General features: G+C 41.0%; 1 protein-coding gene across 3 annotated transcripts; it reads right to left on the bottom strand.

Moving 5' to 3' along the window:
• Nucleotides 1-9,163: 9,163 nt before the first annotated feature.
• On the bottom strand, nucleotides 9,164-60,331 carry PPP1CB (protein phosphatase 1 catalytic subunit beta). 3 transcript variants are annotated; one of them, XM_067564801.1, is made up of 8 exons: nucleotides 59,938-60,331; nucleotides 37,345-37,476; nucleotides 32,564-32,794; nucleotides 32,118-32,222; nucleotides 17,832-17,903; nucleotides 13,501-13,652; nucleotides 11,602-11,736; nucleotides 9,164-10,935 (listed from the first exon to the last, which is right to left on the bottom strand). In XM_067564801.1, the coding sequence occupies exons 1-8, from the start codon at nucleotides 59,987-59,989 to the stop codon at nucleotides 10,831-10,833; spliced, it is 984 nt and encodes a 327-aa protein (XP_067420902.1). In that variant the 5' UTR covers nucleotides 59,990-60,331; the 3' UTR covers nucleotides 9,164-10,830. The 3 variants fall into 3 exon arrangements, with proteins under 3 accessions (XP_067420902.1, XP_067420903.1, XP_067420904.1); XM_067564802.1 differs by lacking the exon at nucleotides 59,938-60,331 and adding an exon at nucleotides 46,058-46,079; XM_067564803.1 differs by lacking the exon at nucleotides 59,938-60,331 and adding an exon at nucleotides 45,693-45,744.
• Between the last annotated feature and the right edge of the window lie 255 nt (nucleotides 60,332-60,586).

Here is a 60,586-nt window from a genome sequence, read left to right as displayed (position 1 = left end):
ATTTGCTAACTATAAGCCTGCATAGAACAGGTTGAAATTGGGAAAACTGGGAGCATAGTATGATACCTGCATAATGTCAAGTCAGCCAGGCAGAAACCTGCTCTTTTGTACCTCTTTCCTGGCTCATGCCTGTATTTGAGTTGAATCAATCTGCATCAGTTCTTGCCTGCAGTTTTTATGGCCAAGAAAAAGGTGTTTGGACCTCAAAGCACTTTACAAAACAATTAATCAATCATCACACACACACTGGCAGCTAAAAGTTACCCCTAAAACTACCGTTGGAAACTCAGGCACAGAGAGGCTAAGTGATTTACCTAATCTAATACAGTAATCCATGCAGTCATACCAGTAGATATAATCAGGGCCGTTTTAAGACCTTCATAGGCCCTAGGCACACTTGCCTTCGTAGGCCCCCGACCGAAATAACATTTGATTTTAAGCTATTAATAAATAGTTTTTTAAATAAAAATAAAAAGTTGTATATAAAAATTGTTTTCGTAGGCCCTAGGCACTGTGCCTATTGTGCCTAATGGATAAAACGGCCCTGGGCATAATTCCTCTCTAGTATTTAGTGCTGCTTTAACATTTAAATAAATGTATATTGTTATTCCTGTGTTAATTAAAGGCAGTAGTTTTTCCATTTTCAAATTTGTAGCTCTAACCTTTAAAAATCAAAGTAAGGGGGCTGGAATACAGAACAAGTAGCAGTTGTCTGTTCCCACATTTCTCCCAAAATGGACAGCTCGTTTTTGTGTCATTTATCCACGGTAGGGGCTAGAGGTTCTGCAATAAGATGTTAAAAGATTTTTTTCTTCCAATTCCTCAGCTACAAGGTCAAAAGTCTGTTACGCTCAAATTTCTCCATAGTAGCAAAAGCACCATCAAGTTACATGCCCTGCACACAATACAATGCAACTGGTCTTTTAAACATATTATAAAATACAATTTTAAAAACCAATCCAAATAATTGCAGGAATGCAGTTTTCTTGCTTTGTTCACCAAGTATTTGACTGAGTCACCAGGGGGCACTGTTACACCACTTTCAATTTAAACCAAGCACCAGCAGGAAACAGAGGTTTCTGCTAAGTGTCAAATATTGGATTTAGCATCGCATTTAATCCCTATTCAGCTTCTACAAAAGCAAGTTAAATCAATATGGTTATTTTGTTTACATTCCAAAAAGGAGAGGCAAATTATGCAGAAATCACTAGGAACTATTTCTGTACTGTCTAAGATTTTTCCCTAATAAATGAGTCCCAGATGATTTTAAACCAAGCAACTGTATCCAAATACGTGGCTAGGGAGCAGCTTGCTACTTCTAAGAAATGAAAAATGAGCTTAGAATTTTTTAATTAGTGATTTCTTTACAACTGGATACTTCAGTGATACTTCTGGTCTAAGGGAAATTAGGATTGATTGGTTTTTAAATATTAAATCCAAGATACACATCCAAACTGTGGGCACTTTCAAACATTTCCACCAGTTGTGGAAGGAAATCTCTCTCTCTCTCTCTCCTCCACTCTGTATATTTGCCTTTCTTGAATCAAAAATAACCAAAAATGTAAAGTGGCATTGAAACAATACCTTATAACGATTCTCTAATGGAAAGACGTATTAAGGGCGCATGAGAAGGGTCTGGTCAGAAAGATGCAGTAGATAAGCACATAGATGGAAAAGCACAAGAAAAGTAGATAGGCCTAAAAAATATTTAATACAGCCAGGCCTAAGTATGTAACACTGATTATACAAAGTGATGGATTTTCAGAAACCCTTGCAATCCAAATCTAGATAACTTAAGAACACTGACAAAATGAGCAATTAAAAGGTGAATACTCTTCATAAAAAGCCCTATATTTTAGGGTATGTACTTTAAGAATATGATTTCCTTCTTAAAAGCATGATTTTTCATTCACTACTGCACCAGAGCAAGCATAAGAATGCTATCTGTTTTTTCAAAAAGGCTGTATCTACAGTAAACAACTGAATCATTGATAATTGAACTGATTGGTTTGCACAGCATGAGCATCAACAATCCAGCATGTCCAAGATTAAGTTTTGTCCCCCATCTGCATGTGCATTGAACTACACTGTTGCAGTTGCATTGCCCTGTGGGTACCTATCCCACAGTTCCAGAGGCAGAGAATTCTGGAAGCTTTTGAGGCCAACAGAATGAGGGAAGGAGAGAAATTCCTATTAATCCTTGAGTACCAGCACCATTTCCTAGGGCTTTTCTCAAAATGAAGGTCCAGGTAAATGCTCAGGAAGAAAGGCTTCTGCCAGAGCTTGAGAAAAGCAGTTGCATAGTGTCTGCAGCAATGCAGTGGAAGTGGTTCCTGAATCTGCAGGCAGGCAGAGTGATAGTTGGAGGTGTTGCTGCAATGATTGTATACCCCAGTGGGTGGGAAGGGGGCCATGCCCCCAGGTGCAAACCTGGAGATGGGCGCCAGCCAGGCCCTCCACAGAGGAGCCACCCTCTATCACAGACAGCCAGGTGAAGAGCAGAGATTTGGGGGAGATTGAAAGCAAAAGCGTTTAAAGTCTATGATGCAAGCAAATATTTTAAGGCACCCAGTTTGAACCTTAAATTGCTGCTAAATAGAACTGGTCAGAAGCCATATGACCTTATTGAATCCATCTACCAATCAAACATTGGATAAAAATTTTGGTAATTATAGACCTGTCAGCATGACATCAATCCTGGGCAAGTTAATGGAGCAGCTGATACAGGACTCAATTAAAGGAGGGTAATATAATTAATGCAAATCAGCATGTGTTTATGGAAAATAGTGCCAAACTAACTTCTTTTTTCCCCCCACAAGATTACAAGTTTGGCTGATAAAAGTAATAGTGTTGATGTAATGTACTTTGACTTCTGTAAGGTATTTGACTTGGTACCACACAACATTTTGATTAAAAACAAGAATGATAATAAAATAATGTTGTATTCAGTGTTGGTGTTGCCATGTTGGTCCCAGAATATTAGAAAGACAAGGTGAGTGAGGTAATATCTTTTAGTGGACCAACTTCTGTTAGTGACAGACACACACTTTCAAGCTTCAGGTCCTGAAGAAGAACTCTGTGTAAGCTCCAATGCTTGTCTCTGTCACCAACAGAAGCTGGTCCACTAAAAGATATTACCTTCCCCACCTTGTCCCTGTAAAATTAACACGGCACATATGAAATGGATTAAAAACTGGCTGATAGGTCTCCAAATGTAATTGTAAACTGGGAAATGTCATTGAGTGGGTATGTTTCCAGGAGGGTCCCACAGAGATCTGTTCTTGACCCTCTGCTATTTAACATTTTATCCATGACCTGCATGAAAACAAAATCATTACTGATAAAGTTTGCAGATGACAAACTTTAGTGGAGTGATCAACAAAGGACAGGTCACTTATTTGGAGCAATCTGGAGTACTTGGTAAACGGGGTACAAGCAAATGTTTTAATATGGCTAAATGTAAACATACCTAGGAACAAAGAATGTAGGCTATACTTACTGGATGGGTGACTACCTTGGGAAGCAGTGACTCTGAGAAAGATCTGGGGGTTGTGGTGGATAATCTTAGCATGTATAAAATCCTGGCATGTATAAAATCCTGGCATGTATAAAAAGCAGACTCTTGAGTAGGAGTAGAAAGCTTAGTTTACACCTGTATTTGACATTGGTGAGGCTGCTGATAGAAAACTGTGTCCAGTTCTGGCGTCCACCATTCAAGAAGTATATTAAAAATTGGAGAGGGTTCAGAGAAGAGCCAAGAGAATGATTAAAGGACTGGAAAACATGCCTTATAGTGACTGAGCTTTTTGAGTATTTATCTTAAAGAGATGATTAAGGGGTCACTTGATTACAGTCTATAGGTGTCTACATGGGAAAAATATTTAATACTGGGCTCTTCAATCTAGCAGAGAGATATAACAATGCAATGGCTGGATATTGAAGTGAGGCAAAATTCAGACTGGTAATAAGGTATACTTTTTTTTTTTAATATAACAGTGAAAGTAATTAACCACTGGACCAATTTACCAAGTGTCATGGTGGATTCTCCATCACTGACTTTTTTTTTTTTTTTTTTTTTTTTTTTTTTAAAGTTTTGATGTTTTTCTAAAAGCTATGCTCTGGGAACTATTTTGGGGGAGTTCTATGGTCTGTGTTATACAAGGAGTCAGAACAAGATGATCACAATGATCCCCCCTGCTCTTGGAATCTATTAATCTAAAAAAAATGAATATCATATGCAAAGAAAGGATAGAAAGAATATTCAAGAAAGAAAAAATAAAACAGGGATGTAATTTCAACCTGATCTTGGTCAACCTACATGTCAGTAAACTACCATCACACTGCAACAGTCCTCAAGGCCAGGACTCCCATTAAATGACTCAAAATACCTGCTGTACATTGATGACAACATACAATCACCCATGCAAGTTGGTCTCCATATAAACATGCATCTTCCCAAAACCTACTGCAATACACAGACTCTAAAGGTCAACTGGTGGGTTATGGGGAAAGGAATCAGAAAGCCTCAAAATCACACAAACCAAAATGTTATTACAGGAGCCTAAACACATCCTAAATTATGTACGCCTAGTCCTCAAAAACCATGTAGAGAGTTTCACATCAGTTATTAAACCATTATGAAACAAAAGCCTTCACACCATAAAAAAGCCACTAGAAAGATACAACCTGGTAGGTAAGCTACTGCTAGAACCATTCAACAGCATAGTCCAACCCATTCTACTACTATATGAGTGTGAAGTCTGCAGTCAAAGTTTAACAAATCAACTTTATAGTGGATTGGGATAAAACCATAACAGGATTCCCTGCATCTGCAATACTGCAAACAAATGATCCACATACACTAGTAGCAACAGCTGCAAAATAGAACCAGGCAGATTCCTTTGACTAATCAACAGAAAATATTCAACTTCTGAGGGCATCTCAACCCAAGTCACTAACACTCCCAACACTGTAAGTCTTTGGAACAGAGATCATCATTTATACTTTTGTACAATGCCTAGCCCAATAGGGTCCACCCTGGTTGAAGCATTTAGGTGTTATTTACTATGACATAAATGTCAAGTACTAGAAAATCAAAAACTAAATCCAAACAAACATGATCAACATATCACTACTCCACAGGCTCAACAACCCTAACTTCCTGATCAGTGGTGAAACCAATCCCACCCAAACTGAAAAATTTCAAGATGCTAGACTGGTACTGAAAAACACTACATTATTCATTGGGAAGAGAAAAATAAAAACATCAACAAGACCACTATAGATCTCTACACAGAACTATCACATTAACTCACTATAGTGAAAATGTGCAAAACTAAGATTCACCAAAGAGAATCAGTGACAAAAAAAGTGGAAACCAGGAAGAAAAAAGCAGTCTAAGGACATGTCTAGATTAAAAAAATATGCAACTGGCCTACGTTGCTCACAGGTGTGGATTTTTCACACCTCAGAGCAACATAGCTGGGTCAATCTAATTTTCTAGATTAGATCAGCCTTCAGTCTTATCCCTCCCTAATGAAGTTACCAGCAAGGAAGCTAAAGTTGATGTAAACACCTGTCCACTGAAAAGTGGGTTGACCAATAGTCAGTCCATACACTCAGGCAGCCATCAGATAATAAGAACATTCACTCACTACTGACTTGGGGCTGGACTTGAACTGGTGTCCTAGAGCTCAAAAGCTTGTCTCTCTCATCAGCAGAAGTTGGTCCAATAAAAGATATTACCTTAGCCACCTTGTCTCATTAGGAGAGAAATGGTAGAGAAGGCATGTGCTATATGGCAATTACCAATAAATCAGAAATAGACAATCAAATCCTAAATCAATGTGCAGCCTTTACTGTGGAGGGAACTCAACTACCTCTGGCAGACACTGGGAGGTCTGTCTCCTGCTCACATTTGTATCCTCCTTGTCCCTCACCAATATAATCCATAATGCCTCCATGCTATCCAAAAGCACTTTGGGCTGGATAGAAATGCAACTCCTGAGAACTTGGTCCAAATCTTTGCAAAGGGGGTGAATTTTCCACTATAAATCAGACTAGTTTATTGACCCAGTGCTTACTACAAAAGAAAGACCCAACCCTTTACCTTCTTGCTTTACTGCTTGACACTCCAAATGCTGCCATGAAAAGAGCATCTAAAAACTTTGAAAGTAGACAGTTTTAAGATTAACTTCTGAACCACCTTGCCCCATTAGTAATTGCTAATATTACTACGAAAGTTTATACAGAAAAATATTTCCAGCTGTTTTACTGCAATTTAGCACCTAGGAACAAGGAAAGCTAGCACTGTATGATAGGCCAGCTCTGTACAAACCACTAGCACATTCTCTTTGGACCAGTTTGAGAGCCAAAGCATTAAAGCAGCAATTTCCAAACTTGTGGTCCTTGAGGGTGACTTAAGAAAATTTGTATTGACTATGAATTGAAAAAATGTGCTTCTGGAATTGCACCAGTAATTTTTAAATTGAAGTGTCAATAAGCCTTGTGACCGCAGGTAGACAGAGGAGGCATTGCCTCTTACTGCTTCCTCTGCAATACCAGGTGCAAGCTAGGTGGACTGAACAGCTGCTGTCTCTTGCTTACTGCAGTTGATCAGCAGCAGCTCCCTTGCTGATTTGCCAGAGAGGAGGAAGATGGTCCTGGCTGTTCTATCACCTGAAAAGCTGTAAGAACCCCATGAGGACAGATGCTTAATTGGCACTGCCTGAGTTCATGGGAGTCCCTAGCAATGGGCAGCTTCCTCATCTCCCTGCACTCAGAAGGATAAGAAACTGTAGGCCAAAAAACACTTATGACAGGCTGATTCTCTGCCCAGCTAGAAAATGGTCACCAAAGAACCATACACCAGCTGTAGATAGCTGGAATGTAGCATACATTAGTTACTTACCTTTCCTGCCCTTAATATGCTCCCCATACCAGGGACTGTGGGGAGGAAGATGAAAGTGCTGAATATGGTGCCAACCCTCATTCACACGGACAGAATTCCCAGAGGGGGATTTGGGGATGGTTTCTGCTTCTTCTGTATTACCTGAATGGGACAAATGGAGCAGAGCAGGCCGGAGAATCTCCTCTAATGTAAATCGGCCCTTTAGCCGAACACCACTGCACTAATATTGCACAGTGCAGAATTCAGTTGAACCTAAATCACCTCTCTTCAGATACCAGTGTCCACATGTCTGCCTTAGGCCAACTGGAAGAATGCTTGAATGCACCTCCTTGGAGACATGCAGGTGATCTGAATCAAATTAATCACTCCAGTTTCCCCAGCTCGAGCTTCATCTAACTTTGCTCCACAATGAACAGTTTTTTGTATAGTTAGTGGTTGCTGCCAGCTTGATGCCTAGAAAGTGAAATGCAGCAAGTAGACCAGACTGGCTATCTAGGTAGTGCGTGGCAATCTACAGGCCAACACTGGAGCAGTTACACCAGATATCTGTCCATACCAAAACTGGACCAGTGGAGACTGGCAATGGTGGACTACATTGTGGTCCTAAAGATTTATTATAGAATTATGAGCATTTGTCTGGACATAATTTACATTATAAGTGTGCTATGATAAATATGTTGGCATGCCCAATTTCTGTAGTGTAGACATGGCTTTAGTGACTTACTTTTCAATGACATTTAAAAACAAAGGTCTCTCCACTTCTCAAATTAAAAAAAAAAGGGGGTGATTTGAGAAGTCAATGCATGACAGACCACTTCTGTGCCTCCATTTGTCCATCTGTAAAATGAAATTATATTTCCTTTCTTTTGTAAAGTGTTTTGAGACCTAAAGATGAAAATTGATATATAAAAAGTGGGCTCAATCATAATAAACTCCCCAGAGTTAAGCTTTACTAGATTAACTCAAATGTCACATTATGGCAATGTTTAGAAGCCTCCTAAATCTAAGACCCAAAAACCTCAATTCCCTCAAACCTCACTACAAGTCAGAACAGTACCAAATACTTTTATGGTATCAAATACCTTCATATCTTCAAAGAAAATTAGGATTCTCCTCATTCCCAATTCTTGGCGCTCTACACCTATAAACCACCTGATGCATTTCTAAAGCAAAATTATGAAATTACTGATTTTTGGACTAAATCTGAAAGCTATTTTGCTTCAGTTATTTTTGTCCTTCAGTGCAGTTTAAGGTTAGGTGTTCTATTTTCACTATTATTTCTTGCAGAAGAGGGGGAGATATCCAAACTTCCCCTTAAACTTGGCATCTCAGCTTCGTTGTGATAAATTTAATTTGTTACATTTCACATCTCATTCAGTTCAAGACTGAAAAGACTGACAAGTAGTATTCAACATTGTTAAGTATATGATTGCATCATTTTAGAATGCACTGAAATATTAATTGCTTGCCCTCTAAGTATCAGTATTGACATTCTTGATCTTTCCTTGTTTTAACTGAATGTTTTAGATATGGAACATGAGCTGTCAGCCCTTGACAGGGCAGGGATAGTCAATTTAACAGTAACAATAACTCTTGTATTTTTGTTACAAGCATTAAATCCATCTCCCTACCCAGTCTAAATATCACTTCCTCTCAGTCAGATTTCACTTGTATGGTATCAGTGTATAATGATAGTTCTTCAGGAGTAACATTAGACAATAACTCAATTTCTATTATAAAAGGACATAGGAATTTTAAAAAACCTAAGCAACTCTATGCAGACACTTGATTTCTCTTCTGAAGATCACCTTGCGGGAAGATCTGCAATAAAAGTGAGCACTTTATCCACTATATTATGCAATTCTAGACATTGATATTTTAGGATGTAAAAAGCCTTTCCAAATTTTGTTCAGATTCTGAAAGTGTTAATTTCACTACTTGATGATGTGATTTTTTTTTTCTTTTTTTGGTATATTGGAGACCAGTGCTTGGGCAGAAATCCAGCCTTTCAAAACCTGAACACTGATATAGTCATCACTGATCAACTCAGAAAAGTGTCATACAGCTGTTCTGATGTTACAATATTGCAAAATTTTGAACCAAGTAATGAACATCTGTGCTCCCCTCAGAACAGGCTATAAAAAGTTGTTGTCGAAACAGTAGCTGATCCAGTGTGCATCAAGGACAAAGATAAGCATCAACATAATCAATTGCTAAGTAGCAATTAAAAAGTTTTAAAATAACTAGTCAGACTTCAAATCAATTAGACAACTTTTACTAAATGAAAAAACTACATTTAAAATATGCATTTAAAACAAAATGGAATTAGAAAAAAAGACAAATCCATTTTAAAGAACTTTTTCCATTGTGTCAGAAATCAATCTCTTGCATCATATACCGTGCCAGTTCATAAAATGTAAGTTGCCAGGATCCTCAATTTAACGTTTTCAAAGACAATATTAAAGTCAAGAGTTTTACATCTATTGTTGCACATTTAGAATGGTATAAATCTGAAGCCGTCCCCCCCCCAAAATCTTACAAATTTGACATATTCAATAAAAACTTTTATAATCAATCCAATAGTATTACATCCTATCACCACAAATCTGTCTTACAATTTTTACCCTACTACTAACTTTAACTTCCCTACATCTTGCCATTTGTCCATATGAACCCTTTTAAGAAAGGAGAGAACAGGAAAAGAAATACTGCATAACTCTTGATCATGTACAGAAATTATTGCTACTATAGTACACTACAAAGCAAAAGTCTATACAATAGTATATGAACTTTGATCATGAAAACCCAGGATATAATCTTTAGTGACATAAGCCTTACAATCATGTAGAACATTCACATGGCAATATTAGCCAGTTCAACCACCAGTCAGTTAACATACTGTTCACTGATCAACACCCATTTAAATACACCCTCTTATGAAAAAGTTTCAGCTTTCCAAGGCTTATCAAAGATGGATCTTCATGTTCTGTGGAGCTACGCAAGATGCATTTTGATGCAGATAGGATCTTACTTGGAAGCTAAGCATGCCAAAGGTGTTTTGTGCTAATAAAACCTAAAGCCAAGGTACCACATAATCACGTTACCAACTAATAGGCAATACCATTTTTGTCCTAAGTGAAGTGCCATTGCACAGTGTAATGTCAATAATTTAAAACTGTGTAGTGCGCAAATTCATTTTGTGACAGTTTAAGTTAAAAAGCAAGATAGACTTTTCTGTCCCTCAAACAATGTTGACTGTCAGGTTGTACAGTCCGGGCGCTTTATTGGGTCACTAGTTTAGAAGTAGTTTGCCTTTTTTATTCACTACCATCCTATCACCTTTTTATTACAATGGGGCACACATTTTAAGTAGCAAGATTACAAAGAATGGGGAAAGAAAAATCAGTGGCTGTCCTAAAAAGCTCCTTCCATATTTAATTTAAAAAAAAAAAAAAAAACCCCACACAGCCAGGGAACATGACTAGATACCATATTTGCATCATTCTAGCTACAAAATAACCAAAGTAAAAGCAATCAAGCAACAATAAGACCACATTACACAAATGGAACATCATGCTCTCATCTGGTTTAACTATTACATCAAGTTTTTAACTGGGATGTTGGTCAACTTTAAAAACAGTGATAAGTGAATATGCAATTCAATAGATATTTTTTAAATCTGGATTTTACTCTACGTTGGATATTAGAACTTGGAGCTATACTTGTTACAATACAGTGTTGCACATCTTTCTACTAGAAAAAATTAGTAAAGATCCTTTACCCGTCTCTTTAAGTTAAACGTGTGACATCATAAAGGGTGTCAAATGGCTGGATGGTTTTACAGTGCACACTTATTATATACTGTAATATGGAGTTTTGTCCTTGACAGATCTGATGGGGTTTTGACAGCATTCCTTTCTTCACCTCTTCTTCGGTGGATTAGCTGTACGAGGTGGAGTAACTGGACGTCCAGAATTCAATCCACCATACTGGTACTTGGCTTTCTTTTCAGATGGTTTCAATATCTTTGAATAAAAACAAAGAAACATCTTAATAAGTCAATGACAATTGAGATATGTTCCATATATTATGAGTCAATGCAACAATAAAATTTTTGACTGCATTTCGATTAGTTTTGAGGAACAAAAACAAAGAATATAAACCTCACCACCCAGTTTATTTCCTTATCCCACTTAAGGCAGTTTATAGAGCATAGAGTATGTCGAGCATAATTTCCAATTATTTTGGATTCAGTCCATTCTACTTGGGTAAAAACAGGAGCTGCTAGTATGTGACTTGTCTGAAGCAGAGACACATTAGTTGAGGAGAGGAGTCACAGTACAGGATGCCATCAACTCTGAATAAGATTTGTTCTGTAGCCCGAAATTTGACTGAAGAGGAAGATTAACTCAAGTTTTAAATGTGCACCTGAGAACAGACAAGAATCTAGCATATGGGAGCTATGGAACATGGCAAGTTTATTTACAGGAACTCCAAGCCTCTTAAAATAGCTCCCTGTGGCAAAGCTGGCTTGATGCCAGCCTGCTGTGTAGTACTGTTTTCTGTAGCTCAAGTATTTTCTTAAGATTAGTCCATTTGTGGTGCATGTTTAGTGCCAATGTATAGTTTCCACAAACTTATCCACTAAAAAAAGAACACTGACTAAATTTTAATCTAGAAGCATACTATACCTGAAAGGAACACATCAAAGTTTCATCCACACTCATCATGCCACCAGCATTATCAAATTCTCCACAGTAATTTGGAGCTGAAAATAGGGTGACCAACTGTCTTTTAGCAAAGAATTCATAACCATCTTCAACCACCTGTCAACAGGGAGGAAAAACAGTTGAAGTCAATACAGCTCATCTATTGAGAAGATAAAACCTGCAAGAATTAGATTAATTCTACCACTTAAACTCTTGAGTTCCCAGGCAAGCACTAACTGCTTATGTTATGGAGGCAACAAGTAGGCTGTAGAAGAAACATTTAATGATTGAGAGGTGCACACAGAGATCACTGGACTGTTGTGGCAAATCAGACAAAAATTATAAGTATCTGAAATTAAATAGCTTAAAAACAATTATGCTGATGAAGATAAATTTGAGGAAGACTTGCGAACTTGAAGTTTGGTGAACATGCTCTCAATTGATAAATATTTGGAAACCTTAAATTGAGTACAAAAGTGAAATTTTGTAATTCAAACCATTGTTTTAGATAATATTTAAAAAGGTACCAAATTACTACAGCATCCCATATTGTTCTCTTATTATACTCTGATCCCATTCACACAAACCCCTGTAACGTGTTATATAATCCGTGTTCTAAAGAGAGCTTTCATGAAAATGATACTGTTTTTAGAAGAATTAGCTTCTGCCAGAGATATTGATGATTCTCTCTTTACTAAAGAGAAAGCAGTAATTCAACTCAAACTACAGTGCAAGAAGTTCCTAGTTAAGGCAGATCCCCCACCACCAGCACATACACAGCAGGGGGCTTTTAATGTATTTAAGGCAATGCAAGACAAAGTAGTGTATGCCTAAAATAAAATAGCTTCCATGGGCAGCTAATCTTCATTGTCCAGGTTACGTTAACACTACTGTTTGCCTAAACAACAGCCCTGAATAAAAGATCTGTAGCTGAGTCCATGGAAAGAGATGCATGAGTGTTCAACCAAAGTGCAAGTTCAAATATTTTGTTATTGCAAGACATGCAGTAAAAGCTTGCATCCTTTTATTTTCCAGCAGCAGAAAAAGTTAGTTAAAAACAGTACAAGTAATGAAACTTAACTCCTAGATGGGAGCCACTCAAGAGAAGTCAATTCTTGGTCTATGAAGCTTAATGATACTCCTTTTGAATGGAAACATTTAACATTAAAGTCATCTGTGCACTTAAAGATTCTGACATTGCCTAACATAATGCTTAACAAATGAAACAGACTCTTCCATGGGAAAATTTGTATATGTGCTTGAACCAGAATAAAGATAGCATCTCTGGAAAGCAGATTTCAATACATATCCACAATTTAGAGAGGCTCATTAATTCAAAAAAAGTATGTGTTAAGTTGGAGACCCAAAAATGTAGACAGCCAAAAATCAGAGGTCACTTAAATTTTGGCTTAAGTTGTATTGCTCAGTGCCCCAGAGGGAGTCAACATTAGAACTCAAGCCTCTGATTCCAAGTCCAAGCCACTAGTCTACACCATTCCTGAAGCCTAGGAACCTGAACCGCACCTATACAATATTCACATGCTCCCACTGAACAAGAGAAAGTCACAGCTATTAAATAATGTGGAGGGCAGAGCATGCATGAGATCATGGTTGTTGAAACTGAAATGTAAGTATCCACAAATACTGATGACCGGAATCAGATATTATTTTCTGAGGAAAACCCCTACATTTGGCACTTCTAGAAGTACCAAGACGACTACATCTGGTCAAACTGTAAATGCTAGATTGGAAAATGAATAGTGCAGGTTAAGATACATGTAGGTGATATCCTAAATACAAATGAAGATGATACTTCGAGGTATTAGGGATTGAAAGACTAGAAATGGAGATTTAAAGTAGCAAAGGTAGTAGAATTTGTACCTGATGAGCTCGACAGATCAAATCCAGATCATGACGGTTCAGAAATTTACTGACCACATCAGCACCAAAAGTGAATGAGACCCCACGGTCATTTTCACCCCATCCTTGCACATCTTTGTCCGGATCAGACCACAGCAAGTCACACAGCAACCCTTTGAAAGACAGTAATCTTAGAAAGCGTCCTAATATTTCAGGTTTTTTTAAAAAACTAACTGTAGAGATTACCAATAGCGATTACTTATACAAGTATGATGGTTAGAAAAGCCTTCCTCAAGAGGGTGGATATAAAGAAATGTTTCTTTGAAAAAAATTAATGGATTATAGCAAGTCTCATTTTTATAAATAAACCTGTTTAAAGTCAAATCTGAATTTAAACACACAATACATTAATGCCTAAACTTATACTGATTTCATACAACATTTACATAAAAACACCAAATATATGGAATCCATGAGCCCTCATCGAAAACTTTGACTTAAAGGTTGCTTTCATGTATAAAGAAAGTTTTGTTTTTTTACCCTGATTCTAAACTTTCGAGGTCAAGCTTTATAAACATGGTACAACAGGAAAGCCTAAGTAATTTAGGAGACGGTCTCATTTTCAAGAGACAAAAGTGGGAACTTAAGTTCCAGTCACTTTCACATAGACATATTTGAAAACTATCTCAGGCTGAGCTGAAATAATTAGCTTGATTCACTGACTACAGTTAATCCCTCTGTTTAATAAATCATTTAGTTCTAGATGTGAAACGTTCGGATAAGAGAAGGTAACATATCTGAAACACAAGGTTTTTTAATAAAAAAAGTATGCTGGTTTGTGTGTTTAACTAAATTGCAGTTGCCATTCCAATACAGCAGCTTGACAAATCATGAGCAAATAACTTATGTAGTAAATAAGCAATACATCATTCACTATTTTCTAACATACTAAAAATGTACAATTAAGAATCTGAAAATATTAAGCTATACAATTGCTTAAATATATGTATATAGTCAGTGTACTCTCCTGTGTACCAAAAAGATGTAACCAAATCTAAAATAAAGGCTCTATTTAGTTGCAAATCAACATGTTTTTATGGTTATATCAATGAGAATGCACCTTTCTTCAGAAAACAAATACAAATAAGATATTTCATTAAAATTGATTATTTAAACCAAGGCTTTCTACTTGGTGATTTTTATTGGCTGCGACCTTTTACAGCTTAAGGCCTGTGGGATTGGGTGAATTGTAGTAAGAAGCTACTGGTGGTTTCTGGGTGGAACATAGTTGAAAAACATTGCTTTAGATAAGCTACATAATAAGGTATAGCACATTTACTGTGATTACTTGAGCAGTTTTTGAGTACAGCTGTATAATGCATATTGCAGAGCAGCAACCAACTTTTATCAGCCCATAGATCAATTTCTGAATTAGAGTTTCACATGACTCCACAATACTCCTCATCTGGAATACGAAGGTGCAGTTCTTGTCTCTCATATTTAAGAAAGATGAATTCAAACTGGAACAGGTGCAGAGAAGGGCTACTTGGATGATCCAAGGAATGGAAAACCTACCTTATGAGAGGAGAATCATAGAGTTTAGCTTGTTTAGCCTTACCAAAAGAAGGCTGAGGGGAGATATGATTGCTTTCTGTAAATACATCAGAGAGATAAATACCAGGGAGGGAGAGAAATTATTTAAGTTCGGTGCCAATGTGGACACAAGAACAAATGGATATAAACTGGCTATCAGGACGTTTAGGCTTGAAATTAGACAAAGGTTTCTATCTATCAGAGGAGTGAGGTTCTGCAAGTGGGGACAAAAAAAAAACCAAGCTGGCTTCAAGACTGAGCTTGGGAAGTTTATGTAGTGGATGGTATGATGGGACAGCCCAATTTGGCAATAAACTGATCTTTGACTACTAGCAGTAAACATGTCCAATGGCTTGTGACGGGATGTTAGATGGAGAGAGTTCTGATTACCACAGAGAATTCTTTTATGGGGCGTTGGAGAAGTGTGTGTTTACATATTATTTTAAATAAAAAGTTGTAAAGTAGTGAACTTGGGGCTCACTTTGTTGGTCGCGAGGCAAAGGAAACAAGTGGACTAGAAGCTGTAACCGAATAAACGTTCCTGATCACTCCACCCGGCTCAATCTCTCTCTTCAACTGACCCTGCAACACTACACAGCAATTAAATACTCGTGACTGACCCAGGTCAGCTGGCTTGGGCTCACAGGGCTGTAAAATTGCTGTGTCAATGTTCAGACTTGGGCTGGAGCCCAAACTCTGGGATTATACAAGGGGGGGGGGGAGGGGGAAAAAGAGTCCCAGAGCCCAAATTCCAGACCAAGCCCGAACGTCTACACAGCAATTTTTAGCCCCACAACTCAAGTCAGCTGCAGCCATGCCATGGGTCTTTTATTCCAGCACAGATGTACCCTTGGATAACATCTCTCTGAGGAAAATGCACCAGAACAGTTTTACAGGATAAACTAACCAGAAAAAACACTCTGAAGATGTTTCTGGTAAAGTGTTTCATAATCTTGCGGGTGTCTTGAATGTCTTTTCACAAACCACCCTGCCCTGCCCTAACTTGCCCTATATTCCCCACCAAATAAAGTACAGACATGGTCATCAAAAACTAAAAACCTCTAGTACCCGAGTCCATCAGAAATGCTAAAATGTACTGCCTGTATTTGTTCCAGAGGGGTAGCCGTGTTAGTCTGTACACAGCAAAAACAACGAGAGTTCTGTGGCACTTTAAAGACTAACACATTTAATTTTTGTAGGCATAAGCTTTCGTGAGACTCAGCTCACTTCGTCATACTTCATTCTACCTCTGCATCTGATGAAGTGAGCTGAGTCTCACAAAAGCTTATGCCTACGAAAATTAAATTTGTTAGTCTTTGAAGTGCCACAGAACTCTCGTTGTTTTTGCCTGTATTTGGCAATTTGTATCTACCAGGAAAATCAAATGATTCTGCAGGCATCCTTAAGATGGAATGGCTCTAGCAACAAAGACACTTGGGTTAAAAAGCCCTCCTTTCTTAAACCACTTTCCAATGGAAAGTAAGTATTGAAGTTCCATTTCTTTGTTTTTCATGTTTTTAAAATCCAATTAAAGAATATAATGTAAGGAAACATTTTAGGTACGAATTAGTGTTGCAGTTTACAGTTGTGTTGTGAAAGTTCTCCACTACTTGCCTCATACTGCATCTGGATGTAAATTATACAGGTGTTAACTTGCACCCTGATGTATTATTGCTTATGATGATGGACAGGATATTACTCATTCATAAATTGATACAATAAAATCAATAAGACTGGCACTGTGGAAGTCCTCTGTGAAAAAGGATCTTTACAATCAAATCTTGGATTTAAGGATAGAAAAAATAACCCTATTGGGATACCTCCTTTATGCAAATTGATTTCAAACCAACAAGTACTCAAAAGCAAGATCATGCATTACTAAACACCACCCTAAGCAGGGCTAAGGATCTTCTGAAATATTATGGAACAAAATAGGCAGCAGGGAATAACTACAGTTCAGGGAAAGGGGGTTGTTTTCAATAAATATGATATTAAAGTGGCTATTGTACTAGGAAAAGGGACCGATCAATTTGTTTCCCCCATAAAATGTATTTATGCAAGCATTAATGACAGTGGAAAAGAGAACTTTATGGCTAGAACATTAATAAAAGGAAGTTCAACATCTGCCAGAGAAAAGTAGTCATAGAGAAGTTCTAAAAAACTAACAAGCCTGCACAGCAAGGAGATTATTACCCCTAGATTAAGTTAAACTTTGATGTTATGATGAGGAGCAAAGGCTTGAGAAACCAAGAGAACTTTAGAAATGAGGGTTTTCTTTGATAGATTTTGACTAACTGTAAATGTTTGGGCCTATTTAACCAAGGCTAGGGAGATTAAACTGAAAATCCTAGTTCTGTTTCTCTAATTTCACTTTGATATTCTATTGATTTTCTAGTAAACATTGTTTTATGTATTTGGGATAAATCACTGCAGTCCATCCTGTGAGACAAGAAATAGAAACGTAGTAATTCTACGAAGAGGCAAACAAAGGGTACAAAAAGTATCTGGCCTCAGGCACTCGGTCAAAACAAAATAGTCTATTAGTTACCAAGAAGGATAATGAAATGCATAGTGTGTACAAGGAAAACATCAGGATCTCAAAGAGGCACAGGAATAGAGTACTGAAAGTTACAATTAGACTATTTCAAGGCACTGAGCTACATACATAGAAATTGGTTCTATAATTCTAATGTCAATGGTAAATTTGCTTTGGTATCACTGTTTCCAGATACCTGTACAATAAGTTATGTATGACTCACCTGTGTCAGGAACATCTGTGGGTCTCATAATTCTCCGAATTTGCTCCATTGACTGGAGATCTGGTGACAGTCCTGTAAACAAACAAACAAAAAAATAAACTAAGCTGCCTGTATTCTTACTTTTAAAAGGGTACCAGGAAATACACAATTGGAGGCTTAAGGTGAAACAGCATCCATCCACCATTTTCACTGTGATATAAGATGAAAACACAAGCAGTTTTCTAGACGCCATTTAATACACATTCCTAATGTACAGACAAGTTGTAAAAGCACTGAATGGGCTTACTAGTACTTTTATTTATTAATTTGTATAACCACCTTCTCATTCAAGGATCTTAGAACTGCAACTGCAGCGTGTCTCAGCCCCATTACACAAATGGGTAAACTGAGGCAGGTGAACTTGACTTCACCAGCATAAAGCACAAGTAATTGGGTTTTATACATGTGAAGCATAAATTCATTGGTAAAAGTAGCTTAAATACCATACTCCACACCACAGTCAGTATGCAACGCTACATCACAGCCCTCCCCACCCTGTGTTGGAATGGAAGGTCACAGCTCCTTTACACCACTTGTACAGAGTATGAGGGCTAGCCTACACTAGGAGTACTACAGTGGCATAGCTGCACCGATGCAGCTGAACCACTGTAGCGTGTCTGGTGAAGACCCTCTATGCCAACGGGAGAGAGCTCTCCTGCCAACATAGCACTGTCCACACTGGCACTTAGGTTGGTGTAACTTATGTCACTCGGGGGCAGGGTTATTCACATCCCTGAATGACAAGTTACACAGACATAAGTGGTAGCATGTACAAGCACTTAGTGTCACTAGAGACACAGTTTGTGATTCTCACTGTCACTCTCCACACTAGCCAGTGCAGACATGAAAGCATTCTCCTTGGCATGCAGGGATTTAAAAGAGTATCTACAAGGCTGTTCCACCCTTTAACACAGTCTCACAGTGAGGCTTAAGATGGATGAAAGGGACTTGAAAAGCCATCCATAAAGGACTGTTTCACCCAGAAAAGTTATGTGATTTGTCCCAAGACCACATAACTCAGTCACCAAACTGAGAACAGAACACAGGAGCTATAACTTGTGATAAAACTCCTCTCTCTAATCTAGGCTTAACATTAAAGTCTATTTTGTTCAGTCCAACGTTCTAAAGAGTTCACATGGCAGGAAGACTTTCACTATAAGAATCACTTCAATTTTGACTTCACTTGACATTACAGAGTTGGTAGATGGTGGCAGCTGTATTATTCAAGACCACCACATTAGTTCAGTAAGAAAGCCTATTATTATAATGAATAATAATTTTCAATTTATTTTAAGACTGATTATTTTTGCTCAATATTCCAAGCATCTAATAAAACAAATTGCTCTTAAGCCATTATTTAAGAAAGACTGAGTCTCTGGCTTAATATAAAGGAAAAGCTACACCTTAGAAATTTGGTCCAACTGAGTTTAAATTTCTGTAACCTACACATCAAGAAGGAAGTATGCATGTAGAAGTAGGCACTAGCCAGCTTTAACTGACACCCTCCTATCAGTTACTTTTCCTTCCCCAACCCTCTTCTGACCAATGGCATGCTGGTTACATCAATTTAAAATCTCTTCTGGATTTGGCCCCTAGATTTTATCCAGCAACATTATTGCGCAATACGGGACAAGGCAGGGTCAACGTGCAAAGGTTAGTCAATTTGTGGACTCCTAGGAAAAAGGTACTGGCATCCAAAGCTACTCAAAACACCATCAACAAATACAACACTGCTTTAAAAAAAAAAAAAAAAAAAAAAAAGGTTGCTACCTGGATCAGCAGAGTGTTTTAAGTACAGTAGAGGCATGGCTGAAAAAACTGTGCAAGATAACGGCATAAGGATCGTTTTAAATGCTGAAATATAGTCTGAACATCTGCAAATATAAAGATCACTTTCGCAAGGAGCTGAGATTGCCTCTTATCTCACCCTCCTCTTATTGTGGAGAATAAAATTGACAGTAGTCAAGGATTAAGATCCATAGACTACCTAGATTTAATACAAACTAGAAAAACTACTGTCAAACTGACCCCCACTACAATGATGACCTGTGCACCTCAATACCTTGTTCATTAGGAGCTTACCATCTTTATTCAATCATGTAGTTTTCAAACTACAACTTGTGACATGGCAACAGTTACAAGCATGGGGAATGGTCCTTTGATGCAGCCATCTGCTCTTAACAGGATACAGACAAGTGTTTTTAGAAAGTTAAATGCACCAAAAGGATTACACAGGGGCATGTTTAGTCTAAGCCAAAGCAAAATCAAAACATGGACGTTAATGGGCCTTATTGTCCTCATCAAATGCAGGCATTGGTGAACCAAAAAGGGAAGAACATTATAAACAGGAAGAGAAGAGCACAGAGAAAACCCTGCTGGATGTCTCAGATTTTTACTCTAGGAAAAAGTGCATCCCATACAGAATCATATGATAAAGAGGGCAAAAGGGATACTCCGTAAATTAGGAATTTAACCCCTGGCTCTCTGCGAGGCTCCTGAAGTCAACTTTTTCCATTTACATACTGACACTTCCCCTCACAGGAAGCCCCAACATACCCTAGCTAGCAGTGTCACACCAACCACAGAATCCCCAGCATTTAAACACCATGTCTATGCTTGGTATCGCACACAAAGATCATGCCCCCTCCCACAAGAGATTAAAATCGAATTCAAGCAGACAAAAATAAATCAGACAATAGATAAGGTGATAGTATGAGATTAGCAGTACAAAAGGTTAACTAACAATAGTTATCATTGAAAGGCCTCTTGAAAAAGAGTGGCTTTAAGGAAGGATTTGATGCAGCAAAGCCTTTTCACTCACAGGAAGAAGAGGAAAGCAAGGAGCAGCATGGAAGAGGACCCAAAGAAAAGAGTGAAAGGAGGAAACTGGGGATGATTAAAGTTAAACAAAAAGGATAAAACGAAGAAGTGAGCACAGAGCTGTGGAAGGCCCTGAAGGCAAGGATGAGACACTTGAACATGTGCAGTCAAAAAGGGATTCCGGGGGAGGGACACGGACATCAGAGTCAGTGAAAGAAGTTAACTTCAGCTACAACATATTGGAGAGACTGCAGCAGAGGGGAGATTTGCTTTATATAATCAGTTGGGGAAGCCCAAAGAGTAGAGAACTGCAGAAGTCTAAACAGGAAAGAAATGAGGTGTGAAATTAGGATTTTAGCATGCTGCCTAATCATATAAGTGAGGTGCCTTTTGTTTACTATGTTATGTGGTTTTGCAAAGTTTTTATTGTATATCCCAGAGGGCAATATTTTAAAAATAAACTATGCAAAAATACACAATATAGTAGTTAAAAAAAAAAAAAGGCACCTGCCTTACTCCTATAAGCTGGCTTTGAGCTCCAGCAGGTTTGTTTTATTACCAGCATAGTATAAACTGAGATATTATGAGTAGGTGCTGAGTGACAATCCATAACTTCGGGTACCTGAAAAGCAGTTTGGAGGGGATGGGGAGGAGAAGAGAGGGCAATGTTCACCATTAAAATGTGCTGAATGCCACTCCGGGTTGCTTGTTACTTTGGAACACTCAGGACATTCTGCTAAGCTTTTCATATCTGCAAATCAGCTTTAACAGTGCTGGTACTTCTGCTTCTATCTGGAAACATTACAAAGTCTTAAAGGGGGATTTATTTTAAATTACTGGATTTAGTCAAGTCTCTTGGCGTACCTTTAAAACAGTACACCCAGAATCAGAGGTCTTCCTATTTTTTCAAAAAGGGGGTTTTAAATCTCCAATTTTGTTCATAAGGGAAGCTTGCTTACACCTGGTATTCGTTTCCCGGATATATTACCTTCCACGATTCTCTCATGAACTCTAAGATCTTAAGTTTTTTGTTTTTTTGGCTAAGGGCAGCAATAACAGGGCAGAGCACAAGTCACATCCACCACCACACTAGTAACTGTCCATCACCTGACCTTAACCACTATCTTTGTCATGATTTGGGAAATATTTCTGCACAACTTATGAATTCTAGTTGACACTGAAGTAGACATTTCTATATCATGGCAATTTATAAAGTATTTCTATGGAGAAGTAAATCTTGTCATCTGGAGTAGCTGTCTCCACTAAAGGGATTAGCAAAAAAACAAGGTTATTTACCAGTAACTGTTGTTCTTCGAGATGTGTTGCTCATATTCATTCCAATATAGGTGAGTGCGCGCCCCGTGCACTGGTCCCCAGAACATTTTTGCCCCTAGCAAGCCCCGTAGGGTCAGCTCAAGCGCTCCCTGGAGTACCGCACTCATGCCATGGTACATAGAGCGCTGCCGACCCCGCGGGCCCCCAGTTCCGTCTTTCTGCTGACTCCGACAGTGGGGACGGAGGGCGGGTGTGGAATGGATATGAGCAACACATCTCGAAGAACAGTTACTGTTCTGTAAGTAACCTTGTTTTCTCTCTTCGAGTGATTGCTCATATCCATTCCTATATAGGTGATTAAATAGCCATACCTTGGAGGTGGGTAGGAGTCAGCGTTGAGCTACTCTTACCAGTACTGCTCTGCCAAATCCTGCGTCCTCTCTCGCCTGCTGCACGATGGCGTACTGGGACGTGAAGGTGTGGACCGACAACCAGGTCACTGCTCTGCAGATGTCCTGCAGAGGCACTCCTCCCAGGAAAGCCGCAGATGAGGCCTGGGCTCTAGTTGAGCGCGCCGTCATAGCGCCCAGAAGTGGCACCTTCACCTGCTTGTAGTAGGTCCTAATGCAGGCGGTGATCCAGGTGGAGATGCACTGGGTGGAGACAGGTGAGCCTTTCATCTGGTCCGCCACTGCCATGAACAGTTGCGTTGACTTCTGGAATGGCCTGGTCCGCTCTATGTAGAAGGCCAGGGCTCGTCTGACGTCCAGCGAGTGCCATCTCCGCTCCTCCTCCGAACCGTGCGGTTTAGGAAAGAACATGGGGAGGAAGATATCCTGGTTATAATGAAACTGGGACACCACCTTAGGCAGGAAGGCCAGGTGGGGTCTCAGTCGCACCTTGTCTTTGTAGAAGACGGTATGGGGGGCTGCGAGGTCAAAGCTCGTATCTCAGAGACCCTCCTAGCCGATGTAATGGCCACCAGGAAGGCTATCTTCCATGAGAGGATGAGCAGCGGGCATGTAGACATGGGCTCAAAGGGGGGTCCTGTCAACGTGGTGAGGACCAGGTTCAAATCCCAGGGAGGCACCGGGTCATGGACCTGGGGATACAACCTCTCCACCCCTTTGAGGAACCTGAGAAACATTGGGTGCAAGAACAGCAACCTCCCCTCCAATGGCTGGTGGAAGGCCGAGATAGCCGCCAGGTGCACCCTCAGGGAGGCCAGGGCCAAGCCCTGCAGCTTCAGGTGAAGCAGATACTCCAATATCGCCTGTATGGGTGAATGGCTCAGTGGGATCCCCTGGGACTCCACCCAACAGGTAAAACGCTTCCACTTTGCTCAGTACACCACCTGAGTGGAAGGTTTTCTGCTACCAGCAGAACCTGTAGGACCTGTACCGAGCAGGCTCTCTCTCCCTCCATCAGCCACAGAGTCTCCATGCTGTCAGGTGGAGGGAGTCCAGGTCCGGGTGCAGCATGCGTCCCTGGCCCTGAGAAAGCAGGTCGAAGCGCCTCGGGAGCGGAATCGGCGTGGCAATAGACAGGTCCAGCATGATGCTGAAACAGTGCTGTCTCGGCCATGCTGGGGCGACCAGAATGATGTCCGCTTTGTCCCTCTTGATCTTCAAGAGGGCTTTGGGCAGTAGCGGAATGGGGGGAAAACGCATACATGAGGGTCCCCGTCCAGTCTATAAGGAACGCGTCGGAAATGGAGCCCGGCTCACGACCCCGGAGCAAGCAGAACCTCGGGCACTTCCTGTTCCAGGACGACGCAAACAGGTCCAGTTGGGAAACACCCCACTTGCGGAAAATGGAAGTCACCACCTCTGGGTGTAGAGACCAGTCGTGGCGGGGTAGAAACGACCTGCTGAGGCGGTCCGCCTCACTGTTCCTGACCCCCGGGAGGTGAGAGGCAGATAAGTGAAAGTCGTACCTCACCGCAAGGTCCCAAAGTTGAATAGCCTCCTGGCAAAGAGCCGAGGAGCGCGCCCCCCTCCCCCCCTTGCCTGTTGATATAAAACATGGCCACCGTGTTGTCCATCAGGACTTGTACCATCCTGCCCCTCAGGAATCTGAGGAAGACCTTGCAGGCCAGGCGGACTGCCCTGAGCTCCCGAACATTGATGTGGACAGCCTGCTCCTGCACCGACCAAAGCCCCTGGGTGCGGAGGTCTCTGCTGATGTGGGCCCCCCAATCCCCATTTGAGGCGTCCGTGATCAGAGTTATTGAGGGAATGAGCTCTCTGAAGGGGACACCCCTCAATACCTCCCCTGGGTCTGTCCACTAATCCAGGGAGGACAGGACTTGAGTGGGGACAGTGACCACTCTGCTTAGTGAGTGCCTGGCTGGAGCGTATACCGAGGCCAGTCAGTCCTGGAGGGGCCTGAGCTTGAGTCGGGCCAGCCTTACAACATATGTGCATGCCGCCATATGTCCCAACAGCTGAAAGCAGTGCTTGGCTGTCATCGTGGGGGACCTGTGGAGATCTGTGATTATGGCAGTCATTGCCTCGATGCGAGGCTGTGGAAGGAAGGCTCTTGCCTGGATGGTGTCTAGGGTGGCCCCGATTAATTCTATGCGCTGCACTGGGGTGAGTGTGGACTTCTGCTCGTTGATGAGCAGCCCCAGTCGGGTGCATGTCACACAGGTGAGTGCCAGGCGGTTCCTCACGTGGGTCCTGGACTTGCCCCGGATCAGCCAGTCGTCCAGGTAGGGGAAAATCTGGACCCCTCTGCGGCAGAGGTGGGCCGCCACCACTGCCATACATTTTGTAAAAACCCTTGGAGCGGACGAAAGGCCAAACAATAGGGTCGAAAACTGGTAGTGGCAGCCAGCTACCACAAACCGGAGGAACCTTCTGTGACCGGGGAGGATAGTAATGTGGAAGCAAGCGTCCTTTAGGTCGAGGGCAGCATACCAGTCCCCTGGATCGAGAGCAGGAATCATAGAGACTAGAGAGACCATATGGAATTTTAGACGCCTGATGAACCTGTTTAGACATCAGAGGTCCAGAATGGGCCTCAGGCCTCCCTTTGCCTTGGGGATTAGGAAATAATGGGAGTAGAACCCCTTTCCTCTTTCCTGAAGAGGAACCTCTTCCACCGCTCCGAGTAGGAGAAGAGAATTCACCTCCTGCATGAGGAGATGCTTGTGAGAGGGGTCCCTGAAGAGGGACAGGGAAGGGGGGAGTCTGGGGGGAAGGCCGAGAGTTTCAGGGCATAACCTCTGCGCACTACGCTCAGGACCCACCGGTCTGAGGAAATGCTCTGCCACTCGGCGAGAAATGGTCTCTGTCTGTCCTGAAAGGGAGGGTTGTGATCCAGGGGAGGGGGGGGGGGGAGGGCACGCGCGATCATATGGCCGTCGAGGAAGGGACAGACCCTGTACCGTGGGCCATCTGAGAACCACAGGGTCCCCAGTCGGGCTATTGCCAGAGACCTTGGGGCCAAGCAGAGATAGGCCCTGGTGCTGTATAGGGAGGGACTCCATGTGCCCTGCGCCCCGGACTACGGGACCGGTGCCGACGAGACTTGCGGTCTCTGTTGTCTCTCCTCAATGAGCCACTCCGGGACGATGAGTGGTCTCGGCGGTGCCTGTGGGGTGAGTGGCTGGAGGAGCTGGACTTGTGCCGTGTCGAGATCTTCTATCGGCACTTCCTCGGGGACCGAGAGCGGTGCCGACCCTCCGTAGTGCGCCCCCTCCTGGACTCCTGGGAGCGGGAGCGCTCTCTCGGTGCCGAGCCTGGCACCGGACTCAAGGTCGAGGATCCGGAGCAATGCAATGTTCTCTGGCGCTGAGGGAAGTGCGGCGGCGGCGGGGGCGAATGTCCCCGGAGCTGCGAGACCGGGAACGTGACTGATGCCTGGCATGCTGGGTACTGGGCTCTGGTAGTCTGTGGTCCGGGGATCTGGACCGGCACCAAGAGGACTGGATTCCATGCCGGACTGCGCGCCAGGAGGTGTATATCGTCCGCGGGCGCCGGGATCCACATCGGGCTCCGTGTTGTGGATCTGGAGCAGTATCGAGAGCGGTGACTAGTGCTCCTGGGGTCTTGGGGCACCGGGATCCGCACCGGACTGCGTGCTGGGGATTGAGACCAGTGCTGTGCTCCTCTGTCAGTTTCTGAGGAGCAGGAATGGTGCCAGACGGGACGAGTAGTCGATCCCGGGCTATGCCCTGGGGATCGGGACCGGCGCCGGATGTCCCCTTTCTCGGTCGCCGGGATCCTCGCCGGAGTGCTCTCACAGGAGAGAGAACGGCTCGGTGAGGCGGGACTTGGGTGACAATGTCCCGCTGTGGAACCTTAAGAGCAGCCTTGGTGCCATGGTGTCGAGGGGCTGAACGATGCAATGTCAGAGCTAGGAGGGGAGCCCGCACTTTCAACCTTCCTCAACCATCTGGGGGGAGACCTCGACTCCAGTCTCTGCCACCCACCGGGGCGACCCAGCGCGGGTTTGCCCCAAGACACTGGTCCCTGCACCCTCGGCTGAAGGGGGGACGGAGGCGTGGGCATGTCCATGAGGGCACGTGCCGCGGCGAACGCCTCCGGCATCAACGGTCCCTGTGCGGAGATGCCAGTGCCAGAGCACTCTCGACGGCACATGGCTGGGGCATCTCCTTTGCTGCCCCCAGCGTTACCGGTGATGCGGGGGAGTCCATGTGAGCGGCACCTTGCCGCCTCTTGTTCTTCGGCACCGCCGGCTGCTGAGTTGACTGTCCCAGTGCCGGTGGTGCGCTGTGCACCGACGATACGCTCTGTGCCGCAGGGGAGCTAGACGGTTCCGAGGCCGGCTGGAGCATGGACTCCATGAGGATTGCTTTGAGGCGTGCATCTCACTCCTTCTGGGTGCGAGGCTTAAAAGCCTTGCAGATTCTACACTTGTCCCTCCGCTGCTGCTTCCTGAGGCAACGAAGGCAGCGGTCGTGAGGGTCGCTGGAAGGAAAAGCCTTGCCACAGGCACTGCAGGCTTTAAAACCCGTCGAGCCCGGCATGGCTCAACGTAAAGCCCCAAAGGGCAAACTCATCTCTAACTCTAACTATCTACTAATTACTACTTAAACAACAAACTAACAACTAACAGTGGACTACAGGGATTGCTACTTGCTTCGAAAGCAAGGGGCAGACATTCCAGCTACCGTCAACGCGTGGGAAGAAGGAACTGGGGGCCCGCGGGGTCGGCGGCGCCCTATGTACCACGGCATGAGCGCGATACTCCAGGGAGCTCCTGAGCCGACCCTAGAGGGCTTGCTAGGGGCAAAAATGTTCCGGGGACCAGTGCATGGGGCGTGCACTCACCTATATTGGAATGGATATGAGCAATCACTCGAAGAGAGAACCTCCAATTATATGTTTTAGGAAACTTTCAAGTATTATACCTTTAACTGCTTGAGAGAGACTCCTTACCTGTAAATCAAGGTTCTGTGACAATGCATTCAACAATCTGCACCAATGGTTTTTTTCTGCTATTCAAACTTGCTAGGCAGAGTGACAAGTGGCTAGCTTCCAAATTTATCACTATCCCTAGAGGTACTCCCTCTACTGGCTCGCTTCTACTCTTTTAATTGGATTCACTCTTGGCATACAAATTTGCAACAAGTTAGATAATCCAACAGGGAGTGGACTACTTTTTAAAGTTAGGTAATTCTCAGCATCAAAATAAAATTCTGGGAGAACTTGAATATGTCAGTGAAAAAACCTGTATTACAGGTAGTGAAATCTGCTTCTATTCATTTAACAACCTGTACCACTGCTACGTATTTCAGCATATAATGTTGGGTTGCTGTACCCTAGCAAGACTCAGCCACTCTACTAAAGTGATGGACTCATCATGAGCTAAAAAGTAAAAGGGCTTAAGCTGAAACTTATGCAAGGCATTAGATTGCACTTTGGGCAGGCAGATGCTGAACACCTGTGGCTGATAAAGCAACACATACTCACATTCTACCTTTGCAGATAGTTCTCCTCACACATGGAACAGGCACATGACAACTGTAGGACAGAGTAACACCCTCTTTGCTCAGGTAAAACTTATTTTTAGGTGAGCTGTACAGAACAGAAGCTACCTTTTCCTGTTCTACACCCAAACACTAAGCTCATTCCCCAGAAGCCACTTGTTACATTTTACAAATCCTTCACCATTACACATGCAGACTGCTCTCATATCCCACCTCATTGCTAACAATTGCATCACAAGGCCCTTTGCACTGCTACTGATAACCTACACAATTTAGCACTAAATTACACATACTGGATCCCTCAAGGTACACATGCACCTCCTTCCTTTGATTTCTCTCTCTCACACATACATACACACACGTGTGTGTGTGGGAGGGGAGGGGAAAAACAGTGGAGACCCAGATCTCATATCATAATCATCTCTACCACACTGTTCCAACTAATACCTCCTCCATTCATAGCTAACAGTGAATGCAGCTGGAAGGCATGCAGATAATTCCCAGTGGCTACTGCAAGGTTGAGAGGGCCTTTAACCACCTAGCTATGATGATCTGGAAATAAACCTGTGAGATCCTCTTAGGCCATAAGTACAGAATTCTCTGTTTTTTTCTTGAAAAGCTAGACACGTGGCCTTAATGCCCATCAGATAAAGTACGGATCTGGTGACTTTTTATTGGGAGATTGACAGAAGAATGTGAGAAGATAAGAAGGGACTGAGCCAGACGAAGTGGAGAAAATTAATATATATCTATTACTGACAGGACCCACTGCAGACTGAAGCAATTTCCTCTCACTTCCTCTAACAAAAGGAACCTCTGGAACAAGATAGGTACTGGCTCAGCAGTCCATTGAGATCTGTGGATCCTATTAGCTTAGAAGTTAACATGGGGCATCTGGAATATTGAAACCTGAATTAAATCCTTCTAGGGACCTTCAAGAGAACAGTCCATTCCTAACAGACTTAGCTAAGATGTTGTCAGGCTTTATGGGCTTGTCTCGAGAAACCAACGTCCTGAAATTGGCCAAGACTTTCAAGGTCTGGTCCATACTTTTTCTGAAGAGGTGATTTCTCAGGACAGGGTCATAAATCATCTACCCATGGCCTTAGCCAGAGGAAACAAAGTCAGTGTTGCCTTCTCATTACCTGACCAGTAACCCAATGAGTCTCCAAGCAGCATTATACACAAGGTGGTTAGTAGGGAGAAAGCCGTCTAGTTGAACTTTGTAGGCAGGCAAAATGAGCTTCCAAGAGTCTTTTAAGAAGACAGATAAACAGCAGTGAGGAACACATTGAGACAGTAAGTTTTATTAGAGCCAACTACAAGACGCATCTAGAAATAAGGAATTCAGGTCATACCTACAGAATGAGGGACTGTGTCCAGGAAGGCAGTGAATCTGAAGGAGATTATGGGGACACAGAAGACAAGCAACTCCACATGACCTCCCAGGGTGATGCTGTGGCAAGGGCTAATGTTATCCTTGGATGAATTACCAGTAGTGAGCAGACACAGTGAGGTGATTTCACCTCTACATGGCACTGAGGAGATATCCTGGAATACTGTGTGCAATTCTGGTATCCACATTTTTAAAAAAGGATGCTGAAAAAAATTGGAGGGGTATAGAGAAGCACCACAAAAGTGATTAGAGGCCTGGAAAAAGTGCCTTACAGTGAGTGTTCAGGAGCTCAAGTCTATTCAGTTTACCAAAAAGATCAAGAGGTGATTTGTTTATGGTATTAAGTACCTTTATGGGGAGAAAACACAGGCTACTAAAGGGCTCTTTGAGCTAACAGAGAAAGGTATAAGAGGAACCAATAGCTGGAAGCTGAAGCCAGACAAAGTCAAGTTAGAAACTAGACCCAAAATTTAACAGTGAGGGTGATTAGCCATTGGAACAAACTCCCAAGAGGTGTAATCTCCATTTTTGAGTCTTCCAATGTCTTTCAGAAAGGAATGCCTTAGTCCAACAAGTTATCAGGCTCAATACTGGGTGAAGTTCTGTAGCCTGTGTTATAAAGAAAGTCAGACTAGATGATCTAATGGTCCCTTCTGGACTTTACATTTATGGAAGTCCCAATTAATTATATTTCCTTACAACTGAGACCAGATTCTGCCCTCCACATCCAAGACAGGGGTCAATTAAAAGGCTAATGGGATAGAAGACTCTCCACAGACTTCATGGCCAATCTTTGTGAGGACCATTTTTCTGAAGTACCAGTGGGAGGTTGTGGAAACCTGTAGCCTGGAGATGCAGAGAACATAATTCTGGATTCCTGCAAGTAACTACTGGCCAAGTTCTTGGAGAAGGGAAATGTTTGTAGGCCTTTTCTATATTGGGGATTTGCCCCATAGTAGCGTAAAACCCTAGTATATAGCACTACATACCCCAGTTTCAAGCAGGAGTAAACAGCACTCAAATTGCAGTTTCGCCTGTCTACACCAGATTTGTGCTCCAGTGCAGCCACCCTCCTGGCTGAAATCCCCAAATGGAGACAAAACATTATCCTTTTAAGTCCACTAGGAATTTTTGTTCTGACAATCCCCTTCAAGGACAGATCTTACTAAGGCATTAGACTCTACTAATTTGCTTGTTAGTTAATCTGGGCATCAGAATTAAAATCACATTCTTTTCCTTATCAAAAGGATTCCACTTTCAGAGGCAGACCCTGGATCTTTCAGAGCTTTTGCTTTTTTTACCCTGATTTACATTTATTCTTTCCCCAACAAGATAGTAATCACAGGACAAAGGAGAGGAGCAGCAGGGAAAAGGTAACCTCACAAGCATTTGGAGACATGCTAAGGATAGTAGCTCAAATGAAACATCACAGAAAGCATTCCTTACTACCCTGTTACTCTTTTGGCAATCGAAGGCCCATATTTTAGAGTTATGGTCTATACGTAATATCCCCCTACTGCTCTTGTGAGGGAAAACAGAAGTAATGGAAGTTGTCAGTCTTCAGCTTCTGCAAAAAAAGATGTCAAGCCTTATTAGAAAGGGGCTGTAGTATCAACAACAAACAACATTTTATTATTCTATACCTTCAGGGAGAGGAAGTAGGCTAGAGCCCTGAAGTCAGTAGAGGCATTAGGCTAGGTGGGGTTACAGGGATGGCTCTTTTGTTGTGCTATTCACCGAAGGAGGAGAGTGGAAAATGCTTAAGAAACTGGATTGGATTACAGCTCAGGAGACCTTGCGAAAGCATTCTTCCTGCCCCAAGTTGGATTGGGGAAGTGGAAGTCTGAGCTCCCATTTAGGCACCCTCAGGTTGTTGGGCAAAATGGGTAAGTGGGTTGCACTCACTGCCTGAATTTTGAGGCAAAACTGAGTCAAAAAGCCTCCAACTTTGTTACCATTGCCTTGCTGTAAGAAGCCCTTCTGTTCACCAAGAAAGCAGAAGGAAATTTAGAGCCTGGGACTGCTTTGGTAGTCTTGAGGTAGAAGGGGCATCACAACTGTAGCACCATGAAGCTCATAGCTGGAAGAGTTTGGGTACAGAACACAATAGGCATGGCTGTACCCACTTGGCTAGCTGATCTCTCTAAAAGGAGGCAAACGTGTTACATTCTGCCTAGGTTCCACGGAGAAAAATGAAGAAAGCAAAGAAGATAGCTGTACAGGGAATGGATATAGGCAGAGAGAAATATCCTCGTAAGCCACTGAATGTTCACACGGGTAAGGAAAATACATTGTTCCAGATTATTGGACAAAGGAGCAGAAAAACTGAGCTTGTCTAGTACAGTGGCAAACAAGTTGTTTATCCCACTATTAGACAAATTTATTATGCAATTCTTGAGGAAAAAAAATCAGTGAACACATTTAAGTCAATTCTTTAAAGCTGACCTCACATTAAATTTCAGTCTGATTCTGAAGGAGAAAGAGGAAGTGCAATTTTTTATTTTGTATTTTGTTATGTGCCACAACCACCTAGGAATATTGGAGGATAAATCCAACGATCCTGTGCCTAAAGAGCTTGATAATAATGGAGAACAAAGGGAGGATGACAAGATGAACAGGAATAAGCCACAGTTACCTTAATGGTTCTACTAAAGTTACTTTCAACGGTAATTTAACTGCTATTGTATGCAACATGGAATAGGGATTTTATTCTGATCCTGGGGCAGAGATTGACACTAATTATGCAATAATGGTAAAAATATAATTACATTCTGTCAGACTGAAGTCATTATCTTACCTCCATGACAGCAGAAGATCTTCTCATCCACAATGGCTGCAATTGGCAGACAGTTAAAGCAGTCTGTGAATGTCTTCCAAAGTTTAATATTAAATCGCCGTTTGCCTGCAGGAACAGAGAGTAGTATATTAGGAAAGTAATTATGTAGCCAACCTACAATGTGCAATGTAGCCTGCCAAAGATATTGTAAAGTCTGAAAGTTGAATTATTCAAGTTTCATAAAACCTGGGAAAATAATCACCAGTTTACTTCAAGTAAAAAACACATGTAAAATCAAGTATTAAGTCACATAAGATGTGTTTCAAAATAATTTATGGTAAACTTTTCCTACAGATTGCTTTGAGAAAGCAGAAGAGTCATTATGTGGTTAAAATAATCTACCTTCTACTCCTACAACGTATTTTTAAATAGTAGCAACTTTTCAGAACTAAAAGTTTTTTGCTTACATTCATCATAGAATCCATAGATACGATTAATGCTAGCACACTCATGGTTTCCTCTTAGGAGAAAGAAGTTTTCTGGATACTTGATTTTGTATGCCAGTAATAAGCAGATGGTTTCCAGAGACTGCTTGCCTCTGTCTACGTAATCTCCCAGGAAAAGATAGTTGGCTTCTGGTGGGAATCCTCCATATTCAAACAATCGAAGTAAATCTGTATATTGCCCATGAATGTCACCTGAATAAAGTAAGTTTAAAGAAAAAAGATTAGTACAATATTGTAAATACCTGATAGAAACCAAGACATTGAACTAGTACTTGTTTTAGAGGGTCAGTTAAGAATTGAGAGGCAGTTGACACTGATATTCTAGCAAGGTCTTTCAGATAGCCTAAACTGAAGCATTCAATCCATGGAAATTGCCCACAAGATTTGCAGAGAATTGCAGTGTCAATTCCTAAAATAGTCTAAAGAGTACATAATCTTCCCTGGAAAGATGAGAAATTCCACTGTATTTGTACAAATTTAAACTTAAGTTCAGAAGAAAACTGGCTTTATGCAACTATTACATAGTACAAAGTGGCAAGCCTAATTATTTTTAAAAAGCAAAGCAATTTGTAGGTTTGTATGCTAACTACCACACAATGCATTCTCCTCCCAAGAGCAAACAGTAAAGAAACTAGACAGATAAGATTAATGCAGCACCTGCCTACACCATTCTAAGTTTGTTTTATATCCCACAAAGTCTTAACAGTTAACCTGCTGGTCACCCCAGCAATATTACAACTACTATACGACATCACTGGACAAGGTAGCCTGGCTAAGTGCCTTCTTTCATGTGGGTTTATTTATTTATTTGCAATTTGATTTACCATGCAGTACAGGCCCCTGAAAAAACATATCTATACAAAAGATATCCAGCAAGCTTGCAAATAGTTAATTAAAAACTTAAAATAAGCATTATTCTAACTAATTATTCAGTCTGATCCATCTACCACTTACCACATACTCCGCAATGTACCACTTCCAAAAAAAATAGGCAGGCTACATGTTGAAACAGCGTTCTGTGGTAACTATCTGGCACAGGATACCAAGGGTATCCAAAGTCGCCGCCGTCAGATCGACCTATCTAGATCAATTGAGCAGTGAAGACCCGCTCAGTCGATCCAGCAGTTGATGATGGTAATCCACCCCCTCAAGCGGTGTAGCACTGTGTCAACGGGAAAGTGGTTCTCGTTGGCGCAGTGCAGTGAAGACAGTGCGCAGAAGGGAAGCACCGCAGTTGACAGAAGTTACACAAGTTACTTTGCGTAGCTTGCGTAACTCCTGTCCATTGCCACCGAATCACCAGGTAAGTGTAGACTAGGGCCAAATCACACAGGGGCTGGTTAACTATAACTATGTGCAGTGGGAGGGGAGAAGAATAGAAATCTAATACTAAAGAATTCTTTAAAACTACTTTTGTACAGGAAGGTAGTGTGGCTTGCAGGATAGATCACCGACCAGGGTTATACTCCTGGCTCTGCCACTGGCCTACTGGGTGACCTTCGGCAAATCACTTCACCTAGCTGTGCCTCAGTTTCCTCATACGTAAAATGTAAACGCATTGTAAAGCACTTTGAGATCTACTGATAAAAAGAGCTATATATCCTTGCTATTTGCAGCATTCATCACATAACCATACTTCTGACTCATTTAAAGTTTATATAACTTGATCCATTTATGTTGATTGATTTGTGGAGCACTTCCATGTGATCAACAGTTCAGCTGCTAGCAAAATGGTGAAGTATCTATAGTAGTCAAGCAAAGATGCTTCTTGCTAACTGTAATCCCAAGGCATTTTGAACAAATAAGCACAAGCTCCTCTCCATATTCTTCACTTAGATCCATGTTTTTTTGGCTTCTCTGTTTCAAGTTCAAATGTGCAGAAGCTAACAAGACCTAAGAACCACACCCATCTCTTTAGAATCTTCCTTTTTCATGCAACAAAAACACTAATTACCACAGAGAAAGTGGATAACATAAGAGATGGATAATCTTGGACAGTTTGTGGCCCCCCAACGGTCTGTGGACCACAGGTTGAAACCACTGGTGTATGGAGTTTAAAAAAAAAAAAAAAGCTATTGCTGTACACAATTCACTAGGTTAAACAATTATGCTTTTTATTCCAGAGAAAGATATCCAACTTCTACAAAAGGGGCACAGAAGCCAATCTGGTGTTTGGGGACACTTACTATCTTGGACCTATCATAATACAAGACAAACTGCATTACTTGACTTTGTATCTAGGGAGGTTACTGATTCCTTTAAAGAGAAAGATAGCTAAGCCCGTGTAAGCTAATTCCTGTGGTGAAGTATACATAGTGACGCAGTTAGTCTTTCACCTTGGACATACAAGACAATGGTCTCACAAGAAAAAAAATTCCCTCTATCAAATTTTCCTTTACAACCAGGTACCTTGTAGATGAATACTTGGATGCATACTGAACTAGGACTAGCACCAGACAAAGATGATAACTGTAAACGGACAACATTTTACTAAACGTTTGTAGGCCGCTAATCCATAAGGAGAGCTCTCCGCTCAGTTTAAGAGAATTTAGCATAGTTAGGGCAGAGTACTGTTAGTCTAATGGCTATGCTTATTCTAACTCTACTTCCAATAAACCTAATTTAACAATGTAACTAAGTACATGGAACATCGTTGTCAGCCACCAAATAAGCATATTACCTGGATAATCAAGAATCAATCTATTATAAAATATTTGGGTAAAATTTCACTACATGTTGTCTGGAATTACAGATCCACAGTCAAGTGTTGAAAGAGGATAACTGGACAATATTTTGCAGAAAGCATTTTGTAAGTAGGCCATGACTCCACATTTAGCGCAGCATTTAGTAATCTGTTCAAGATGCCTCATAGGTCAAATCTGCTTCCTCACATAGATACAAGTTTTGAGCTAAACTGCAAGTCATATCTGATGCCTGCCAGAACAGGAAATACATGTTTTTTAAACAAAAAATTGGCCTAAAATGAAAGTTTGTTATATGAAAGATATTGGTTTATGCAGCCCACATAAATCCCAAATGTATGAGTTAATTAGGATCTATATTTTAATCTGATGAGATAGTACAAAATCTCATCCCATAGTAGCTCTTTAGATTTGGTTTGAGATAAAATTATTAAATCAGTAGGTCAGATCACTAGTATATCGGCACATGGTTTTATTTTAAGAGTAGTTTAAAATTATTTCTTCTTGTATAAGAGCTTCTTTTAGTCACCATGCCTACACGAGATTCAAATTCCCTAAATATTAGAAATATCCTAATGCCCATATCATGTTCTCTGGCAAGTTATCACTACTTAAGTTTAGCTTCAGATTTGTTGCCCCATCATTTTCCATTTAGAATACCCTCAGATAGCTCAGGTCCAAAATTAAGTTTAAAAAGGGCAAGGGGCTGGAGGTTTGCCTCATACAATTACAATCTTCTGTTTCAATTAAAATCAGTTTGGATTTAAAATATCCCCTTACATCATTTCATTAGTTTCACTCTAACTAAAACATTAGTGGTTTTTTTTAAACTCAGTTTATTGTTCATACTAAGTGAAGTCTAAAGAGGTTAACAGCAAACAAGTATCAAAACAAGATTAAGCTTCAGTTTTAAGATAAAAAAGCCTTACCTATTATACATTAAAACTAGCTATTTAAGATGAGTTTGCCATTAATATTAGGATATTGGTAATTAGAAAAATCCCTGTGATGACACAGCACAAATTAGGAATGTTGACAGATTAGACCTCTCATGCAGAAACCAAGGGATGGACCATGAAAAGTCTTTGGGCACACACACCTGAGCAAGTTGAACCATGAAGAAACGCAGGATTTTAAAAGGCAGTATCACAGTATTGTTCATTACATTCAATGCTTCCTCCCTATGCAACAGCCTGACAAACAAATTGGGGAGTGTTTACTAACCTGCATTGGGAAACTACATTGTGCTTGTACACCAATTACTGCAAGACTCCCATTTAAAAAAAATGATTATCAAAGTTTTCTTTTTGAAAATATTCAGCGTTAACTTTATAAAGAGGTAAATAAGGAATTAGGTGGATTTTAGGTTTGCCAATATTTATCTGAAAGGACTTGCCAAAGTCTTCTGGAAAGTTTGATTTTGTTCTACATATTGAACTCTTCAAACTGGTTTAAAAATACACATCCAATGTAATTACCTAAGAGTGAATTTTGAAATTTCTTTAGAACTGCTTTAAGTGAATAGGAATCCATTCTGAGAAAATAACTGCATTAATTAAATGCAGCAATTTACATTAAAGGATTTTGTATTTTGCATACATTTTGAAACAAAAAAGTTCTATTATGATAGAAGTGTTCATGCTTTGTTTTAATGTGAATTGCCATTTACAAAAATAGTACACTTGAAATCAGAACACCCCCAGTCTAGTGGCTCTCTCTCCTCCTGTAGGGTAGAGAGCCACGCAATTTGCACTACAGAAGGCTAAATTTAACCACACTCCACCCTAAATGCTGACAGTCTTTCAGAGTAAGTGCTCTACCAACTATCAATCAACTTTCAGTATTTAAAAAAAAAAAATCAATGTAATTTCATACATAGCTAGTGAAGATGGCCATTTTTGCAATCCATATTACTCAAGGCCATTTGACATGTCACTCAGACAAATATGCAAAACTACCACAAAACCATCTTCAATTAATTTTTTCCTCCCACCCCCAAAAAAGGCAATTTTAACGTATACAACAGACTAATTTACATACCACAAATTTTCAGGGGTGCCTCTAGTTCCAGGAGAATAGGCTGGCTAAGAAAGATTTCTCGTGATTTTATGCACAAGCCCCGAACTTCTGCTTCTGTCATCTGCACGATCTTGCCAGGACGACATCCTCGCACTGAAATAAAACAATTTTTGCATGTAAATATCACCAAGGCACACTTTTGTTTAGGAGGATTGCACAGTGGACATCTAGCTGCCATATAACTGGCCTTTTATCTACACATTTATACTTCTTTCATCACTCTGGTGTATTACAGGAATGAAATCTATTATACGCTTAGACTATTGGGGGGAGGGAACATGAGTATCTAGAGTTCACAGACATCCTTACTGTACCAAGAACTCAAACAATTATGTTTTCATTTTAACCTTAATCTAAAACAAATTATATTCTAGCATGGTTTGTTTTAAAGCACCATTAGAACACTTAATTGGAGAAGCTCCTATAAAGGTGCCAAAACTGGTCTTCTAAAAAAAAAATTAAGTGCACCTCACAAACATGTCTGACAAGTCTCCACTTCCTATTGAAAAGGAGTCTTATTTCCTGCTTTTATGAAATATCTATTGGTGGGGAGTCAAACATTTAACTTCTTTATTGTACACACCAGGGCTCCTTGCATCGTTCCATCCTCCCTGGAATTCCAGCCTCCCATTCTCCTCCGTTGCAGGGAGTCTCTGCAACTCCGGCATTCTCTCCCTCATGCTTGGGAGCTCTGCGTGTCCCTCATTCTGCCCTCCACAACATGCTAGGATCCCCCATCCTCCTCTGACCATGACTGTGTACCACCCAAGCTCCCCATACCAACGTGCCCCATTCTCCCTCCCCATGCCAGCAGTTGAGTACAGCTCCATGTCCCTAACTCTTCCCCATACCAAAGTCCCCCAATCTCCTGCCCCACTGAGGTTCTGTGTGCCATTCCTCTTCCCCCATATACCAAGATATCTCTCTCTCTCTCACACACACACACACACACACACACACACACACACACACACACACTCCTGTCTGGGAAATGAGTCATTCAGGATAACAGTATGTTAAACTCTTGGGAGATGAGATAGGTGTATTTTGCTGCAAGGCATTAATGAGTTCCATCCACCAGTTCTTTGATCCACAGAATTGCAGAGGAGCTTGAAGTTTTGGCTTTACGAAACAGAGGAAAGCAGCTCATGTCCTCTTTCCCCCTTTTGGTGTTTTGATTTCCCCTGAAATCAATAGGGTTCTATACACTGATGCTAGAACATTTCCTGAAATTTTGGGATTTATCAGAAGCAGAATTAAAAGAGTTATCTCATTAATCAGACAAATATCAAGACATTATGGCCTCGTTATGACAGGTTACAGTGTTCCGTATGTAGGCTAGAACAAGGGATATTTCACCCTATCTTCAAGAGCAGGATCCAGGAACCAGAGGACACTGACAGCTGTTCTGATAAGGTAAGGTGAGAGTCGATCAAAGGGGGATGCAAGCAAGGCTAAAGGGTACTCAGAGTTGATCAAGAAGAATAAGGTATATTAAAGGGCTTTCAGCCCTTATCTTTGTATCATAGTGGTCAATACTGATAGGCTTATTTTTAAGTGGAATCAAAGGGGCAGAAAAAGACAGAGCTGAAGGCCTCTTTCTCTAACAGTTTAAGGGAAGAAGGTGACAAAAGACTATCACTTCCTGAGAAGGACGATGGAAGAGCAACACCAGCTTTGGAAAAATCAGGGAGCAGGTCCTCAAGGAATCCATTCTGAGGCACTTGGAAGAGAGGAAGGTGATCAGGAAGAGTCAGCATGAATTCACCAAGGGCAAGTCACGTCTGACCAACCTGACTGCCTTCTATGAGGAGATGACTGGTCTGTGGATGTGGGGAAGGCGGTGGACGCGATATACCTTGACTTTAGCAAAGCTTTTGATACAATCTCCCACAGTATTCTTATCAGCAAGTTAAAGAAGCATGGGTTGGATGAATGAACTACAAGATGGAAAGAAAGCTGGCAAGATCATCAGGCTCAACGGGTACTGATCAATGGCTCCATGTCTAGTTGGCAGCCGGTAACAAGCGGAGTGCCCCAGGGGTCAATGCTGGGGCTGGTTTTGTTCAACAACTTCATTAACGATCTGGAGGATGGGGTGGATTTCACCCTCAGTGAGTTTGCAGAGGACACTAAGCTGGCGGGAGTGACAGATAAGCTGAAGGGTAGGGATAGGATACAGAGTGACCTAGAGAAATTGGAGGATTGGACCAAAAGAAATCTGAGGTTCAACAAGTTCAGAATCCTGCATTTAGGACAGAAGAATCCTGTGCACTGCTACAGACTGGGGACTGACAAGCTAGGCAGCAGTTTGGCAGAAAAGGACCTGGGGGTTACAGTGGATAAGAAGCTGGATATGAGTCAACAGTGTGCCCTTATTGCCAAGAAGGCTAACAGCATACTGGACTGCATTAGTAAGAGCATTGCCAGCAGACTGAGGGAAGTGATTATTCCCCTCTATTCGGCACTGGTGAGGCCACATTTGGAGTATTGTGTCCCCAGTTTTGGGCCCCCCACTACAAAAAGGATGTGGACAAAGTGGAAAGAGTCAAACAGAGGGCAACAAAAGTGATTAGGGGGCTGAAGCACATGACTTATGAGGAGAGATTGAGGGAACTGGGCTTGTTCAGTCTGCAGAAGAGAGGAATGAGGGGGGATTTGATAGCAGCCTTTAACTACCTGAAAGGGGGTTCCAGGGAAAATGGAACTAGGCTGTTCTCAGTGGTGACAGTGACAGAACAAGGAGCCAAGGTCTTGCAGTGGGGGAGGTCTAGGATGGATATTAGGACAAACTTTTTCACTAGTAGGGTGGTGAAGCACTAGAATGGGTTACCTAGGAAAGTGGCAGAATTTCCATTCTTAGAGGTTTTTTAAGGCCTGGCTTGACAAAGTCCTGGTTGGGATGATTTAGTTGGGGTTGGTCCTGCTTTGAGCAGGAGGTTGGATTAAATGACTTCATGAGGTCCATTCCAACCTTAAATCTTCTATGATTCTATAGAGACATTTGTAGCATGTATTATAGATGGTTCTGATTCTATGATTCTTCATCGCAGTTTGCCCGGGCTTTGGGTTAACCTTCGCCCCAGGTCTGGAGGTGCTTTAAGCCCGGGCTAACTTACACAGCTAAGGATATCAGTTAGAACCCAGCTCCAGTTTAATTATGGCTGGAATCCACTCATTTTGCAGTGAAGCCACAGATTAAAAAAAAAACAAAACAAAACAAAAACAAAAAAAAACCTTGAGTGACAATGGTCCTTCAAAGCCCTTTGCAGAAGTTGTCCTAAAAAACAGACAAGTTCTCCCACAACTGACTAGGAAAGAATTCTAAAGCATCTCAACACTTACGATTAAACACATTACATTAATGCTAAAGTGTTCTTCAGTACAGTCAAAATAATCTGACCTCATGACTTAAGTATGCAATTCCTACTTCCTTAAGTAGGAAATTCCTGGGCTAGCAAGCCAAAATGGTCAATGAATGATCCTGAATTTTGCAATCAAGCACTTTACACTAAAAGCACTGCAACTCCAAAATGCAGTCATAAAAGATTTAAACATCACTAATATTGTTAATTATTTATATCTGGTTGAGGCGTTACAAAAAAGTTTCACCTGTGCTACTGCAATTTTAGATAAAAGAGTCAGACTTTTTAATAAGGGTAGCGTAACAGGCAAAAAAAACCCAAATTATTGAAAATTAAGACCTGAGCCTACCAACACTTAAGATGATATGTAACTAGGGCTATGTCTTCACTGATGGTGGTAAATTCGTTGCTATCAGGTCAACTTATCTGGATTGACTGAGCAGTCAGTGAAGACCTGCTCAGTCGATCCAGAAATCGACATATTAAGACCACCTTCTCAAGTGGCATAGTGCTGCGTTGCCAGGAATATGGTTCCCATCGGCGCAGTGCAGTGAAGACGGCGCGCAGAATAGAAGCACAGAAGTCAACGGGAGTTATGCAAGTTTTTTTGCGTGGCTTGAGTAACTTTGGTCCACTGCCACCAAATCTCCAAGGTAAGTGTAGACAGCCCCTAAGCACACAAGTAGTCTCATTGAAATCAATAACTTTGTTCACATGAATAGTTCTAAGTACGTGCATCAGTGTTTGCATCACTGGAAACTAAATTTATATGTATTAAAGATTTTATGCTGAAGTTTTTAGCATTTAAATTGTTTCAGTCTTACCAATACAGAGCGTAGCTTTTCAGTCCATGAACAAAGTCAGTGAATTTTTTATTCACAGGCTAAGAAGTTTTCAAAAATGGAAGTCTAAAATTAGGCTTAAATCACATGGCACTTAGTGATATTTTCAAAAGCACCTTAATGACTTTAAAGCACAAGATCCATTGATGGAGACTGAAAATCCTGATAAAATACAGCCTGGTCAAAACGTTTTAGCTTTAGAAGGTAGCATTGGCTGGAAAAACACAAATTGCTTAGTAACTGTGTTTAAGTCTGTTCTGTTCCCATACTACGGATGAGAATAGGGTTCTGGAGTCTCCCCACCGCCCAACAGATGAGCATTTTAAGCGTGAATCTCAGTATAAAAATACCACATAAAAATCTGAAATTCTAACAATTAAGAAGCTAAAGAAGCTTGTACAAAATATCCACTTTATCAATTTAAGACTGTAAAATGAGAAATAGCAACTTGTAAACAAAAACTAAATTTTAGAAGTCAGACAAATCAAACTAATTTTTTTTAAAATAATTTTATCCACCTTGCGTAACTCAAGGCATACTTCAGATTTACCTCTGAAAATGATAGCACGAACATTCCTGATAGAGAATAGAAGCAAGCCTAAGTGCTTGGCTACTCGTGGAATTTACCTTCGATAATTTCACATGTGGATATTCTTATTCTGGATAAAACTCCTTGTTCCCAAGTGCATTTAACTAGAGAGGAATAAAGCATACTTATTCCAGAATAAGAGTATCCACACAGAGTTAATCAGGGAAAACTGTGCAGACAAGCACTGAGTCACTCCTGTTTTATTCTATTTTAAAAACCAACAATTTTTTTAAAACCACCACAGAGCTGGGCTCCCCCAACCCTTTACTTTCAATTCTAAGTCAAGAATTCAGTATAGTGACTCCAAAAATTGCCATTCAAATCCCAAAATTATGTCGAAAGCTCCCTTTACATTTTATAAGAAAGTACATAAAGAGGAAGTAATTCTTTTAAGTAATGCAATTGATTCCAAATTGATCATCAGTTTGAATCAGATGTGCTAACTAGTAGTATAGGGTCACATGGACAGTTACACCTACAGTTCTCTTTCTTGTTCTGTATCAAGCACTGAAGACATTCTTAGGAGAAAGACAACTTTACCTAATATTTATATTACCCCCACACCACTGTGGACTATGAAGGCCTGAACTATTTATTTCAGAAATCTTTCTTCCTACCCAGCCTCTAGAAAGAGTGGATCAATTAGTTCATAGAGGCAGTGTGTGTTCAAATATATGAGATACTTATGGGGTAAATTACATTGACTAAATTAATTCTCCATCTACTTCTGGAAATAGTGACACCAGTGATCATTAATTCTTTTGGGAGCAAGTTCTCTAATCCAACTCCTGTGAAAAACTGTGCGGGATCTCACACTTAAATTTTGTTGTTCCAATAAAGCTGTGATCCTGGCTGTGGAGGGGAAAATAAGTCTGAGACAACTGGGGCCAACACCATACAGGACTTTGAATATCTGGACAAAGACATTGAACTAGATTTTATTGAATAGCTAATGTAGAGAGCAGGCTGATAAGAACATGACAGCCTGTGCTGCTAAGCATGCAGGCATTTTGTATCAGCTGGAGCTTTTATGAAGGCATGTAGCCTTATCAGCACCCAAAGCGCAAAATAATCCACAACCAGAGTGAACAAACTAGGATATCATACATATGCTAGCTGTAGCGCCATGACGACAAATTCTAACAGCCGCTTTGAAAAATACACAGTAGTTTCCTAACGTATGTTTATGTTCATTTTACCTCTAGTTTAGGACTGCCCAATCTACAGCCCCACCAGAGCATTTCATAAGGCCCATGGGCCTGCTTCAACACAATATATTAATGACTGATTTATTAGCGTTTTACCATCATGTTTACATCATTTTAGTTTACACAAGTGTGTAAATACACAATACTGTACATAGAAACAACCTATATAAATACATACGAAACAAGCCAAACTTAAAATATTAATCAATACAGGTGACTTTAAATCTTATTAAAATACATAGAATCTGTTTGGCCTACACAAGGTTGTTCTGAGGTTTGTCTCCCCCTCCTGTGTAACAAGGTCGGGCACCACTGCCTAGTTAATGGATTCTCAAGTTAAAGTAGCCAAAAATAAGTTTTGTGGGGGCAGTCTACATTAGCCTTCAGAAATGTTCCCCTCCTCAGGGCTTGGTCTACAATAGGAAATAAGGCATGTTTTTAGAAATACTAGTGGAGACAAGATACAGGGTAGTTTTACTTGTATTTAGCTAGATGAGATGAACCCTAGACACACCTTGCCCCCAACACACACTCCAACCATCAGTTTTCACCTCTACTAGCTACATCAAGGTAAAACTACCCTGTACTTTGTCTCCACTAGCATTTTACAACAATTTAACTAACTTATTGTAAAAACCATAACTTTGCCCCCAGTGAAGATACAGCTTTGGTGTTCCTTAATATAGACAAATTTTCTGATGTGCTGAAAGCCCTTAACTCCCATTAATTTACAGGATCACGCCTAAAGATTCCAGGCCATGAGTGACTCACTATCCCTTAAGATTACACAAAGCTATATGTATATAAACTTACACATAAGCATACACAGATACAGAAGGAAGCTATTAAAGAATATCAATTCACCAAGTCTTCTAAGGTTAGTTATGACAGTGTTATTTTTCAAGTAAGTACCAAAAGGAATTCATTCTTTCCAAAACAGATTTGCTGGAAATTTTTGAAGTCAGGGTAAAGTATAGTTAGGATAACAGTATTCCTATGTTGTACTAATTTTCACTGCACTTGTCTTCTATTATGTTTGTATAATAGAATGATGCATATTTTTAATTTGCAGTATGGAAGTATATAATACTTGGTTATAAAGAGCAGATTTCTCCTATTTGGCTACTGTTTAGGAAATCATCAAAAGGTACATCTACACAGCAAAAAGAAACCCACAGCAGCAAGTTTCAGAGCCCTGATCAACTGACTTGGGCTCACGCTACAAGGCTAAAAATAGCAGTGTAGACATTCACGCTTGGGCTGGAACCCAGGGTCTAAGACCCTCACCCCCTCCGCGGGTTTCAGAACTACAATTTAGTCTCGTAATGTGAGGCCCAGACAGTTGACCCAGGCTCTGAGACTCACTGTTGTGGAAGGGGAGAGGGTTTGGTATTATGTATGTAACTATAGTATCACCTCGCTGATAAGAGCTCAGGACTAGGAGTAAGACAATAGGACTATTAAGTCCACAACAATAGGTTCTTGGGTCAAACAAAAACTGCTGAGCAAATTGATTAAACATGCTGTGGCCCAAACACAAGCTAGAAATTGGTTAGTACTGCAGCTGGCATGCATCAGTAGCACAAGACTGATCAACAAGAACAATGTCAACATATCACACATCTTGTTAGACTTTTTAGCCACATAACCACACTAAGATTAGAAATAAAATATAAACAGCCAACTCAGATCTTGCATTCATTAGGAATAAATATTTTAACACATAACCCAACATGTTAGTTCATGTGCTAAAAACACCTTTTTCTAGCAGTCAAGGCCAAAGATTAAAACACAAGTGTTGGGTCAAGAGCCACATGGGCTCATGGGGTTTCAGTTCTGAACGTATTAAGAATGCTTGCTGAAAGGTATGCTTTGGTATGTTGTCTTCAGCACTTTATGTAAACACCTATTCGCAAGTACTCTAGCAAAATGAAGTGATGAATGGTAAAGATCGCTCAGTTAATAGCCCTTGCACTTGTGTTGCTTGCTCAGTTTGCAACACACTCAAATGCCCCCTAACCACTATGTCATTTTAGTTATTTGTATTATGCGGTAGCACCTGGGATTCCAAATCATGGAACAGCATCTCACTGTGCTAGACATAGTCAGGAATTACTGTATAAAAACAGCAAAGAGTCCCCATCCTGAAGAATTTACAAAAAGTTATGAAGCTTCAATAATGTTACGGTTGGCTTTAAATATAAAAACTATTAAGAGTTAATTTTGAAGCTCTATCTACCTTGTTCAAGAATGAGATCAAGCTGTATGTAGCCTATGACGAATAATTAGAGTTATTCGACTGCACTTTTCTCCAACAAATTTTTGACAAGAACATTAAGAAAATCTAATTTTCCCATCGTTTTCTAGTTTGGGAGTAAAATGAGTTTTAGCATGTTCTCATCTCATTTTCAACGTATACCACTTCACCTACTGAGGATGCAGATGATCCTACAGATAACACTGAAAGAACAGAGAGAGAACCAGAAAACACACACGACACTATATCCTAACCAGACAAATGTGCTCTTGTAGATGAAGCACATCTACCATCTATTTCTTTGGGCACCTACTACATCCACAAAAAGCAGTAAGTCCCACCCCATGCTGACAGCTTTTACATAAGTCACAGTATCAAACCAGATACAAAGTCAAACTTATCTAATTAATTACCTGCCAAGCAGACCAATGTCTAGAAGTTGTACAAAGGTCTGGGATTCTTGAAGACTGGAAAGGGGAAAACAAAGCAAATTTCAGAACCAAGGGATTTTCATTAAGAATACACTACCAGCAGCCTCCATGGATATAGAGTTGAGAAATGCTTTAGTTTGAGAATAAGTGAGGCAGTACAGTACATGGATAGATGTAATCTGAGGTCATCTGGTACTAAACCACTCAGGAATGGTCTCTAAAAAAATGCATTCTTAATTTAAATTAGCCAACTCTAATTAATTAACTGAAGTAAAATCCTAATGAAGATAAGGCTGCTTGTAGTTTCAACAGGAGTTAGGTTGAGGTAAACTACCTTCCAAGGTGACAGAAGCTAACTGGGAAAAGGCACTTATACTGGAATATACTCCCATATAGGGAGTTGTATTGGTATAACAGCAAGTTTGAATTCACATATTATACCAGTTTACTTTCCTACCTATAAGCCCAAAGACACTGATATCTGTAGCCACTTCCAAAAAACAGTTGCATTTGCCTTACCATCTGCAGATAAAAAGGGGCACTATTATTCATGTTATCTTAATATCAAACAGCAATCTTTTATTTAATACAGCTGAACTGCTAGTCTATTAAAAATGGCACACTAATCTACTCAAAACAAGCATGGCTCTCATCATTTCTTGTTGCTTCTCAGAGTCTACCAACATAACGTTGCGCTTCAACCATCTAGCAGCCTTCCAGACACACCAACCTCTTACTGGCACTGTATCATCTGTTCCACTACATATGCAGAGTAAGATATGAGGTAGACCCAGAGCTGAGCATCTTCACTACACTAAGGACTCCACCTCTCAAGTCTCCTTACTAGGCTACATTTTTGTCATGAAAATCATGATCTGAATAAAGTCTGAGACATCTTGAAAACAACTGTATAAAACACATTTCATTAGGTCCCAAACCGAGTAGCACTGAGACCTGAAGCATGGGGTCACAATGCCTGGAGCAGGGAACTAACTGTACCCTGCCCCTGCAAGACAGGAGCTGCCACTGCGAAGTGAGTGCGGGGTGGGGACTTCACTTTTCAGCACCCCCTCTATATTCTTGTGTATGCTGATATAGTGAAGCTACATCATTTGGTGATCTTTCCATTATCTATCTTTTTTTCTTGCACCTCTGCTGTGAAATTACTAAAAATGTCCATGCTAAAATTGTACCTTCACACCTTACTAACCCTGGAGAATAGCCTCTAGTGTAGCAGGATAGACTGGAACCCTGTGCAAGAGGGCCCTTGAACAGACTTATAACTGTTCTTTCTTTGAAAGGAGTCAGACTCCGAGTATAAGAGGAGTCATTTTTAGAGACTAATCTACCCCTGTCCTAACAGGGGACCACAACTGTGTAAATGCCTCATAAGCAGTGTAATTTAAGGCAGATGATACATCCAAGAGTGATCTTCATTGCGGAGTTAACTCAGGGTATATCTACACTACAAGTGCTGCAGTCACCCACACAAAACCTCACCCAAGACTGTGGTGCTTTACTGTCAGTCAAAGTATCTGGCCGATCCTGTGATACAGGCTAAAGCCTGAGTGCTGCTTACTCTCAGTGCTGGTCTATGCTGGCGGTGACAGCTGACAGGAGATACGCAAGTTACGCCTGTCAACATACTTAAATTGACGTATAGCAGAGTCTTCACTGCACTGTGTCGACGGGAGATGCCCTCCCATCAACGCTTCCTTTCGTCTTTCAGGAAGCTGGACTAATTGAGTTGACCGGAGAGTGGGTCTACGTAGACCCACTCAATCAATGCCACTGCATTGATGTCTGCCTCCACAGCAGTGTAGACATACCCTCAGGCTGGTAACCCACTCCCTTTACACAGTGTGACAGGCTAAACCACTCAAATGCTGATAGTCCCCCAGTGCCTTCCCACAATTCCCCACATGTACCCAGAAGAACACGCAAATTCTCCCACAATTCACTGCAGAAATAAATCAAAGCAACACAGCTCATTGCAGAGCCAAGAATCATAAATATGACCCCAGAAGTCCTAGCACCTCACACGTGCACAGCACCTGTGGAAGGAACCACTCACACCCAAACTAAGCCAACTGAGGTGTAAGCACCGGAGTATTGATTACCACAGTTAACCCTACACCTATCAGGACAAGGACACTAGCCTCATTTTTCACTAGGAAATGGAACTATGCTACCAGTGCAATTTCAGTTCAACACCACACTAACAGGAGTTAAGGAAATTCAAGAATTCTAGATATAGCCACAGATGCTTTTATATAGTTTGAATCTGTTTATGTTCACAAAAAAAATGCCCCAAACAACCAAATCAAGCATATAAAATAAGTGTCATGAAAAAGCTTAAACAAGTTTCAAATCTATTAAAAATAGTTAACTAGGTAGCCATTTTTAAAGAACCATGCAAAACTAGAACTATAGATTTTAAAAAGGCCTTCTAAATTTAAAAAACCTCACAACAAACCTCCAACTACACTAGGAAAGCAATCCATGGCAGAAAATGACTGCCATTTTCCAGGTGTAATTAGACAAAGCCTTAGGATTAAGCAAACATTTTTCAAAATTTTTTTTTTTTTGGATTTAAAAACAAAGTCTTATTTTATACATAATTAATTACCTGTGTAATATCAAGGCTCTCTAGTTATATTTCAGAAGTTCCTAGGTAAGGATAGAGACTCAGATTACTATTTATGTAATGCCATACATGTATATGGTGTTTAGACAAGTAAGACTAGATCCTGCCCCAAAGAGCTTCATCTGAATTAGACAAACAGCAAAAGAACTACAGTAAACAAAGGTCATTGGGAGCAGGGTTAAAACTAATAGTTACGCTTGCATTCTCTAGTTTTAGAATATAAATTGGTGCAGTGCTGGGAATCAGGCTTGGGTGGAGACCAATATTAGATTAATCTCAGTATATACAGGAGGCTTTACATCTCACTACTCAGAACGTGATACTCGAGAACACAAGTTTCTCCTACTGTATGACCCAAACTTTAGCTAAGAAGTTACTTTATGCATTCAAGTTCACTACCTGGAGTGAGACAACAAGCTCAGGCAATGGGGAGTGGGACAATGCCAGAACAGCTTATAATTGATGCCGTTTTTGAGATCTTTCTTGGATCTTGCTTCTCGCCCTCTGTTTCTGGAACTGGAAAGTTAACAGATCAATACTATTCTTTGGAGTTGGCTCTTTGCACAGCTCTGGAGTAGATTCTCTAGCATTTCTTTAGGTATATAGGGCCAGACTTCTAAACTGATAAAAGTAATCAAAAACTCCATAAACTTAAGTCAGGTGAGGCAGTGCCTGTGTGCTATGTTCCTCCTAAGTGGCTGCTGCTGTTACGGGGAGTGTTTACAATTCACAGTATAGAAAGTGTTCCCAGAGGAAATGTTGCTCATAAGCAGTGGTTGCTCTTACAAATTGTTGCTGCAAACAAGCGTCTAGTGTAGCACCAATCTCTTGTTCACTGCCATATTAAACTTTGTGTTTTTCTGTAATGTTATGCAATTTAGATTTCTGCAAGCTCCTAGCACCGTTAGCCTTTTTCTTATGCCACATTTGAAATGTGATCAAGTTTTCATGAACTCCCTCAAGCTTACCATCCAATGGCAGTCATCAAATTCTGACTCTTCTTTGTTCTGGTTAGAAGTTTAGCCATTCCCCTTTACTGGAATTCTTATTTACAGTACTGACTGACTTTGGAAAAGCTCCTTACAACAGTAAGGCTAGTATGATTTGAAAGCTGAAGGTAGTATTACAGATGACAGTCCCATTTTTCCTTTTAGATTTTTGAGGCATTATACCTCCAAAAGCTATTTCTTTTCAGCAGCTGTACTGTTCAGAATCATGCACTCTCCTAGCTTTACTTTAGGATTCACATGAGCACCCCCCACTGGAGCTGGATTCAAACAAGTCCTCCATGTTGCATGACAGCTTCTCCTCCAAAGATCAGTTTTTTTGTTATTTTAATAAATTGTATAATTGTCATCCAAACTGTTGTCACTCTCGAGTGTCCTCTACTTACATTAATATAGCTTTTAATATGGTGGCCTGAGCCATAACTTGGCCCTCTTATGCGTAGGCATGACAGCCTTTAATTACATGATTACATACCACTTTCCATCCCCTCCACCCCACCTGCCCCTACACAAGTTTCCTGGCTCATTCAAAGCACAGGACTGACAAATGACTGTCCATCAGTTCATACTCCATGTGACCCCATGCCTTATTTACTGCACACCACCAATACCCAGCACTGAATGTAGAATTATTAATTTTCTCACAGCTTTATTTAGGAAACATAATATAGCATCCAAACATCAATCTTTACAAAAGGTCTCTGAGGTGATAGAATTATCCCCTTTTACTGAGGAACACAATAGCCATCTTTAAGAAGTGTGGTTTAAATGGATTCTGTGGCAGAGGTAGGGATGGAATGGAAACCTACAGTAAACAAAGAAAAAGAAGGCATTCAGAGCAAGATTGTTTTACTGCAAAAATGCAAGATGTTCTTCATAAGCAGAATTTAAGTTTAAAATTTTAAGAAAACTGTACTGTAAAGCAGAACTAATTTATTCTGACAGAACAAACATCATTAAAAACCATTATGTGCACTAAGGGTTCTTATCCTATGGAAAACATGAGTGCTTTCTCTGATCCTATGCCAAGAGTGCTGAGGAGTGGGAGATCTGTTTTGGCATTCTGGTTTTCAAACAAGTAGAAATTCTTGAAGGGAAGGACTAAAGTTTCTTTTTTTTAAAAAAGGATTCTATAGTTCAACCGGAATGTCATCTGTGTGATTTTTCATGGATGCTACCAATTTTGTGCAAGGGTGTACAAATTTTGGAGACATCAGGCAAAGTTATAGAAAACTGATTTTGACCATTTCTTTTCTAGAAATACTGGCTAATAAACAATACATCAAAAATTCTCACCCACACCCAAAGTCCAGTTTTAACTTACTTGTTGCTATATATCTAACTTTTGAACAGTCAAACTAGTGCAGTTATAGTGCAAACATACCCTGGCTCATATATACCACAACCTTTTAGCACAAAAATAATGTTGCACCACTCCCAATTCTGCAGTCTATAGTTTGACAATTCCTCAAACTAAACTCAAGACTGGTATGCAGCATTCAAGATTTTAATCATCAATACACAATCTGAACTCATCTGATGGGAGAAATTCTTCACAAGGCCTACCTCACACAAACTCAATTACAAAGTCTAACTTCCTAATCCAGGGTTTGCTCTGTGGTAGTAATACAATTAAGAAAACAAAATAAATACAATCAGTATGATAGTAAGGTCCAAACTATGAGTGAAAGGTCCCACTATATTATACAAACAGATGCAACAGAAACCTGGACATCAGCAAGGATCGCTTCAACAGGCTCAGCAGGTGCTTAATGACCACTGAATGTGCCTTTGGCCAACTAGAAGGTCACTGGCGCTGTCTTTTTGGCCAGTTAGACCTTATTGAGGAAAATATTCCAATGGTCATTGTGGCCTGCTGCACTCTCCATAATATTTGCGAATCAAAAGGGGGAAATTTCCCCAGACTGGACCACTGAGTTTGATCGGCTGGCTGCTGATTTTGAGCAGCCAGATACAAGGGCAATTAGAGGGATGCAGTGGGAGGTTGTTCGAATCAGGTAGGCTTTGAAGGAGCATTTTGACAATGATTCCCAGTAATGTCTTTATGTGATGCATTGGCCCAGTCAACGTTTGCTTGCCACCTTAAATTACTCCTGTAGTGCTTGCTTCCTGAGCATTATTTGCAAGGAGCAATTCCTACCTATAGCCACTGTGTTTCAATATTAGCACTGAGCAATGTACATAGGTATGCGTTTCACAAATAAAGACTAATATAATTTCAAAGACTCAAGTTTAACAATAGGATCAAAAACAAACTTTTGGTCAAACAGGGGATCTCATGGTTAGGACTCTCACAGCTAGGAGTAACCCCAGCTTTCATTGGGAAACCAGGCCCTAGGCGTGGAGTGCATGTGAAGGACCGGGAACATGAAAGAAATGAAGTGGGGGAGTTTGGGGAGGGCATGGACTGGAGTTCTGTAGTGGCTGGAGGGGAAGTCTGGCATGGATGTGCTCAGATTGAAGGTTAACGAGGGACTTCAACATCTGTCAGCCCTCAAGGAGCGCCATCCACTCCTGCCCTGTGTCCTTTCCTGGTTATCCAGCCTAAGGATTGTCTCCCTCCATGCGCTTGTTTCACTATGTGCTACATCTGTTGACTGCAGCACTTCGTGGAACATATCCTCCTTATTCCTCCTGTGTCTGTGCCTTATCTGACAGAGGCGCTCCACTGTTGTGGAGGAGTGATTCCTCAAGGGAACATCTGCAGAAGGCAAAGTAAAACAATGAACAGAAACAGTATTATGAGTGTACATAAGCTGCCTTATATCGACCTAATTACATCTGTGGGAGCAAGGCTGTAGTGTGTATACTGATATAAGTACCCTACTACACCAAACATCATAACTTCACTTCCACAAGGCATAGTTTATGTCAGTATAGTTAGGGCCATGCAGTGTCCATGTGGAGGCTGCTGGCTGTCATCTTGTCAATTTCATGGCTGTGTGAGAGATCCCTGAAACTGAGAAGAAAGCCAGGTGGGTGGGTAGGCAGGCTCCCAGCTTCCCACTGGCAGCACAGCAGCTGCTGAGCAGTGAACTGAGAGTTGGGGGCAGCCAAGAGCTCCAGGGGGGCAGGGGGCTGCCCCGTTCCTGGTGGGGAGCCCCTACTCTCAGCCCCTCCCCCTCCATTAAGTTGGTGGAAGCACTCCTGGTGAGGACGTGCACCACTGCAGAAAAAGGGTAGTGTAGACATGAACCACCGCAGTAATTACTGTAAAATGACCTAATAGGTCAATTTAAGTTTTTAAAGTAGACATTCCATTAACAAAAGATACTACTGATTTCATAGAAGCTAGAAAGTAAGGAGAAAAGTTATGTTAATAGACAACTTTTAAATACAAGCTAAGGTTTATTATTACAACTTGTTCTCCTGTCACTCTGATTTAGCAGGTAACAGACAAATAGTTTGATATTTAACTGCAAGACAGCTAAGCATACATACTACCTATGTATGAAAGGAGTATGTATGAAAGCTCACTATTTAATGTTAAGATTTATTTGGGAGTTGTGGGGTTTGTTAAATTAACTATAAATAGTAACCAGTCTACATTGGGAAAACATGAAATTGTACCACAAAAGTGAAAAAAAAAAATTAAAAAAAAAACCTATGCTTTGGAGACAAGCTTAAGATTCTCTTTTCAAACACCCTTAAAATTCTGTAGGAAAATGTTACACATTACACTGTTCAACAATAGGATCTGATGTTTTTCCATGCGGTCAGTTTCACATGGAACTTGACCTAAATAAATAGCCATATATAGCATGCTTCACTTTTAGAACACACAGTACTAACTACATTTCCATTTGATTTTCTAAAATCCAAAAACCACATCAATGATCACTGCCTTAAGTAAAAAAAATTCAGCTCAATTGTCCACATTGAAAGAACATTTAATTATAGTAAATGAAATCACTGCTTTTCCTCATCTATATGAAAATGTGGCAGTACTATGAGTGCAAGACAATTTAGGGACTCAGACTAAAATTGTTGTTTACATGGCACAGTATATAAATGCAAAGTTATGTTAAAGAATCACTAAGGTATAAAGTGTTGAGACACAAAAGTGGCAAACTGAGAATTTCCATACTTTTACAATAATGTAATCATCCAAATGGACAAGGGTTATCAGAATGCTCCTCCTTGCCTCCTAATTCAATGTTTCCAGAATTTAGAGATTGCTAAGAATGGGCTGGTTTACCATTTTAGTGCCCTTAAGGACTGATGTTTAAAATGCAACAAGATTCCCCCCTTTTGTTTCCCCTCCTGATCAACGATTCATCTCAAGCTATGCCTACCCTCCCCACCTGGTCAGCTGAAATTGAATACATTACTACAATGGTCTCTGAAGTGTTTTTCAGGGAGAGAAGATAGCAAGATACAAGTTTGCTTTCTTCTATTCCTTGTTATACCCCCCGGCCCCCAGTTGTTCCTCTGATACTTTATGTCTGGATCTAGAGGAGTTTGTGTTTGTTCTTTGTAGTCTACTTTTTATAACTGGTTTACGTATCCCTGTAATAGACCTTTTCTAGTTCTATTTCTCTTTTCTGAGAATGTCACTCATTTCCCACATCTATGATGAGCCATTCTGGGATACAGTACAACAACAGCATTATATTGTCCCAGACTGCCAAATTATTTTCCACACAAGCTAAGTACAAAACATGGTGAGGGCAATAACATATGGGAGAAGAGAGAAAAAACATGGTGGCTCCTTTATGATTAAATGCTTTGTGAAAAGGAAGAAAAGTGATCTTTCAGAACAAGCAAATAGTCATTTTTCCACAATACTAAGTCCCAAGAATGGTCTGAATTTAGCTTAGAGTTTTCATTTTGGAACCATTCCAATTTCAGCCTTCAGTTTGAGTTTTGCATGAAGACCTGATCCTGCAAGGTGCCAGGTGCCTTGAACTCCCATTGAAATCAACAAGAGTTAAAGATGCTTAGTATTTTGTAGGGTTAGGTCCCAACTTTGTACAGCAAGAATATTGCACAATGCACACTATTTTACTATGGCAAATATCAAAGGCAAACATTTAACAACTTCAGAGCAAGGCTGTTTAGGTGAAAATCAAGGCAAGCAAGAATTTGTTTCAAGTTACTGGCATTGGGTAGCAAGGGCTGACTACACAAGGTTGTCTGGGAATTTAAAGATGGCCTGTAATTTTTTTTTAAATCTGGTCAGAGAACCAGTGATTATTTTAAGTAAAATATCTTAAACCACCAGGGATGGAAACTAATACAAACAGCCATCAGAAAATGAAGTTGCATCTTTCCAAGGACATATAGCAGTTTCAGCTATGGGAGTTTGCAATGTACATCTTAAAATCTCTCATGCTCTTACCTCCCTTACATATTTACAATTCTTATCTGATTTTAAGTGGCCTCTACCTCAAATTGTTTGAGCTAGTGTATAAAAACGTGTATTCTGACTGTCAACAGTAAAACATTCACACCCATCTCTAATCCTGCGTTTTCATGAACTCCTGACGTCCTAAAGGAACCGAAGTTAAAGGAAGGACCACTCCAAATTATAGGATTTTAAAGCATGGTGTAACCTAGTTTGTTTTTTCAATATGGAAATGTTAATTATACAAAACTTTAATAGTTCCACAAAACAAATGGACATCACTAACTAGATTTTCAACCATTTCAAAGAATTAGGTATATACTCTGTGAAACTACTTCTATCTCCCAACCCCTTATGCCAATTAAGTGCTTTTACATGCACAATTTACTGGTTTTTTTAAAAACTGTTTCTCTCCCTTGCTGTTCTGGAAGCTGGCTATCCTCTGAGCGCTATCAAATGCATCAAGGAAAGCTGAAGAGACAGCCAACCCCAATCTTACAGTAATCTTTAGATAAACAGGCTTAATTGTACTTCTGGCTGAAAAGGACAGTGTTTCTAAAGAATGTACCTTGGCTGCAATTCTCTCCCAGAAGTATGAAAGGCTGTTTGAGTTTCATATTACAGTCAGACTTTTCTGCTTCTACATTAAAGGAGTTACATCTGGAGTACGGTGTCCAACCCTGGTGTCCACAATTCAAGAAGGATGTTGAAAAATGAAGAGGGTCCAGAAAAGAGGCACAAGAATGATTAAAGGATTGGAAGGCATACCTTAGTGATAGATTTGATGCTCCAGTTCAAACAGAAATGAATCCAGGGAAGTCCTGTATTCTGAGTTATACAGGATGTCAGACAAGGTAACCACAATGTTCCCTTCTGCCTTTATAATCTATGAATCTCTATGTTTAGTTTATATCAGTAAATATATAGGCTGAAGCTAAACAGAGAGCTCTGAAGCAGGGAGCAGTCTTTATTCTGTGTCTGTACAGTACTGAACACAAAGGGGTCCTGGTCCATGACTGGAGGTCACAGGTGCTACCACAATACACAACCAGTTTCAAACAAGTGTGCCCACAGAGAGATTTGCACACGCCTAATTAAGTTTTAAAACTTAATTAAGTTAAACCAAACAACTTGTCTGTGTCCAGACAAGGGCCAATTCTCAGCAGCCCCATCACCAATACATATCTAGCAGCCATAACTCAGTATCAGCCATCAGGTTCCAAGACCAGGCTTTTGACACCTGTCTGCAAGCATCAGGTGGAAAGGCAGGGGTCTCTCTCCCCACCCCAGTGCAAGAAGAATTGGGGTGAATGTCTGCCTGCTCTTAGGGGCTAGAGGACATGAAAAGAAGAGACAGAACAAGGCATGCCTGCTATGTTCTGTGCTAGCAGCATAGCTTATAAACCAGCCAGTTTACTCATAACATTTAGTACTCGTTCTATTTGTTTTTTCTCTATAACAGGTACTTCTAAGGTACCAACAACTGTAGCATTTATATACTAGACAAGTTACAAATAAAGACACAGTGAATTCAAAATGGGCTTGCCTCTTGGCATCATGGAGTTCACCACTTGGATTCTTCCCTCCCCTTTTCTCCAGCATGCATGGGAATATGCTGCTCCGAAAAGGTGGGTTTGCAATGGTGTCTGAGAAGCTAGTCTAAGAATCACTCTGATATCTTCCAGAAGAATGTTTAGCCTTGAATCCAGCACTAAGAAGCTTGGCTTCCAGCTCTCAAGAGTTTCCATGCTCTGAAATGGAGTGTGTGTATTCATGAGTGCAGGTGTCTGTGAGCTTCAGATGATACGGTGTTCTCAGAAGTAGTATGCTTCTGAACTTTGAGAACTGGGACCTAGTAACAAAATGGAGGCAAGTGGAGGGTGGAATGCACTGATGTGCTCTCAGAAGCTAGTTCTGATCAAGAAAGACATGTTGCCCTGTGTTGCACAAGATGGAGTTTAGTTGGCCTTGACTGACAAAGGCACGGGCAGTTACAGTACTGTAAACCAGTCCCAAAGTGAGTGCATGGATCATGACTGCTAGGTTCATGTCCAAAAGACAACTGTAGTCATCCAGCAATCTAGAGAGGGTAGACTTTTCTTGCTACAGTTGCTATTTTTGATAAGTAATTAATACACTGCAAAATGAGTTGTAAGAAGCAGCTATTGAAAGACTATTGTAACTGCTGTTCAAAGTTAAAGCCATTCATTTCATTTAAAGGGAACAGAAGGCCTTAAAACTTGCTGTGGACCAACATACAGCAATAAGATTTTCTTAAAGCTTTTAAATTTATTTCTGCACTATAAAACCACTATTTCTGGTCATTTAATTGACAGTGATAAAAACAATTGACAATATGCAAAATATTGCTCCTTGATTGAGAATTAACAGGCCAACTTTTTGCTTGAAGCACATTTTACAGTGTAACTTTACCAGACAAGAAGCAATGACATAAAAAACTATAAACTGTTAAGTATCTGATTACACAAAAGAAACTTTAGAGTTTAGACTGCAATACTCAAGCTGTTATTCAGTCTATGGTGCATTCATAGTGCAGAAATTGGAAGATCTGAAACGTAAGCAAAAATGAAATTAAAGCAAAAACCCACACCCACTGTTTGGAGAAGCCTAAAAAAAACAAGAACAATGCAATAACAGAAGGATCTATTTTCCCTCTGATGTAAAGAGAAGAAGTTAGACAAGCTCACTCACTATTAAACTTGGTGGGAGGTAAGTGAAGAAAAAAATCTGTTTCAGTCAAGACAGATTTTTCTTAACTTTGTTTACACTAAATTAAAAAGGAAATCAAAATTTTAGATTTTACAGAAGGTTTAAAAGAAGTTCTGTAAACAGACTTGCACAAACAAATTTGAACAGTTTAACCTAAAATTTGCCTTTATCATATACATTTTAAAATTATGAAAAGATGTAAGCACAAATTTTAACAATAGCCTCAACTGTGATTCTACGTTACCAGGCTGTGTGACCTGAGACTAACAACATACATCACTGAAGCACTTTGTATGTATTTTATCAATTATTTTAATATGGATATGCACTTCAGAGAAAAACAATTCCTGTAGATATACACACATTTTTAGCTTTACTGTCTCAGTAGGCTAATACTTTAACAACTTATTAAAGTCTATAATTTATAGATGAGTAAAGTGAAAACAATTTAAAAACATACATTAGAAAGTGCAAACACAGACAAAGATTTGAGCCAGAGTATTTTCTTCACACACGCACACGCTGTAAATCCCTGAAAATTGAGCTTATGCTAGAAAGTGAATGCTGACTAAGTCACGAATGGGCCGATCTGTGATCACAAGAGTAAAAACAAAACAGAACACAGCCTTCAGTGGTAAAAGTGTCTTCATTTCCACTTGTTAACAATGTTTCAAGCTTCAAGTCACTCACAGAGATGAATTCTTATCTAATGCTGATGAGACAAACAAACATCTACCTATATTTAATAATACATACAGGTGCCTGCAAGTTTTCATGCTACACTGGATACTTTAAATACAGGCATACTAGCAGAACCAGCAACAAACACCACAAAAAGTTCAGGATTTGTTATTTTCTTTAAGTGTTCTTCATTATACAGTCGATAATATTCTAGTGAATCATTCACACTCATTTCACTTTCAGCAGGATGGAGGTATGACTACAATATGATGTTCACAAACTATACATTATGTATAGAAATTAGAAAAAAAATTAGAAGATATGCCAAATTCTGACAGATTTATTAAACTTCTATTCCACTTTTCCAGGCCAACAGTTCCCACTCCAAAACAAATCCTGTCTGAAAGTCAGATTGGTAGCCTTCCAAATCAAGATGTTACATCCATTTTTAAAATGAACTACACACAGCCGTACATGTTCTCTTCCCTCTCCAAATATTTGTTGGGGGGTAATGGGATGATAAAGAGGCAGGGAAGACTGGATAGTCACTGTCCAAGAACATCAAATGATGATGCTAAGGATAGAAGTAGTATCCTACTCCTTGGAAAACTGGAAGTTAGTCAACTGTTTTCCCTTACCTTAACAGAAAATATCTTTAGTATTGCTCAAAAAAAGGCATATTAACCCCCTCATTGATTAATCTCTTTTCCTATAGTCATCACTAGAAATAGCCCCAAAGCTGGTCAGAGGAACTGCAGTACACTGAATCCCTTCTGTTTCCCCTTACACACACACACACAAAAAATGCATTCTGAATATTTATAATTTTTTTTGAACCATGCAAAACTACTACTAACCTGATAGGAAAAAGGGAGAGCCCTCCCACTAGCTAGGCTTTCCTACCTCACCGATCACCAGGGCTGCTTCAGCAGGGCAATTCTGGGCTTCAAACACATGCATCACCGACACCCTCCAGGCAGTCACAAAGACCCACCACATACACACACACACACACACACACCCCCTCCCCCTCTCTTGCATATTGGGGGCAAATACAATGTTTCAAAGCACTTGCCCTCGATGGCCCCTGCCCTGACAGAACAGGGCACTCTGAGGGCGACGGGGCGAGTGCACCCCGCACACACCACCTACCCCCCACCCCGCGGCAGAGGAGGATGCAGCAGGACGATGTCCCGCCAGCACTGCAATAGCTTAGCCCCTGCTACCACGGGAGTGGGGCCCCCCAGCTCAGGATGGGGGGGGCCCTCCCTCCCTCCTTCGCTGCTCTCCCTGCCCCCACGGGGCACAGAGGGCCGCACCCCACCTCCTACTGCGGGCGCGCGGCGGTCGGGGGTCCCGCCCCTGCGGTGTGTGCTAGGGGGACCCCGCCTGCGCCCGGTGCCGGTGCGGGGGGGGGAGGGGCGCTCACCTTCCAGCAGCCGGGTGATGAGGCTATCCACGTTCAGCTCCCCGTCCGCCATTTTGTGGGCACCGAGCTCAGTCCCGGGCGGGAGGAAGACGGGCTGGCGAGCGCTTCGCTGACCAGGGACGGCGACGGCAGCTTCCCCCCGGCGCCCCCCGGGAATCCCGCCGACCGCTCTGCTTCTCCCGCGCGGGCAGCCGAAAGCGCCTGGCTCGGTGCGGCTCTGTTAAATGGAGGAGCAGCTCCGCGCCGCCTCCGAGACCAGACCGCCACCACGCATGCGCCCCGCGCCCCAGTCCCGCTCCCGCCGCCTCTCTTGCCGCGGCGGTCCTGCTTCGGAGGAAGTGGAACCTCAGCAACTGCGCAGGCGCAAGGCGCTCCTCCAAGGCCAGTGCCGCCGCCTTCTAGCCTGAGGGACGAGTGCGCAGTGCGCAGGCGCAGTGGGATGTTCTTGAGGCGCTCTTCAGAGCCTGCCGTAGGTGCGCATGCGTGTGAGAAGAGCTGTGTCTGTCACTCTCTCCCCTTTCCTTTCATGGCCTGTCATCGTCTGGGCCTGGCAGTGCTGCAGGCAGGCTAGTGTCCAGGTGGGGCAAGGAGGTTGTCCACATTGAGTCTCATATAGTCAGAGAAGCACCCACCAAAAGGCATGTCCATG

The sequence above is a fragment of the Emydura macquarii genome, unplaced genomic scaffold (genome assembly GCF_026122565.2).
Source record: "Emydura macquarii macquarii isolate MOO-44397 ecotype Brisbane River unplaced genomic scaffold, CSIRO-AGI_Emac_v2 contig_2676, whole genome shotgun sequence".
In the NCBI taxonomy this organism is placed as follows: Eukaryota; Metazoa; Chordata; order Testudines; family Chelidae; genus Emydura; species Emydura macquarii.
Note: the sequence above shows the minus strand (reverse complement) of the source record. Positions and strands in the feature narration are given on the sequence as shown.

Coding starts and splice junctions, on each gene's coding strand:
- PPP1CB (XM_067564801.1), bottom strand. CDS start 59,989: ATGGCGGACGGGGAGCTGAACGTGGATAGCCTCATCACCCGGCTGCTG. Junction 32,223..32,563: donor CTATGGATTCTATGATGAAT/GTAAGCAAAAAA, acceptor CTGTTCCTGCAG/GCAAACGGCGATTTAATATT. Junction 17,904..32,117: donor GATCTTCTGCTGTCATGGAG/GTAAGATAATGA, acceptor GTTTGTTTACAG/GACTGTCACCAGATCTCCAG.